The sequence below is a fragment of the Oncorhynchus clarkii genome, unplaced genomic scaffold (assembly GCF_045791955.1).
Source record: "Oncorhynchus clarkii lewisi isolate Uvic-CL-2024 unplaced genomic scaffold, UVic_Ocla_1.0 unplaced_contig_11428_pilon_pilon, whole genome shotgun sequence".
Taxonomy (NCBI): Eukaryota; Metazoa; Chordata; class Actinopteri; order Salmoniformes; family Salmonidae; genus Oncorhynchus; species Oncorhynchus clarkii.
The window spans coordinates 1-53,641 of record NW_027258799.1 but is presented as its reverse complement, the minus strand read 5'-3'; the positions used below and the strand labels follow the sequence as shown (position 1 = coordinate 53,641).

The 53,641-nt window shown below is 45.5% G+C and overlaps 1 protein-coding gene across 1 annotated transcript; it reads left to right on the top strand.

Moving 5' to 3' along the window:
- Positions 1–20,470: 20,470 nt before the first annotated feature.
- On the top strand, positions 20,471–48,496 carry LOC139398588 (N(G),N(G)-dimethylarginine dimethylaminohydrolase 1-like; the record flags this gene model as incomplete). Its single annotated transcript, XM_071144504.1, has 5 exons — positions 20,471–20,570; positions 23,917–24,016; positions 25,359–25,432; positions 28,988–29,107; positions 48,353–48,496. Coding segments are annotated over exons 1-5 (459 nt in total), but the record flags the coding sequence as incomplete, so codon positions are not given.
- Positions 48,497–53,641: the final 5,145 nt, after the last annotated feature.

Here is a 53,641-nt window from a genome sequence, read left to right as displayed (position 1 = left end):
GTGTGTGTCTTCACCCTCCCTGATGGGCTGACTGTTATTTTTGATTGGGCAGAGGCAGGGGGGGGGGGGGCGTGGGGGGGTAGAGAGGTGTTGGAGAGATGCAGGAGGGCTAGAGGGGTGGAGAGATGTAGGAGGGCTAGAGGGGTGTAGGAGAGGTGGAGAGATGTAGGAGGGCTAGAGGGGTGTTGGAGAGGTAAGAGGGGTGGAGGGGGGTGGGAGGGGTAGAGAGGTGTAGGGGGGGTAGAGGGGGGTAGGAGGGGTGTAGGGGTACAGTCCCTGGTGGTCAAGGCAATACAGGAAGGAATCCAACAGACTAAAACCTCTTTGTTCTGTCCATGTGTCTCCTGTAAAGAGGCCTGTTAAAAGTTGGAGTGACTGACCGCTGTGTGTGTGTGTGTGTGTGTGTGTGTGTGTGTGTGTGTGTGTGTGTGTGTGTGTGTGTCACCCTCCCTGATGGGCTGACTGTTATTTTTGATTGGGCAGAGTCGGGGGGGGGGGGGGGGGGGGCGTAGAGAGGTGTGTGTGTGTCTTCACCCTCCCTGATGGGCTGACTGTTATTTTTGATTGGGCAGAGGCAGGGGGGGGGGGGGGGGCGTGGGGGGTAGAGAGGTGTTGGAGAGATGCAGGAGGGCTAGAGGGGTGGAGAGATGTAGGAGGGCTAGAGGGGTGTAGGAGAGGTGGAGAGATGTAGGAGGGCTAGAGGGGTGTTGGAGAGGTAAGAGGGGTGGAGGGGGGTGGGAGGGGTAGAGAGGTGTAGGGGGGGTAGAGGGGGGTAGGAGGGGTGTAGGGGTACAGTCCCTGGTGGTCAAGGCAATACAGGAAGGAATCCAACAGACTAAAACCTCTTTGTTCTGTCTGAGTTGGAGTAGAGTTACAAAGAGGCAACCCATACCCTCTCCCACACACACACACACTCTCTATTCGCTATATTTGTGGAGCCGTCAGAGCACAGTGTGAATGTAAAATGTGTGAAATGGCTAGCTAGTTAGCGGGGTGCACGCTAATACTTTCCAGGTCTATGCCCAAACAGTTTGAGCTTCTAATCTTAAAAATGAATCTCTCCAGAAATAAATCTCTCACTGTTGCCTCCTGTTACAGACCCCCCTCAGCTCCCAGCTGTGCCCTGGACACCATATGTGAATTTATTGCCCCCCATCTATCTTCAGAGTTCGTTCTGTTAGGTGACCTAAACTGGGATATGCTTAACGCCCCGGCAGTCCTACAATCTAAGCTAGATGCCCTCAATCTCACACAAATTATCAACGAACCCACCAGGTACAACCCTAAATCCGTAATCATGGGCACCCTCCTAGATATTATCCTGACCAACTTGCCCTCCAAATACACCTCTGATGTTTTCAATCAGGATCTCAGCGATCACTGCCTCATTGCCTGCATCCGCTATGGGTCTGCGGTCAAACGACAACCCCTCATCACTGTCAAACGCTCCCTAAAACACTTCTGCGGGCAGGCCTTTCTAATCGACCTGGCCCAGGTATCCTGGAAGGATATTGACCTCATCCCATCTGTCAAGGATGCCTGGTCATTCTTGAAAAGTAATTTCCCCACCATCTTAAATAAGCATGCCCCTTTCAAAAAATATAGAACTAAGAACAGATATAGCCCTTGGTTCACTCCAGACCTGACTGCCCTTGACCAGCATAAAAAACATCCTGTGGCGGACTGCACTAGCATCGAATAGTCCCCGCGATTTGCAACTTTTCAGGGAAGTCAGAAACCAATACACACAGTCAGTCAGGAAAGCTAAGGCTAGCTTTTTCAAACAGAAATTTGCATCCTGTAGCTCTAACTCCCCAAAATTTTGAGACACTGTAAAGTCCATGGAGAATAAGAGCACCTCCTCCCAGCTGCCCGCTGCACTGAGGCTAGGTAACACTGTCATCACCGATAAATCCACGATAATCGAGAATTTCAATAAGCATTTCTCTACTGCTGACCATGCTTTCCTCCTGGCTACCCCAACCCCGGCCAACAGCTCCGCACCCCCCGCAGCTACTTGCTCAAGCCTTCCCAGCTTCTCCTTCACCCAAATCCAGATAGCAGATGTTCTGAAAGAGCTGCAAAACCTGCACCCATACAAATCAGCTGGGCTAGACAATCTGAACCCTCTCCTTCGAAAATTATCCGCCGCCATTGTTGCAACCCCTATTACCAGTCTGTTCAACCTCTCTTTCATATCGTCCAAGATCCCTAAAGATTGGAACGCTGCCGCGGTCATCCCCCTCTTCAAAGGGAGTGACACTCTAGACCCAAACTGTTATAGACCTATATCCATCCTGCCCTGCCTTTCTAAAGTCTTCGAAAGCCAAGTTAATGAACAGATGACTGACCATTTCGAATCCCACCGTACCTTCTCTGCTGTGCAATCCGGTTTTCGAGCTGGTCACGGGTGCACCTCAGCCACGCTCAAGGTACTAAACGATATCATAACCGCCATTGATAAAAGACAATACCCAGCAGCCGTCTTCATCGACCTGGCCAAGGTTTTCGACTCTGTCAATCACCACATTCTTATCTGCAGACTCAACAGCCTTGGTTTCTCAAATGACTGCCTCGCCTGGTTCACCAACTACTTCTTAGACAGAGTTCAGTGTGTCAAATCGGAGGGCCTGTTGTCCGGACCTCTGGCAGTCTCTATGTGGGTGACACAGGGTTAAATTCTCGGGCCGACTCTTTTCTCTGTATACGTCAATGATGTTGCTCTTGCTGCTGGTGATTCTCTGATCCACCTCTACGCAGACGACATCACTCTGTATACTTCTGGCCCTTCTTTGGATACTGTGTTAACAAACCTCCAGACGAGCTTCAATGCCATACAACTCTCCTTCCGTTGCCAACAACTGCTCTTAAATGCAAGTAAAACTAAATGCAGGCTCTTCAACCGATTGCTGCCCGCACCTGCCCGCCCGTCCAGCATCACTACTCTGGACGCTTCTGACTTAGAATATGTGGACAACTACAAATACCTAGGTGTCTGGTTAGACTGTAAACTCTCCTTCCAGACTCACATTAAGCATCTCCAATCCAAAATTACATCTAGAATCTGCTATATAGCCTCATTATTGTTATTTTATTGTTGCTTTTTATTTTTTACTTTAGTTAATTTAGTAAATATTTTCCTAACCAACAATGCTGTTTTAAAGAGAATAGAGTTAAGGGCTTGTAAGCAAGCATTTAACGATAAGGTCTATATACCTGTTGTATTCGGCGCATGTGACAACTTACATTTGATTTGATACCGCACTTACGCTCACATCCTATAAGACTTCCCTTGTGAGTTTACTGCATACTGAAGCACGCCTACAATAATAAGATGTTACTGCACAGGTACTGTGCCGAAGTTTCTTTAAACTCGTCTTTAAAATGGATAGTGATAGTGCTTATTATAGTGATTTTTATTTTATTTTATTTATTTCACCTTTATTTAACCAGGTAGGCAAGTTGAGAACAAGTTCTCATTTACAATTGCGACCTGGCCAAGATAAAGCAAAGCAGTTCGACACATATAACGACACAGAGTTACACATGGAGTAAAACAAACATACAGTCAATAATACAGTAGAAACATAAGTCTATATACAATGTGAGCAAATGAGGTGAGATAAGGGAGGTAAAGGGAAAAAAAGGCCCTGGTGGCGAAGTAAATACAATATAGCAAGTAAAACACTGGAATGGTTGATTTGCAGTGGAAGAATGTGCAAAGTAGAGATAGAAATAATGGGGTGCAAAGGAGCAAAATAAATAAATACGGTAGAGAAAGAGGTAGTTGTTTGTGCTAAATTATAGATGGACTATGTACAGGTGCAGTAATATGTGAGCTGCTCTGACAGCTGGTGCTTAAAGCTAGTGAGAGGGATAAGTGTTTCCAGTTTCTGAGATTTTTGTAGTTCGTTCCAGTCACTGGCAGCAGAGAACTGGAAGGAGAGGCGGCCAAGGGAAGAATTGGTTTTGGGGGTGACCAGAGAGATATATCTGCTGTAGCGCGTGCTACAGGTGGGTGCTGCTATGGTGACCAGCGAGCTGAGATAAGGGGGGACTTTACCTAACAGGGTCTTGTAGATGACCTGGAGCCAGTGGGTTTGGCGACGAGTATGAAGCGAGGGCCAGCCAACGAGAGTGTACAGGTCGCAGTGGTGAGTAGTATATGGGTTTTTGGTGACAAAACGGATGGCACTGTGATAGACTGCATCCAATTTATTTAGTAGGGTATTGGAGGCTATTTTGTAAATTACATCGCCGAAGTCGAGGATTGGTAGGATGGTCAGTTTTACTAGGGCATGTTTGGCAGCATGTGTGAAGGATGCTTTGTTGCGAAATAGGAAGCCAATTCTAGATTTACATTTGGATTGGAGATGTTTGATGTGAGTCTGGAAGGAGAGTCTACAGTCTAACCAGACACCTAGGTATTTGTAGTTGTCCACATATTCTAAGTCAGAGCCGTCCAGAGTAGTGATGTTGGACAGGCGGGCAGGTGCAGGCAGCGATCGGTTGAAGAGCATGCATTTAGTTTTACTTGTATTTAAGAGCAATTGGAGGCCCACGGAAGGAGAGTTGTATGGCATTGAAGCTCGTCTGGAGGTTTGTTAACACAGTGTCCAAAGAAGGGCCAGAAGTATACAGAATGGTGTCGTCTGCGTAGAGGTGGATCAGAGACTCACCAGCAGCAAGAGCGACATCATTGATGTATATAGAGAAGAGAGTCAGTCCAATAATTGAACCCTGTGGCACCCCCATAGAGATTGCCAGAGGCCCGGACAACAGACCCTTCGATTTGACACACTGAACTCTATTAGAGAAGTAGTTGGTGAACCAGGCGAGGCAATCATTTGAGAAACCAAGGCTGTCGAGTCTGCCGATGAGGATGTGGTGATTGACAGAGTCAAATGCCTTGGCCAGGTCAATGAATACGCCTGCACAGTATTGTTTCTTATCGATGGCGGTTAAGATATCGTTTAGGACCTTGAGCGTGGCTGAGTTGCACCCATGACCAGCTCTGAAACCAGATTGCATAGCGGAGAAGGTATGGTGGAATTCGAAATGGTAGGTAATCTGTTTGTTGACTTGGCTTTTGAAGACCTTAGAAAGGCAGGGTAGGATAGATATAGGTGTGTAGCAGTTTGGGTCAAGAGTTTCCCCCCCTTTGAAGAGGGGGATGACCGCAGCTGCTTTCCAATCTTTGAGAATCTCAGACGACACGAAAGAGAGGTTGAACAGGCTAGTAATAGGGGTGGCAACAATTTCGGCAGATAATTTTAGAAAGATAGGGTCCAGATTGTCTAGCCCGGCTGATTTGTAGGGGTCCAGATTTTGCAGCTCTTTCAGAACATCAGCTGACTGCATTTGGGAGAAGGAGAAATGGGGAAGGCTTGGGCGAGTTGCTGTGGGGGGTGCAGTGCTGTTGACTGGGGTAGGGGTAGCCAGGTGGAATGCATGGCCAGCCGTAGAAAAATGCTTATTGAAATTCTCAATTATAGTGGATTTATCGGTGGTGACAGTGTTTCCTATCTTCAGTGCAGTGGGCAGCTGGGAGGAGGTGTTCTTATTCTCCATGGACTTTACAGTGTCCCAGAACTTTTTTGAGTTTGTGTTGCTGGAAGCAAATTTCTGCTTGAAAAAGCTAGCCTTGGCTTTTCTAACTGCCTGTGTATATTGGTTTCTAGCTTCCCTGAAAAGTTTCATATCACTGGGGCTGTTCGATGCTAATGCAGAATGCCATAGGATGTTTTTGTGTTGGTTAAGGGCAGTCAAGTCTGGAGAGAACCAAGGGCTATATCTGTTCCTGGTTCTACATTTCTTGAATGGGGCATGCTTATTTAAGATGGTGAGGAAGGCATTTTTTTTAAATAACCAATATCCTCTACTGACGGGATGAGATCAATATCATTCCAGGATACCCCGGCCAGGTCGATTAGAAAGGCCTGCTCGCTGAAGTGTTTCAGGGAGCATTTGACAGTGATGATTGGAGGTTGTTTGACCGCTGACCCATTACGGATGCAGGCAATGAGGCAGTGATCTCTGAGATCTTGGTTGAAAACAGCAGAGGTGTATTTAGAGGGCAAATTGGTTAGGATGATATCTATGAGGGTGCCTGTGTTTACGGCTTTGGGGTGGTACCTGGTAGGTTCATTGATAATTTGTGTGAGATTGAGGGCATCAAGCTTAGATTGTAGGATGGCTGGGGTGTTAAGCATGTTCCAGTTTAGGTTGCCTAGCAGCACGAGCTCTGAAGATAGATGGGGGGCAATCAGTTCACATATGGTGTCCAGAACACAGCTAGGGGCAGAGGGTGGTCTATAGCAGGCGGCAACGGTGAGAGTCTTGTTTTTCAAGAGTTGGATTTTTAAAGTAGAAGTTCAAATTGTTTGGGTACAGACCTGGATAGTAGGACAGAACTCTGCAGGATATCTTTGCAGTTGATTGCAACACCGCCGCCCTTGGCCGTTATCTCTTGTCTGAAAATGTTGTAGTTAGACCACCAAAAATTCAGAAATGTTCATTCTTATCTAAGCCATGATTCAGACACGGCTAGAACATCCGGATTGGCAGAGTGTGCTAAAGCAATGAATAAAACAAACTTAGGGAGGAGGCTTCTAATGTTAACATGCATGAAACCAAGGCTATTACGGTTACAGAATTCATCAAAAGAGAGCGCATGGGGAATAGGAGTGGAGCTAGGCACTGCAGGGCCTGTATTCACCTCTACATCACCAGAGGAACAGAGGAGGAGTAGGATGAGGGTACGGCTAAAATCTATGAGAATTGGTCGTCTAGAATGTCTGGAACAGAGAGTAAAAGGAGGTTTCTGGGGGCGATAAAATAGCTTCAAGGTATATTGTACAGACAAAGGTATGGTAGGATGTAAATACAGTGGAGGTAAACCTAGGTATTGAGTGATGATGAGAGAGATATTGTCTCTCGAAACATCATTGAACGCAGGTTATGTCATCGCATGTGTGGGTGGTGGAACTGAAAGGTTGGATAAGGTATAATGAGCAGGGCTAGAGGCTCTACAGTGAAATAAACCAATAAACACTAACCAGAACAGCAATGGACAAGGCATATTGACATCAAGAGAGGCATGCTTAGTCGAGTGATCATAAGGGTCCAGTGAGTAGTGAGGTTGGTTGGGGTCACGGCGATTCAGACAGCTAGCCGGGCCATCGGTAGCAAGCTAGCATAGGATGGAGGTCTGTTTTTAGCCACCTCCGTCTGTAGATTAGTGGGGTTCTGTGTGGTAGAGGGGATCAATTCAATTGGCAAAATAGATACAGTGACCCAAGAAAAATTGTCCGATAAATCTATTCAGATAGCAGCCGATAAGACAGCTAACGATTAGCGGGCGTTCAGGTAAAGTCGCGATGGAGGGGCCAGTTGGATAACTCTCTCGGGCAGATAACGTCGGTAGTCCAGTCGTGAAGGCCCGGTGGGGCTCCGCGTTGGCAGTAAAACGGGTCCGGATAGGTGATTGTAGCCCAGGAGTGGCTGATGGAACGCTTCAGCTGGCTAGCTCCGGAATAATTTATGTTTGCTCCGGGATTGACGTAAGCAGCAGGATAGCTTAGTGGTTAGAGCGTTGGACTAGTAACCGGAAGGTTGCAAGTTCAAACCCCCGAGCTGGCAAGGTACAAATCTGTCGTTCTGCCCCTGAACAGGCAGTTAACCCACTGTTCCTAGGCCGTCATTAAAAATAAGAATTTGTTCTTAACTGACTTGCCTAGTTAAATAAAGGGAAAAAATTGAAAAAAAGCCAATAGTCACACAGATAGCAGCTAGCTAGCTGTGAGATCCAGGTGTAAATATCCAGAGCTATATAGATAGATTGAGTGCTTATGAAATAAAAAAGTATTATTATTACTAGTTTGTTAGACTCTTTCCCAGTGTGGAAGGGTAGTTGACTCATTCCCAAGAGGGAGGGTCTGAGTGAATCACTTTGACAGAAAACAAAACAAAGTGAACGTCCTTATTGTGGAGCCCTTAACAAAGCCAGTCTTCAACATGGTGTATCTAATGATAGTGACAGAAAAACCGCCTTTCTCTCTCAATGCTCTGAATGCCAGGGCAGATGCCTGAGCTGTTATAGCAGCTGCCTTGATACAGTTGAAAACAAACTCTACGTTTGACTAACAAGAGATATAATGGTCCCCTTCTTGCCTAACACCCCAGGGGGTTGGAGCGTTAATGGTAACACCAAGGGGATGGGACTGAAATGTACCCCCACCAGGGTGAGAGGGGTGGGGGATGGGAGGGGGGCTACCTGGGGGTTCACTCTGGCTCGCTTGGGTAACAGGGTGGAGGGTGGAACATAACAGAATAGAAGAGAACATAGGGTGGCACAGAGAACTCTACCTTGCCAAGTCTCTCAAGTGCCCCCCCCCTTCCCCCTCTCTCTCCCTCTCTCTGGTCTGTGTCTCTCTCTCTCTCTCTCTCTCTCTCTCTCTGGTCTGTCTCTCTCTCTCATCCTCTGTCTCTCTCTCTCTCTCTCTCTCTCATCCTCTGTCTCCACCCCTTCTCTCTCTCTTTTTTTCATATCTCCCTGTAACTCTAACTCTGAGAGTTTTCTATGTGAGGTTCCTCAGACCTAAAGTCAGTGTCCAGCACAACAATCCACACTCAGACCATAATGTACCATAATGTACCCACACCCTCCATAGTACCCTGGCCTGCCATAAGTGTGTCAGCCTCACAGGTTGTTTGAATATCCTGGGAGTCCAAATGAAACCGGTCTGGCAGCAGTTGGCTCTTGTCTGCCTCCTAAATGGCACCCTTTTCAATTCAAATCAAATTCCATTTGTACTGCACTACCTTTGACCAAAGCCATGCCCTCTGCACTATATAGGGAAATGGAATGCAATTTTGGACAAAGCCTCAGTCTGGCAGTGGTTGGATCTGGGTCTCCTGCTCTAGCTAGCTTCCTCGCCTTTTCTCTGCTGTTGAGCCAGGCGGCCAGATCTCCTATGGAGGTTGCTCTGCTCTGCTGTGAAGTTCTAGATGAAAATACTGTTCCTGCTTTACTTTGACCTACTTCTCAAAGATGGATGTAATCCCTAAACTGATGGTTGTGTTAAGAAAGAGAAAGAGAGAGAGGAGAGAATGGAGGGCTTGGTTAACTTAGCCGCAGCTATCTTTTCAATGTATTCCGCTGGGATTTGTATGGATACCGACCTGCCTGGCCTGGACAAGGCTTTGAGAGGTTATTTTCATTAGACTTGTTCCTTTGTTAGCAGGTTGTGTTCTATAACGCAGTTCACTGCAGGAATGGGACATTTGACTATAGTTACAGAAGCTGGTCATATAGTATGCTACTTATGGAACACAAAGCAGGGCATAAAGTATGATATTTATGCAACACAAATATAATTGACACAGTACTATGTGTGCACATGCATTTCGTTTTGTGTGAGAGAAAGTGAGATAGCTCGGCAGCTGTGTTGGTGTAATGGATAATTAGATGTTAGAGGGGACAGTCCAGAGCTGTGTTGGTGTAATGGAGAGTTAGATGTTAGAGGGTATAGTCCAGAGCTGTGTTGGTGTAATGGAGAGTTGGGTGTTAGAGGGGATAGTCCAGAGCTGTGTTGGTGTAATGGAGAGTTAGATGTTAGAGGGGACAGTCCAGAGCTGTGTTGGTGTAATGGAGAGTTAGATGTTAGAGGGGACAGTCCAGAGCTGTGTTGGTGTAATGGAGAGTTAAATGGTCATCAAGGTAACAGTGTCCCTGCCAGGGTCTTATTAGCCCTCACTAGCACACTCACCCTAGCTGCTGCTGCTATGTGAATGTGTTCGTGTTACCCTCAAGGCCAGGTATGCAAATTCTGAGGGAACCACTCAGTGAGAATCATTGACCATAGCAAACCTCTGGACAAACTGTGATTGATTCCTTAAAGAGTGTATGCCTTTAAAAAGCAATGGATCCCTTTGAAAATGGCCTATGTGGTATTGATATAAGTCAGAAACAGTTATTCTAGTGTCAGAATTAACTACAAAATGTAAATGGGATCATTTTGGTCATAAAGACAGTCTCATCTAATATGGGTTGAGTTTTGATTTGATGATGTCCATTTGCCCACTAACATGGGGTGAACAGCTGTGGTGATTGCTCTGTATCCAATAGCATAGACCGTGAGACAGACCTGCCCAGTAGCTCCCACTTTGTTTACATAAGACAAAACGTTGCACATTTTTTACATGAGAAATACTGCACCAAACACATTACTTACATGTAAAATTGTGCGACTAAAACATCCTCTGCAAAAAAAAGTTAAATTACAGAATTCTTTAGTTATCTTACATTTATACTGGGAATTTTGAGGAGGTAAAATAGGCTACAGTGTCTCATGAGTGACAAACATCATTGACCAAACGTGGAATGGTCAGGAAACACACCTCCAAGACTGAAATCTCGTTTTGTTTTATGAGCAACATAAAAACATGTTCAGTGGGCTCTTTAAGGCTCTCTGTTACTCCTATCATCACTGAACAGAGTTCAGTCGTCTCTCTGGTTCTTCCATGACGTCAAATATGTACTAAAAAGATCTGTTAACGTTATCCTGATGGAAAGCGTTTGGTAGCTTTGTCATTAGTGTTTTCCTACTCCGATTAGCATTCCCATTCCATTCTGTGAACTTCCTTCTTTGCATTAGTCCTATATGTTCATACTCATCTGTGTTCTGAGATTAGGAAGGGTGCAATTGCTGCCAGCAATTTGGGGCATTCCTGCATCTGCAGGAACCCTTCTTTATACTTCTATTAGTACATTTTTAAGCTAGTACTGGCGGGAGGCAGGGACGCTCCTGTACAATAGATGCCGGTAATGCACCATAACGCCCACATGCAAGAACACTCAGAATTGTGGGCCACAATCACACACTGTTGCTGGGAAGTCAAGCCAAAGCACTAAATCAAATCAAACTTTATTTGTCACATGCACCAAATACAACAAGTGTAGACCTTACCGTGAAATGCTTACTGTTAAGAGTAAGCATTAGAGTTTAGAAAATATTTACCAAATAAAGTAAAACATAAAGTAACACAATAACATAACAATAACGAGGTTATATTCAGGGGGTACCGGTACCAAGTCAGTGTGCGGGGGTACAGGTTAGTTGAGGTAATTTGTACATGTAGGTAGGGGTAAAGTGACTATGCATAGATAATAAACAATGAGTAGCAGCGTGTGTAAAAACAATGGTTGGGGGGGTAAAAAAAAAAGTATTGTCATGCCCTTGTCTTGACGTTGGCCTGGGGGTAGGTTTATGACAGTCATAAATACCTCTTCCCTCCTTTTTCCGCTTTCTACCCTACTGATGTTACATTTGCAAAACCCTTGGTTAACATAGAGATTCTGGGAACATCAGAAGGTGGGGGGAAATTAACTATATTCTGAACATATGCAGTGGTACTTAATGAATATGATGTCAGTTCGGTTGTCATCTGAGACATTCTCATCAATGATAAGATTACATAAACTCTACAGTGGAAAGTCTACACATTAGAGTTATCGGATTCACATGGAATTGTTGTTCAATTTAAATGTTTGAATATGAAGTTATTCGTGATGGGATGAAATGTGATTTTAGCTTCTAAAATGTGATTTTAGCTTCTAAAATGTGAGATTTGGGGTTCCATAAGGTTAGGGCTCTGCTCAATCAGTAGCCCGCCCCTGTGAAGAGACATGGGCTATAAAACTTTTCAAACACGCCCTCCTCTCCCTTCCTATATAAAGCCTTGACGACAATGTCGACCTCCTGTTCCGAGGACGACGGTCCGATGTCAGAATGGTTCAGAAAGTAACTACAGAACGGAGCCAACATCAGCGTGAGCTTTGGTTGCGAATGGTATGAACTTTGAACTCTTATTCAATACAGAAGTGATACCTCCTAGCCGTTGAGTTAGCAACAGCCGCTGCAAACGCAGGTTAGGAAGGAACAGGCAGAGTATCCGGTCTACCACACAATGACGGTACTGCAACGTATCCAATTTACCAGCAGAGACATTCTTCAAAGGACTCGGTTGGGCAACGCGGCCTTCCATCTACCGCCAACCTACCAAAGCGCAGCTCAGAGTAAATATTTATTGCATTTTCCTTATCCAAATGGGCGGTAATTTAGAATGCATAACATACTGTATTTACGATAGCACAGCTTCGCCCTTTGTCCCTCAGTCTTCCCGCTCTTTCACTCAAACCCAGCCCCTTTTCTTTTGTGTAACCAGCTGTCATATCTGTTCCGCCCGCTAGGGACGTTTTCCTTTATGACGTAATTTGAAATCAAGTTATGATTAATTATGTGTATGTGTAATTCTGTGTGATTAGTTAGGTATTTAGCAAATAAATAATTAAACCCAATTTTGTATTGCTGATTCAACTTGTTAGCCAGGGTTCGTGCAGATAACCAAGAATTTACAACTTTCAGATGAGACTGAATTAAGGTGAGGATTAATATTGACTGCTATTGATGTAAAATATTACTAGGTCTTTAAGAGTTTATTCGGAAGATAACAGCTCTATAAATATTATTTTGTGGTGCCCCGACTCTCTAGTTAATTACATTTACATGATTAGCTCAATCAGGTAATATTAATTACAGAGAAATTATTTTATAGAATAGCATTTCATATCACTTAATCCGGCATAGCCAAAGACACGACACCCTCTTCACGACTGTCTTGGTGTGTTTGGACCATGATAGTTCGTTGGTGATGTGGACACCAAGGAACTTAAAACTCTCTACCATTGATGACACGTGAACTTGACTTTTTTATTCCAATGGCCATGGAATTAAAGGGAGGCTATTTAATTATCTTTTCATGTTTCGACTATTAGTAGCCTGGTCCCACATCTGTTAGTGATATCATGCATGACAGTGACCATAGGAGTTGTCAAGGCAGCACAAACAGATCTGGGACCAGACTAACAAGGGCCCCAGTCCAAAATAACATGCTGTTAATACTAAGTGTCATCTCAAGCCAATCACAGAGTACAATCTCAGTGTACAGTACATATATACAGTTTAAGTCGGAAATGTACATACACCGTAGCCAGGTACAGTGAGGCAAAAAAGTATTTAGTAAGCCACCAATTGTACAAGTTATCCCACTTAAAAAGATGAGAGAGGCCTGTAATTTTCATCATAGGTACACTTCAACTATGACAGACAAAATGAGGGAAAAAATCCAGAAAATCACATTGTAGGATTTTTAATGAATTTATTTGCAAATTATGGTGGAAAATAAGTATTTGGTCACCTACAAACAAGCAAGATTTCTGGCTCTCACAGACCTGTAACTTCTTCTTTAAGAGGCTCCTCCGTCCTCCACTTGTTACCTGTATTAATGGCACCTGTTTGAACTTGTTATCAGTATAAAAGACACCTGTCCACAACCTCAAACAGTCACACTCCAAATCTCCAAAGAGCTGTCAAAGGACACCAGAAACACAATTGTAGACTTGCACCAGGCTGGGAAGACAGAATCTGCAATAGGTAAGCAGCTTGGTTTGAAGAAATCAACTGTGGGAGCAATTATTAGGAAATGGAAGACATACAAGACCACTGATAATCTCCCTCGATCTGGGGCTCCACGCAAAATCTCACCCCGTGGGGTCAAAATGATCACAAGAACGGTGAGCAAAAATCCCAGAACCACACGGGGGGACCTAGTGAATGACCTGCAGAGAGCTGGGACCAAAGTAACAAAGCCTACCATCAGTAACACACACTCAAATCCTGCAGTGCCAGACGTGTCCCCCTGCTTAAGCCAGTACATGCCTAGCCCGTCTGAAGTTTGCTAGAGAGCATTTGGATAATCCAGAAGAAGATTGGGAGAATGTCATATGGTCAGATGAAACCAAAATATAACTTTTTGGTAAAAACTCAACTCGTTGTGTTTGGAGGACAAAGAATGCTGAGTTGCATCCAAAGAACACCATACCTACTGTGAAGCAGGGGGGTGGAAACATCATGCTTTGGGGCTGTTTTTCTGCAAAGGGACCCGGACGACTGATCCGTGTAAAGGAAAGAATGAATGGGGCCATGTATCGTGAGATTTTGAGTGAAAACCTCCTTCCATCAGCAAGGGCATTGAAGATGAAACGTGGCTGGGTCTTTCAGCATGACATTGATCCCAAACACACTGCCCGGGCAACAAAGGAGTGGCTTCGTAAGAAGCATTTCAAGGTCCTGGAGTGGCCTAGCCAGTCTCCAGATCTCAACCCCATAGAAAATCTTTGGAGGGAGTTGAAAGTCCGTGTTGCCCAGCAACAGCCCCAAAACATCACTGCTCTAGAGGAGATCTGCATGGAGGAATGGGCCAAAATACCAGCAACAGTGTGTGAAAACCTTGTGAAGACTTACAGAAAACGTTTGACCTCTGTCATTGCCAACAAAGGGTATATAACAAAGTATTGAGATAAACTTTTGTTATTGACCAAATACTTATTTTCCACCATAATTTGAAAATAAATTAATTAAAAATCCTACAATGTGATTGTCTGGATTTTCTTTTCTCATTTTGTTTGTCATAGTTGAAGTGTACCTATGATGAAAATTACAGGCCTCTCATCTTTTTAAGTATGAGAACTTGCACAATTGGTGGCTGACTAAATACTTTTTTGCCCCACTGTACATTTAAACTCAGTTTTTCACAATTCCTGACATTTAATCCTAGTTAAAATTAGGATCTCCACTTTATTTAAGAATCTAAGATGTCAGAATAATAGTAGAGAGAATGATTTATTTCATATTTTATTTATTTCATGACATTCACAGTGGGTTATACATTTACATACACTCAATTAGTATTTGCTAGCATTGCCTTTCAATTGTTTAACTTGAGTCAAACATTTCGGATAGTCTTCCACAAGCTTCCCACAATAAGTTGGGTGAATTTTGGCCCATTCCTCCTGACAGAGCTGGTGTAACTGAGTCAGGATTGTGGGCCTCCTTTGCTCGCACACGCTTTTTCAGTTCTGCCCACACATTGTCTATGGGATTGAGGTCAGGGCTTTGTTATGGTCACTACCTTGACTTTGTTGTCCTTAAGCCATTTTGCCACAACTTTGGACAACTGGTCAGGCACCGTGTTATGCGGTGGAGTGCACAGTGTCTCCAGTGCGTGTTCACAGCCCGGTGCGCTACATTCCAGCTCCCCGCATTGGACCGGCTAGAGTGGGCATCCAGCCAGGACGGATGGTGCTGGCTCAGCGCGCCTGTCCTCCAGTGCGTCTCTTCGGCCCAGTGCGTCCTGTGCCAGCGCACCGCATTTGCCGGGCGAAAGTAACCATCCAGCCAGGACGGGTTGTGCCGGCTCTACGTTCGAGACTTCCAGTGCGCCTCCACGGCCCAGTGTATCCGGTGCCTGCTCCAAGAACCAAGCCTCCAGTATGTCTCCCCAGCCTGGTGAGTCCTGTGCCTGCTCCCAGAACCAGGCCTCCTGTATGCCTCCCCAGCCTGGTAAGCCCTGTGGCAGCTCCACACACCAGGATGCCTATACGTCTCCTCACTCCAGTGATAATCCATGGCACATGGCCCCAGTCCGGAGCCTCCAGCGACGGTCCCCAGTCCAGGGGCCTGCAGCGAGGGTCCCTGGTCCGGGGCCTGCAGCTAGGTTCCCCAGTCCAGAGGCGCCACCAAAGTGGGGGGAGCCAGAGGTGGAGCGGGGTCTGCGTCCCACACCGGAGCCGCCACCGAAGTAGATGCCCATCTGGACCCTTCCCTATAGAGTCAGGTTTTGCGGCCAGAGTCCGCACATTTGGGGGGGTGGTACTGTCACGCCCTGGCCATAGAGAGGCTTTTATTCTCTATTTTGATTAGGCCAGGGTGTGACTAGGGTGGGCATTCTAGTTTCTTTATTTCTATGTTTTGGCCGAGTATGGTTCTCAATCAGGGACAGCTGTCTATCATTATCTCTGATTGGGAATCATACTTAGGCAGCCTTTTCCCACCTGTTTTTTGGGTAGTTGTTTTCTGTATAGTTTATGCACCTTACAGAACTGTTTCGGTTTTCCCTCTTGTTTATTTTGTTCGAGTGTTTTGTGATCTAATAAAATCATGAACACTTACCACGCTGCGCTTTGGTCCAATCCTCATTACGACAAGAGCTGTGACAGGTTAGACGGCTGAGTGGCCCCATGGTGTTTATACTTGCGTACTATTGTTTGTACAGATGAACGTGGTACCTTCAGGCGTTTGGAAATTGCTCCCAAGGATGAACTAGACTTGTGGAGGTCTACAATTTTTGTTCTGTTTCAAATATGTTTTATTGAACACACACAAGAATGGTGTATACAAGACAGGTATACAATTCTTATCTAACCATAAAAGAGCATACAGGAACAACAAGACCCAGAGTTCTGGGTGCAGAACAAATAATACAAAACACGACATACAAAACAAGGACACGTAGAAGAAAGAGGGAAGATGTCCCCCCTATCCCCCCCCCCACCCTTATTCCCCCAAATGGTAGATTAAAATATTACAATTGAGAGTGCGTTAATAAGTACAAATTCACAGCGCCGACTCGTCCAAGTAGGAGAGGAAAGGCTGCCAGATTTGATCAAATGTTGATAATTTATTGTTCAGAATATATCTAATTCTTTCTAAGTGTACAGTGTTTGCCAATTCACTGAGCCATAATTTGGTAGAGGGCGCTTCCCTCCTTTTCTAAAACAACAAGATTAGTTTTTTTTGCCGAGATGAGACCGTACGAGATTAGTTGTTTTTGGGGGTTGGTTAATCCGTTTAGGGACTCAGATACTCCCAGGATTATCAGAAGCGGGTCTGGATCTATTGAAGTCTCCAAAACTTCAGAGAGTCTGCCCCCTCCCAACCATCACCCCCAGTCCCCTGCAAGCAATAAATTAATGGTATGGTAGTAAGAATAATGTAAGGATTGTAAAATAAATAACGAAACAAAACAAAAGTGGGGGAATATAAGTATATCCGTCCGAAGGTGTCAGTGATCAAACCTGGAAGTAAAAAATATGCATCGCTCTGAGCACAGCCGGGATGAAAGTGAATTTAACGTTAAATGAGAGCTCTGACCGCCATCCATTGGTCTGCTCAACGTCTTACATGTTCGGTAGCCCTTGTTGAGCCCGTTTAATACGTTTTCACCCAATATGGTATAGTATGGATTCGAGTCCATGAGCAGACCCTAACACGCAATAACAAGGCACTCTAACCTGTACAGGGGATTGGTGTATATCCCCGGATAAACTTCTCTGCGTCCAAAACCGAGGAGAGACAAATCTTCTCACCGGAAGGCGGGGTAATTCTTAGTCTTGCAGGGAAGAGTAAGGCTGGGCGAAGATGGAGTTTGTCGAGTTTGGTCATGACATCTCTGTAGTCGGCGCGATGCTTTGCCACATCGGGCACATAATCCTCATAGACACGGAATGGATGCCCTTTATGCGACAGGTTGCCCCTCATTCGAGCTTCACGCAGGATAAGATCCTTGGTCTTGATACTGTGACAACAGATGATTACTGGGCGAGGACGTTTGCCCGGTCCAGGCACTGGGACAAGGGAGCGATGTGCGCGGTCCAGCTGGGGATCCGAATCCAAAACATCCGATCCCATTGCATCCTTCAATAGCTTGGCGAAGAAGTTGGTGGGGCGAGAGCCCGCCTCTACCCCCTCTGCCAGACCAACAACGCAAAGGTTATTACGTCTGGATCGGCCCTCCAGGTCCACCACTTTCACAGAAAGCCTCTGTACACTATCCTGCAATGACTTGCATAGCTTCTCTAACTCGTCGATCCTACCAGCGTTGAATTCAGAAGCTTTCTCAAGGTCCACAATACTCTGGCCATGCGAAGCGACCGTTCGAATGATGCTCTCGATTTTGGTGTCCAGTTCAGCAATAGTGGCCTTAAGATCCTCAGCTATAGCAACACGTAGCTCCCCCAAAGCCCGGGTAAGTTCTGTAAGTGTCACGTTGTTGCATGTGCCTCCCGCCATGTCTGTCTCGTTGTTTAGTGGGGAGTAGGCCTCCGCTGTGGATTTGTTGTCCTTTGGTCGCTTATTACTCGGCATTTTCATATAAAAAGTTACAATCTTGTATTAGAAAGAAACGTTTGTTGTAAAAAGTGCCATAAAGTAGGTTAAATTAGTTTATTTCGCAAAAAAGTTGCAGGAGCCTCTCACGCACAGCCGTTCACTCCAACATGCTAGCTCCGCCCCCTACAATTTTTGTTCTAAGGTCTTGTCTGATTTCTTTTGATTTTCCCATGATGTCACGCAAAGAGGCACTGAGTTTGAAGGTAGGCCTTGAAATACATCCACAGGTACACCTCCAATTGACTCGAATGATGTCAATCAGCCTTTCAGAAGCTTCTAAATCCATGACATAATTTTCTGGAATATTCCAAGCGGTTTAAAGGCACAATCAATTTAGTGTATGTAAACTTCTGACCCACTAGAATTGTGATACAGTGAAATAATCTGTATGTAAACAATTGTTGGAAAATGACTTGTTTAATGCACACAGTAAATGTCCTAACCAACTTGCCAAAACTATAGTTTGTTAACAATACATTTGTGGAGTGGTTGAAAAACAAGTTTTAATGACTCCAACCTAAGTGTATGTAAACCTCCGACTTCAACTGTATCTGAGTCTAGTTAAAGGCAGCCCAAGAATCTTGGTAAGTAGCCGTTGTAACCACCCCCCTTTCATCCCTCTCTGAGATCCTCCTCACGGCAGGCATGGGGAATTCTGTCATTGACCCACCTGCCACCACTAACACTGTTGAGTAAAGTGTAACTTATCTGCAGGAGTTAACTTCATTACATGAGACTGTGTGGTGTGTTATGTTGGCCCCATGGAGCGTGGGACACTGTTACTGGGGGTAGAATGGGGTAGGATGACTGGGGGAAGCGGGGCTCTGGAATACCGGCCAAGGCTCTGGAATGTCATTGTGTTCTTCATTCCTATTCGAAATGTTCCAAGTTCTATCTGGCTGATGGTTCTTTTTAGCAATTAGATGCGATATCACTGCTGGGTCCAGAGTGTTCCAGGCAAGCAGGACAAGAGGGGGGTCTATACAAGCCCAGAGAAAAGGCTCTCCTGTCCTTTCTGCTCTCTCTGCTCCATCTCCCCTGTCTGCTCTGCCCAGGAACGGGAGGAATGTTGGCAGGCGGGGCCAAGAACAGAACATCTAAAACCCCCTCATGAATTTTAAAAGGCCTTTCTCATTCAAAGCAGAGCCTGGCTCTCAGCGTGTGGCCCTGGGCAGGGCGGGCCGGGCGGTGTAGCAGAAGAGTGGGTAGCGGCCGGTTGGAGAGCGGAGCTGGCACCCTCTTTACATAACATATTGGGATATTGGGTGTCCCAGGCCTGGGAGATAATGGCCACTCACTCCGTCTGTGCGGCTAGGCTATCCAGATGGATTCTTGGCCCTGCCGTGCATGTCTGGAGAGAATGGGTGGAACAAGAGAGAGGGAGACAGAGAGAGACTGAACATTATAGAAGAGGGTTCCATTAGTTAGGCCAACAGTTGACCTTGTGCAGTTTAATGGGACTTATGAATGAACAAACAAATAACCTAGTTATATGCAGGTAGACATAGCCTCTTTAATTCAGCCAGAGCGTTAATGTGAGTGCATCAGGGTGTACGAGCTGGGAAGAGAAGAGGCCTATTGGAACAGAGCAGAGGGATTGTCGGCCTCAAAGTTTTTTATTTTATTTATTCTAAGTAGCACCATGTCTGCTGAGCCTTGCAGAGGCCTAGTGGAGGCTTAGCAGCATGCTAATTGTTTTAGGCCCTGTACCAAATAGCACCCTATTCCCTATGAAGTACAATGCTTTCGATCAGGGCCCATAGGGAATAGGGTGCCATTTGGGACATCACCCTAGCCTCGTCTGCATGCTGATAGGCGCGCTACGTCAATCACCGTTAGTTACAGCACCAACAGGTCTGTCTGCTGGAACGCCCATAGGTAATAATGACACACTGCAGTGTGTGCGCGTGTGCGCGTCGAGACAAGCCATTCTACTCCCGGCCTTCTGCTATCTGCCAGAGAAACAGCAACCATTGAGATGCATTCTGAGCTGAGGCCTAGTTAGAGAGGTGGGTGGATGCTCAAGGCTCACACGATGGAGGTGTTTCCAGCTTTTCTGGCAAGAGGAGACCAAGGAAAGACAGAAATAAACATAAAATATTACTAGAGGAGGGACACAGTAAAGACTTAATAGAATCTACTTTTATTAACACTCATTTAACAATTACCTCATAAATGATGTGTGACTATAGCTAGGTCTTTAATCCATTGGCGACTGATTTTCATGTGAATATTCTAAAATCTGCATAAAGAATATACCACTGGTGGGAAAATGTGCATGTTTCTACCAAACGGACTTGTCGCAGATAAAAAATTGTTGAGTGATGACGTAGTGCTCACAAAATGTACTTTTTCACTTAAGTTTTCATGTACCGAATAAAAATATGTTGTGTTAAACAGGAAATGTGCATACTCTGGTGTTGGCAAGTTTGCGCGACTGTAACGGATCTCTTCGTCGTCTGACGACGAGTATGAAATATGGGACCAATGCGCAGCGTGGTAAGTGTCCATGTTAATTTATTAACTGAACACACAAAACAAAATAACGAAGTGAATGGAAGAAACTAAACAGTTCTGCAAGGTGACATACACTCAACAGAAACAACCACCCACAAACAAGAGTGGGAAAACAGGCTACCTAACTATGGTTCTCAATCAGAGACAACGATTGACAGCTGCCTCTGATTGGGAACCATACCAGGCCAAACACATAGAAATACCAAACATAGAACAAAAACATCAAATGCCCACCCCAACTCACGCCTCGACCAACCTAAAATAGAAACATACAAAAGGAACTAAGGTCAGGACATGCCAGAATCTTAAGTACATTTTTGACAGCAGCCATTCTGTGAGCCATTCAAAATGATGAGGAGTTATGTTACGTCAATCACCATTAGTTACAGAACAGGTCTGTCTGCTGGAACGCCGATAGATAACTATGACTGTCTGTCTGTCTGTCTGCCTGCCTGCCTGCCTGCCTGCCTGCCTGCCTGCCTGCCTGCCTGATAACTATGACTGCTGTCTGTCTGTCTGTCTGTCTGCTGTCTGCCTGCCTGCCTGCCTGCCTGCTGGAACGCCCATAGATAACTATGACACTCTGTCTGTTGGAAAGCCCATAGATAACTATGACTGTCTGTCTGTCTGTCGGAACGCCCATAGATAACTATGACACACGCAAAATTGGCAGTATATCAAATACTTGTTCTCCCCACTGTAGCTTTTACACACTGTATGTCTGTCTGCATGCGTAGACCTGATCATTAGTTGGTGGGTTGACGAAGATTTGTGGAGGCTGCAGCTGTGATTGCAGTAGCAGAGGCTCCAGAGTGCCACATGGGGAGGCAGAGGGGAAGGTAAAGGAGAGGGGCAACTGCATTGGTGGAGACTGGTCAGCTGTAGGGGAATGGTGGAGTAGGCTGGTCAGCTGTAGGGGAATGGTGGAGTAGGCTGGTCAGCTGTAGGGGAATGGTGGAGTAGGCTGGTCAGCTGTACGGGAATGGTGGAGTAGGTTGGTCAGCTGTAGGGGAATGGTGGAGTAGGTTGGTCAGCTGTAGTGGAATGGTGGAGTAGGTTGGTCAGCTGTAGGGGAATGGTGGAGTAGGCTGGTCAGCTGTGGGGGAATGGTGGAGTAGGCTGGTCAGCTGTGGGGGAATGGTGGAGTAGGTTGGTCAGCTGTGGGGGAATGGTGGAGTAGGCTGGTCAGCTGTGGGGGAATGTTGGAGTAGGCCAGGGTGGGTAGCTGGCTTAGCAGGGTGACTAAGGGGTGGGGACTCATTATAAAGTTGAATCTTAACCCCTTGTTGCGCTTTCTCCATCCTTAAACCGCAAGGAAGGAAAGAGTAGTGAGATATAGAGAAATGGAGATGAAACTGAATAAAGGGAGATGTTGACTTATGTGATTTCGCTCCCTACACAATATAAGGCCACAGAGAGGGAATGTAGACCTAAAATCTTAGGGCAATTACTATTCATCTCAATTACTATTCATCTCAATTACTATTCATCTCAATTACTATTCATCTCAATTACTATTCATCTCAATTGGAGCTGAAGGTGTTGCCACTGATAACCTTCTAAAGGAAACAATGTCTGGTCCAATTCCAATAGCTATTTTCCTTGCTGACCATTAAGAATTGACTTCATAGTATCTACCTATAGGGAGGTACAAGGGAGGTATTGTGTGTGTGTGTGTGTGTGTGTGTGTGTGTGTGTGTGTGTGTGTGTGTGTGTGTGTGTGTGTGTGTGTGTGTGTGTGTGTGTGGGAGCATAAGAAACTACGTGTTTGTGTTATCTGTGCGTGGCCCGCATGGCAGGCTACCTGGGTGACCTCATGGCTTGGCCCAGGTGTCAGCTAGGCTGAGGTCATGGTGAGATAGAGGCCTGTGGAATCTCGATGGTCCTAGTTCCCTGGGGACCCCAAAAACAGACTGGGTGGTCAGAGCCCTCACGGCCAGACGATACTGACCCAGTTCACCTCCACCAAACAACTGGTATTCTTCTACAGAGAGAGAGAGACACACACACACACACACACACATCACACCACACAGCTGACCCAGAGAATGGCCCAGGAACACTGAAACCTCCAACCCTTTTTAGGTTAGTGTTGGTCTCCTCTCCATGTACCCCTCTTTCCAGAGTCGCGGCCTCATAAAAACTTTAACATACTTCCTGTGTTATGACTTCGTGGATCGCTAAGATGATGTAATGATGATCTCTTGGACAGACTGTTTTGGTTTTACTGTCGTGCTTCATAACAAGAACCTGGCTCTGCTGTCTGATCATCTGCCTTTTAATGCTCGTATTTTACATGATATGTAATGATGATATCATCGTAATACCTTTCTGTGAATGAACGCTATTTGTTGGGCTGTGGGGCTACCCTCAGTATGTATATGACCCATATGATGTCATTGAGAGCTCTACTGTTGGTGTGTGTTGTAATGTAATCTCATTACCGTTTAGCTCTTTGCGGTACAGATTGATGGCATGCAGTGAATGTTTTGTGTGTGGGTCCCTATGTGTGTGTACCTGTGTCTTAACCATATGTGTCTCTCTGTGTGTCTTAACCATGTGTGTCTCTCTGTGTGTCTTAACCATGTGTGTCTCTCTCTGTGTCTTAACCATGTGTGTCTCTCTCTGTGTCTTAACCATGTGTGTCTCTCTCTGTGTCTTAACCATGTCTGTCTCTCTCTGTGTCTTAACCATGTGTGTGTCTCTCTGTGTCTTAACCATGTGTGTGTCTCTCTGTGTCTTAACCATGTGTGTGTCTCTCTGTGTCTTAACCATGTGTGTCTCTCTCTGTGTCTTAACCATGTGTGTCTCTCTCTGTGTCTTAACCGTGTGTCTCTCTGTGTCTTAACCGTGTGTCTCTCTCTGTGTCTTAACCATGTGTCTCTCTCTGTGTCTTAACCATATGTGTCTCTCTCTGTGTCTTAACCATGTGTGTCTCTCTCTGTGTCTTAACCATGTGTGTCTCTCTCTGTGTCTTAACCATGTGTGTCTCTCTCTGTGTCTTAACCATGTGTGTCTCTCTCTGTGTCTTAACCGTGTGTCTCTCTCTGTGTCTTAACCATGTGTGTCTCTCTCTGTGTCTTAACCATGTGTCTCTCTCTGTGTCTTAACCATGTGTCTCTCTCTGTGTCTTAACCATGTGTGTCTCTCTCTGTGTCTTAACCATGTGTGTCTCTCTCTGTGTCTTAACCATGTGTCTCTCTCTCTGTGTCTTAACCATGTGTGTCTCTCTCTGTGTCTTAACCATGTGTCTCTCTCTGTGTCTTAACCATGTGTCTCTCTCTGTGTCTTAACCATGTGTGTCTCTCTGTGTCTTTGTGTTTTCTAGACAGCGGCCATACGGCAGACCCTGAAGGAGCTGGGCCTGAACATCGTTGACATGTCTGATGAGAACGCCACTCTGGACGGAGGGGACGTCCTCTTTACAGGTACACCACCATATCCCATCAATAAAACACCATTATCACCATTACCTGCCAAGGCCACTGCCACTACCATAATTGATCACTATGGAAACTGCTATATTCAGTGAACTAAACATTTATGACCACTTTATCATGCAAATGATATGACCTATCACCACAGGGGTGTGATTAAAATTGTTCAGAATAGTTGTAACTCTGAATAGTCAAGTAGTTGATGTGACCTGAACTAAAATGGCAAATTACAAACTGACTGGCTGTCTGACTGACTGGCTGTCTGACTGGCTGTCTGACTGGCTGTCTGACTGGCTGTCTGACTGGCTGTCTGACTGGCTGTCTGACTGGCTGTCTGACTGGCTGTCTGACTGGCTGTCTGACTGGCTGTCTGGTTTTTATGCATGATTGAAAATGGTTCTCTCAAATGGAAAAGAAGCCTCCCCCCACACACACACGCACAAACACACACCACCTAATTTCATCAGCTGCCTTGTTCCACATCAAGCATCTCACAATAAACCTGATGAGAGCAGAGGTAGAGAAACCGAGGTCTTTATAATGTTCCCTCTCTGTATGTTCTGTATCAGTTGTGCTGCCTTGCCTGTGAATCTAGTGTGGTTCATTCTGTATGCTGTTTAGGGCCTGGAAAAAGCCCTAGAACACTTAATTGAGTTTCTAGACGTTGGCTCTCTCTCCGTGGTGTGTTCCTCCCATCTCATCCAACTGAAATGGGTTTCACATGGCAGGCAGGGCTAAAAACATTTCCTCTTGGCAACGGCGTCGCTAATGGATCATTTGTAAAAGCTCAGCAGCTACGCCCATTCTCTCTGCTCTGGAGTGGTTCAGGCCTGTAAGGGGTGTGTAACTGGTGGCAGGGAAGTCAGACGCAGGAGAGCAGAACTGGGTAATAACCAGAGCAGTTTAATATACAAAACCACCGGCATCCAGAATAACAACGTATGGGTACAAACGCCGTCGTGCACCAGACAACAATGTGCACAAGCACTTAAACAAACAATGGGTTAGGGTTAAATACACAACACGTAATGAGGGAATGAAAGCCAGGTGTGTGGGAAAACAAGACAAAACAAATGGAAAATGAAAAATGGATCTGCGATGGCTAGAAGACCGGTGACGTCAACCGCCGAACACCGTCCGAACAAGGAGAGGAACCGACTTCGGTAGAAGTTGTGACAAGGCCACTCTTGTTTCTATCTTTCTATCTATCTCTCTCTGTCTGTCTATCCGTCTGTCTCTCTCTTCTCTTCCTCCTTTCTCTCTCTATCTGTTTATGCCTCTATTTTCTCTCGCTCTCCATACTGACCACAGGTTGTTGTCTGTTTTTCCTCAGGTAGAGAATTCTTCGTGGGCCTTTCCAAACGGACCAATCAGAGAGGAGCTGAGATCCTGGCGGACGCGTTCAAGGTGAGTGAGAGCAGACTAGAGCAGTACACCCTGAGATTATTCAGATTGACTTCCTGTGCCATCAAACCACCATTAGTGAGGTAATCCGGGTCTCATTCAGGGGTCTCAAGGGCCACATGGCATTCTAATCAGCTATTGATTAGACGACAACCTCTCAATGATCAGCTATGAAAAGCCAACTGACATTTACTCCTGAGGTGCTGACTTGCTGTACCCTTGACAACTACTGTGATTATTATTATTTGACCAGGCTGGTCATTTATGAACATTTGAACATCTTGGCCATGTTCTGTTATAATCTCCACCCGGCACTGCCAGAAGAGGACTGGCCACCCCTCATAGCCTGGTTCCTCTCTAGGTTTCTTCCTAGGTTTTGGCCTTTCTAGGGAGTTTTTCCTAGCCACCGTGCTTCTACACCTGCATTGCTTGCTGTTTGGGGTTTTAGGCTGGGTTTCTGTACAGCACTTTGAGATATCAGCTGATGTACGAAGGGCTTTATAAATACATTTGATTTGACATTGATTAGTTGGCAAACCTGGTGTATCAGGAATATATGGTTAGTTAATGAGATGAATTGATTGAATTAGTACCGAAGAGAAACCAGAGAAGGCCTGCACATACTGTACTGAGATATTAGAGGACTGGAAGATCAGTGCATATACTCTAGGTAGATAGAGCTCTGGAGAAGAGGGTCATTCAACCCCAGTCTCCTTAACACACACACACACAGTCAGAAGGCCTTTGCTGACTTGTAAAGCCATGGGGTCCTGGAGAGTTCAACCCCCAACAATAATCTGAATGTTTCTTACTGCCTGTTTTTCTGATCCCGTCTGTGACTCATTTAAATTCCACCATCATATCTCTCAGCCTCTCACTTTTATTCTTGATAAGGATAAGTCAGGTCTTTTTCCCTACTATCGTTTTTCCTCCTTCCTTTATCACATTTAGGACCATTGAACATTCTGTTCTGGTCAGGCCAGGATTAACCACTGATGTGAGTGAGGGGTTAGATCTCTTCTCCTTTATGATCCTTGTTGATTGGGGGAAACAGAGGGAGTGGAGGAGGTCAAAGTGCAGGGGAGACTAGTGTACCAGGCTATTGTCTCCCATTCAGGGTCACAACACTGTACAGCATCAGTCAGACGCCATAAAGAAAACTTTCTCTAGAAATGAATGAACATACATTACAATTAGCACAGCAGAACTTCTCACTCAAAATGTATCTCAAAGCTGAACACATCGCTGAGATTCCCCACAATATGATAAGTTGTTATCATGTCTCTCACAATAAGCTCAATGGAGGGCATTTTACTTCTGCTATCTCTTTGAATCACTGTTTGGGCTAAACTGTCTTTCCATTGATAAGGAATGACGACAGTTTGATTAAGTGGTCTACTTTGCTTTGATTCATTCAAATGAACTCTGAGGGTTGAGTTAAGAGAGCAGGAAAGACTTTGGTGATGAGGGGAAGAGGACAATTTCACACATGATAAACTGTCAGGAAATGCAGTCCCTTGTTCCAGTCAGAGAGGAGATTTGCTTTCATCTAGGCTGACTCTTAAGCAAAAGGAGGTTAAAGTAAGTAACATTTAGTAAGTAAGTCAAATGAACTTTTCCCTTAATATGGACCAGGCCAGAGAAACAGGGGAAGGTATGATGTTTCAGATATGACATAGCAGTGAATTGACACTCCATATAACATGTCCATTCCTGCCACAGTGGACCTGCTAATCAAACCCATGTCACAAGAAGACAACGTACTTGTCATGCCCTGGCCATAGAGAGGCTTTTTATTCTCTATTTTGGTTAGGCCAGGGTGTGACTAGGGTGGCCATTCTATGTTCTTTTTTCTATGTTTTTGTATTTCTTTGTTTTTGGCTGGGACAGCTGTCCGTCGTTGTCACTGATTGAGAACCATACTTAGGTAGCCTTTTCCCACCTGTGTTTTGTGGGTAATTATTTTTCAGTTTGTGTGCACCTCAGTTGTGTCAGCTTTGAGACCTGAGCCCACTCCCCGTGCTTACGGGGGCGAGCAGGTGACAGGTCAGGCCCCGTGCTATGGAGTGATGTGCACTGTGTCTCGGCCGAGTATTCACAGGCCGGTGTGCTCGGTGCCAGCGTCCCGCATTTGTCGGGTGGAAACTGGCATCCAGTCAGAATGTGGGGGGGGGGCTATGCGGGCGAGACTGCCAGTGCGCCTCCACGGCCCTGTGTATCCTGTGCCTCGGCCAAGGAAGAGGCCGCTTGTATGTCTCCCCAGCCTGGTGAGTCCTGTGCCTGAACCAAGTCTCCCTCCTGGCCAGAACCAAGTCTCCCTTCTGTCCGGAGCTGCCAGAGCCGCCCGTCAGTCCAGAGCCGCCCTTCACCCCGGAGCCGCCAGAGTCGCCCTTCACTCCGGAGCCGCCAGAGTCGCCCTTCACTCCAGAGCTGCCAGAATCGCAGCCCCCCCAGTCCAGAGGCACCCCTCAGTCCATTGGCGCCCTCTACGAGGGTTTTCAGTCCGGGGCCCGCACCCGAGCTTTGTAAGAAGGCCCACCCGGACCCTACCCTTTAGAGTCAGGTTTTGCGGCCGGTGTCCGCACCTTTGGGGGGGGGGGACTGTCACGCCGTTTACTCCACAAACAGAGACGCATACAAAGCTGTCACTCTCCCTCCATTTGGCAAATCTGACCATAATTATATCCTCCTGATTCCTGCTTACAAGTAAAAACTAAAGCAGGAAGTACCAGTGACTCGCTCAATATGGAAGTGTTCAGATGACACGGATGCTACGCTTCAGGACTGTTTTGCTAGCACAGACTGGAAAATGTTCCCGGGATTCATTCAATGGCATTGAGGAGTATACCACCTCAGTCACCAGCTTAATCAATATGTGCATCGACGACGTCGTCCCCACAGTGATTGTACGTCATATCGCAACCAAAAGCCATGGATTACAGGCAACATGTACAGTGAGCTAAAGAACTATCATGGTCCAAACACACCAAGACAGTTGTGAAGAGGTCACGACAACACCTTTTCCCCCTCAGGAGACTGAAAAGATTTTGCATGGGTCCCCAAAAAGCTCTACAGCTGCACCATCGAGAGCATCACCGCCTGGTATGGCAACTGCTCTGCATCAGACTGTAAGGCGCTACAGACGGTAGTGCGGATGACCCAGTACATCACTGGGGCCAAGCTTCCTGACATCCAGGACCTATATACTAGGCGGTGTCAGAGGAAGGCCCAAAAAATTGTCAAAGACTCCAGTCACCCAAGTCATGGACTGTTCTCTCTCTCTCTGTCCTAAAACCACCGCTGTAATTACAGACTGAGGGGAGGGGCCTGTGTCCTGGGGTTCCGGTGACCTCACCTCTCAGACTCTCAGCTAATCAGTGGCCTAGGGATTTGGTGAACTCATCCGTCAAACTCTCAACCAATGCCGGTTTGGTTACCTTTCCCAGTGGGGCCTGTTTAGTCCAATTATCCGTGTGTGTAATGCAGTAGGGTTGTCGTGTATTTGCAGGACTATGTCCACGGCCCCTGTAATGCAGTAGGGTTGTTGTGTATTTGCAGGACTACGCTGTGTCCACCGTCCCTGTCACTGATGGTCTACACCTGAAGAGCTTCTGCAGCATGGGAGGACCAGGCCTCATCGTGATTGGCTCCAGCGAACCAGCCCAGAAAGCCCTGAAGGTATGAGTCACCAATGAGCGTATGGGTCATGCAAGATAGAACTATGTTCTTACTTTCCTTTGCACCATCTCTTATTAATTACATTTAGTTTAATAGTGTTTGCAGAAAACATATTTGAAATATACTCTCCCATCCCATCCTCGTGTATTTTTAATACAAACAATACAAACAAGTGAGGTAATACAAACAAGTGAGGTAAGCACACTGCATTGAGAAGATGGATTCTTCAGCGTAAAGCAACAGTACCGTTGACAGGGAAGACAGGACATCGCACATGTTGACTCAGTACCATCACCACCACCTCACACACACGTCCAGATCACCCTCCCTCTCTCTGTGGTTTGATGCCTGCCTCTGACTGAAACTTCTACAAGCTTGCAGAAACCACATGATATCAATGTGATCTCCCTCTGATAAATGTATGTTCGTAGGTAATCTACTGTGTAATCCCTGCTATACAATATTTAACCTCAATCTACTTTTTTCTTGTGGGGACCCGGCGAAATATCCCCCATTTATCCAATTTTCCTTGTTTTACTATCCTTGTGAGGCTTTCTGGTAGTTAAAACAAAACACAAGCACACACTCCCTATCGGGAATACAGATCTTCTTCGTAATGGACGGGGAACAAACACAAACACACTGACAGTGACATGTTGGTACTTAATGCCATTCATGGAGGCTGTTGAAATAAATCTCTGCCTGTTATTTTCTGATGGACAGACACACGGAATTCCCCATCACCATGGCAGAAGACTGGCACACACCACATCTAACTACAGACAGTAGTGGTGTACCCGCGGCTGGCATGCAACTCAGTGTCAACACACAGTACAGACACGCAACAGAATGTGGCAGGTTTTGAAACCTTTACAGACAAGACCACAAACGCACCCGAGACACACGCATCGGAGAGTTGACAACCAGGAGTTCTCAGTCACAGGGTTCCTCCTCATCTGCCTACTCAGGGAGACGTCGCCCCCTACTGGCCCAGGGCTGCAGAGGATGTAACACTGTCAGTAAACCATCTACACACGTCAACCACAGACAGATACAGACAGATACAGACAGACAGACAGACAGACACATCTCTTTATGTGGATCCCCATTAGCTGCTACAATTGCATCAGCTCCTCTTCCTGTAGTCCACAAGTATTCTTATCAGTGAGATGTGTAAAGACTGCATAGGTTTAGTCCCTTATTTGTCCCCCAATGTTATCCTCATTTAACACACTAAGGCAAGCATATCCACATACTAGTTAAATACACTGCTGATTAATTATTAGGTCATGATGACAGCTAACTAATACATCACACTTTTATTTGATACAGACTGGAGCCCCATTAAGATTCCATACTATTATCAAGCCCTGTTAATTAGCTACTGAAGAGAAAGAGAGAGAGAAGGGTCATTAGCATGAGTTAATGACAGTGTCTCACAGTGTTGTAATTACACATTACATCACCCCCTCTCCAACATGCAATTAGCTCTGGTTATAAAATATTTTAATGAATGTCTGAGATCAGATTTTCAATTAGGTAATGTTCTGCTCAGGGTGAAAGTGACTAGTGAATGTAGGTGTAATGAACATAAAGGGGTGGTTGTGAATGCTATTGTAACGAATGCAAATGGTTTGCTATTGTTGTGAAAGTAGCTCTAATGAACTTAACGGGGTTGTTGTTGTGAATGTAGCTCTAATCTAATTATATTACATGCCTGCTGGCTTCCCTTGGGGTGAGCTTTTGTGAACGCACCCCTAATCTTGATATTGAAGTAGTGGTGATGAGATGAGCAGGGATAAGGTTAGTATATTGTGTTGTCAACAGACCAAACTGGGAATTTGTTATTAGAGCAGGCTGTGACTCTATTGTCATGTCACCATGTCTGGTCTGATACTGAGTCATGGTTTGGATACAGTATGGATGATGGCACCCGAATGTGGCAGCCAGTGTGCGTGTTTGCGTGCGAGTGTCTGTGTGTGCGTGTCCTTGCGTGCATGTGTGTGTGCCTTGCATAGTCTGCAGTCATACTATGTTTAGCCCTCCCAAGCTGAGGACCGAGGACGTGGACCGGATGAATTCCATCAACTGAACGCACTCATAACAATCGTGGCTCTCCACTGCTATCACTGCCAAGCCTCAGCCGTGAAGTCATCTCCCACAAATACTCCCTCTCTTCCTGAAATGCTCCTTCTCCCTCTCCACATTTTGCCTTTCCAGCGGGCATTGTATTTCACGCTTCTAGGACTCCCTGACTGACTGACCCCCCTAGGCTTGGACCAAGCCCTATACCCCAAACCTAGACCTCAGGCCCAATACCCCAGACCTAGACCTCAGGCCCAATACCCCAGACCTCAGGCCCAATACCCTAGACCTCAGGCCCAATACCCTAGACCTCAGGCCCAATACCTCAGACCTAGACCTCAGGCCCAATACCCCAGACCTAGACTTCAGGCCCAATACTCCAGACCTAGACCTCAGGCCCAATACTCCAGACCTAGACCTCAGGCCCAATACCCTAGACCTCAGGCCCAATACCCTAGACCTCAGGCCCAATACCCTAGACCTCAGGCCCAATACCTCAGACCTAGACCTCAGGCCCAATACCCCAGACCTAGACTTCAGGCCCAATACTCCAGACCTAGACCTCAGGCCCAATACTCCAGACCTAGACCTCAGGCCCAATACCCTAGACCTCAGGCCCAATACCCTAGATCTCAGGCCCAATACCCTAGACCTCAGGCCCAATACCTCAGACATAGACCTCAGGCCCAATACCCCAGACCTAGACTTCAGGCCCAATACTCCAGACCTAGACCTCAGGCCCAATACTCCAGACCTAGACCTCAGGCCCAATACCCTAGACCTCAGGCCCAATACCCCAGACCTAGACCTCAGGCCCAATACCCCAGACCTAGACCTCAGGCCCAATACCCCAGACCTAGACCTCAGGCCCAATACCCCAGACCTAGACCTCAGGCCCTATACCCCAGACCTAGACCTCAGGCCCTATACCCCAGACCTATGCCTCAGGTCCTATACCCCAGACCTAGACCTCAGGCCCTATACCCCAGACCTAGACCTCATTCTCCATACCCCAGCCCCATACCCCAGTCTCAGACCTAGACCTCAGGCCCAATACTCCAGCCCTAGGCCCAATATACCCAACCTCTGGTCCAGCCTCTGGCCTAATCAGATCATGAGGAGCAGCAGACCCCCTGAACACACCACCACAAACCACTTGGGCCCCCGCATTCAGCTTCCTGATTAGACACCGCCCTAAGCGGACAGGAATACACATGGAATATTAGCCAATAACAGTCTGTTCTCTGGGAAGAAATGTGTGTCAAGGACCAATCAAAAATAATGACATCAACAGGAAACTATTAGAGTGTAATAACCATTCTCCTGATCCCTGGACTGTTAGGATTTGGAAGACTTTTGGATAGGAACTGTTTTTGTATTTTTTTGAAAACAACCATTGTTTACACGGGTCGGGGAAGATTATTGTGTGTGAACTGTGAACATTCCACATATTCTAAATGTGTTGCTGAAAATACACTGTGCACTAGTGACTAGAAGAAAGACATGCACTAATTCAATAAGTAGTGTCAGTAGTTTTTGTTATGCCCCATTGTCTTACATCAGATAGCACAACTTTCATCTGCAGGGGGTTTGTAAGCTTGACAGTAGCGACAATATCTCTGTGGGCCGAGTTAAGTAAAGGGTTAATTGTGCCCAGGAGGTGTGGGATAAGCAGTACTGGTCTAACATCATTCAGCTGGTCTAACATCATTCAGCTGGTCTAACATCATTCAGGCATTGTTCATCATCAGTTCCATCCTCATTGTCCTGTTAGTCTTGCATTTCCTACAGACTGCTTTTCTTGTATGTCTCCTAGGCTGGACACCATTGTCATATCTGCTGGCTGGATTGTTCTAAGATGGCGTAGCAGTCAGATGTATTTTGTCCTCGTCTTGTCGTGTCGCCTGTGTATATCTTTTTCTTCGCAGATATTTTTTATAATTTTTCGAAAACTCAACTTCAAAACACTCTCCTGCAACCCGCCTCACCCAATGTGGTGCGGATCTGTTTTTTTCTAAAGTATTATTCACCTCAAATCCGGAATCCCCCAACAGATGCTAGCCAGCTCACTAGCTACTAGCTAGTAGTCAGCAAACCACTGCTAGCGGTCATCAGCTAACCTTTACCTCGGAAATCTCTCGCCAGTTTGTACAACGCGACTCATACCAGAGCATACCGGACCTGTTTTCTCACCATATCCCCGGATTCCTACCGCAAGCTCTGGAAATTTTCATCTGGATCATTGCAGCTAGCTAGCTGCTATCCGAGTACTGGCTAACGTCGGTCCCAGAGCAAGCACCAATTAGCCTGGAGCTATCCCATGCTAGGCCCTTTCTCCCGGCTAGCTAGAGAGGCCCACCACTCCTGGGCTACAATACCCGGACCCCTTCTACTGCCGGTACGGGGCACGGAACCCAGCCGATCCTTCATGACTGGACTACGACGTAATCTGCTCGAGGGGGGTATTCAACTGGCCTCGATATCGCGCCGTCCCCTGAATGCCTTGCAAAATGGACTTGGACCCCTCTACTACTCGGGAACCCTACTAATCCATCACGACTGGTCTATCAATGTCAATTGATACAAGCTTTCCTCCAACGATATGTCCCTATAAGACCCTTCTGCTAGCTTGCTAGCCCTAGTCTGCTAGCTTGCTAGCCCCGGTCTGCTAGGTCAAATCAAATGTATTTATATTGCCCTTCGTACATCAGCTGATATCTCAAAGTGCTGTACAGAAACCCAGCCTAAAACCCCAAACAGCAAGCAATGCAGGTGTAGAAGCACGGTGGCTAGGAAAAACTCCCTAGAAAGGCCAAAACCTAGGAAGAAACCTAGAGAGGAACCAGGCTATGTGGGTTGGACAGTCCTCTTCTGGCTGTGCCGGGTGGAGATTATAACAGAACATGGCCAAGATGTTCAAATGTTCATAAAAGACCAGCATGGTCAAATAATAATAATCACAGGCAGAACAGTTGAAACTGGAGCAGCAGCACGGCCAGGTGGACTGGGGACAGCAAGGAGTCATCATGTCAGGTAGTCCTGAGGCATGGTCCTAGGGCTCAGGTCCTCCGAGAGAGAGAAAGAAAGAGATAATTAGAGAGAGCATACTTAAATTCACACAGGACACCGGATAGGACAGGAGAAGTACTCCAGATATAACAAACTGACCCGAGCCACCCGACACAAACTACTGCAGCATAAATACTGGAGGCTGAGACAGGAGGGGTCAGGAGACACTGTTGCCCCATCTGAGGACACCCCTGGACAGGGCCAAACAGGAAGGATATAACCCCACCCACTTTGCCAAAGCACAGCCCCCACACCACTAGAGGGATACCTTCAACCACCAACTTACCATCCTGAGACAAGGCCGAGTATAGCCCACAAAGATCTCCGCCACGGCACAACCCAAGGGGGGGGCGCGAACTCAGACAGGAAGATCACATCAGTGACTCAACCCACTCAAGTGACGCACCCCTCCTAGGGACGGTATGAAAGAGCCCTAGTAAGCTAGTGACTCTAGCTAGCCCCTGTAATAGGGTTAGAGGCAGAGAATCCCATTGGAAAGAGGGGAACCGGCCAGGCAGAGACAGCAAGGGCTGTTCGTTGCTCCAGAGCCTTTCCGTTCACCTTCACACTCCTGGGCCAGACTACACTCAATCATAGGACCCACTGAAGAGATGAGTCTTCAGTAAAGACTTAAAGGTTGAGACCAAGTTTGCATCTCTCACATGGGTAGGCAGACCATTCCATACAAATGGAGCTCTATAGAAGAAAGCCCTGCCTCCAGCTGTTTGCTTAGAAATTCTAGGGACAATTAGGAGGTCTGTGTCTTGTGACCGTAGCGTACGTGTAGGTATGTACGGCAGGACCAAATCAGGTAAGAGCAAGCCCATGTAATGCTTTGTAGGTTAGCAGTAAAACCTTGAAATCAGCCCTTGCCTTGACAGGAAGCCAGTGTAGGGAGGCTAGCACTGGAGTAATATGATCACATTTTGGGGTTCTAGTCAGGATTCTAGCAGCTGTATTTAGCACTAACTGAAGTTTATTTAGTGCTTTATCCGGGTAGCCGGAAAGTAGAGCATTGCAGTAGTCTAACCTAGAAGTGACAAAAGCATGGATACATTTACGTAGATGGAAAAAAGCTGTCCTTGAAACAGTCTTGATATGTTCGTCAAAAGGGACATCAGGGTCCAGAGTAACGCCGAGGTCCTTCACAGTTTTATTTGAGACGACTGTACAACCATTAAGATTAATTGTCAGATTCAACAGAAGATCTCTTTGTTTCTTGGGACCTAGAACAAGCATCTCTGTTTTGTCCAAGTTTAAAAGTAGAAAGTTTGCAGCCATCCACCTCCTTATGTCTGAAACACATGCTTCTAGCGAGGGCAATTTTGGGGCTTCACCATGTTTCATTGAAATGTACAGCTGTGTGTCATCCGCATAGCAGTGAAAGTTAACATTATGTTTTCGAATGACATCCCCAAGAGGTAAAATATATAGTGGTCCTAAAACGGAACCTTGAGGAACACCAAAATTTACAGTTGATTTGTCAGAGGACAAACCATTCACAGAGACAAACTGATATCTTTCCGACAGATAAGATCTAAACCAGAACTTGTTCGTGTAGACCAATTTGGGTTTCCAATCTCTCCAAAATAACGTGGTGATCGATGGTATCAAAAGCAGCACTAAGGTCTAGGAGCACGAGGATAGATGCAGAGCCTCGGTCTGATGTCATTTACCACCTTCACAAGTGCAGTCTCAGTGCTATGATGGGGTCTAAAACCAGACTGAAGCATTTTGAATACATTGTGTGTCTACAGGAAGGCAGTGAGTTGCTGTGCAACAGCCTTTTCTAATAATTTTGAGAGGAATGGAAGATTTGATATAGGCCGATTAGTTTTTTATATTTTCTGGATCAAGGTTTGGCTTTTTCCAGAGAGGCTTTATTACTGCCACTTTTAGTGAGTTTGGTACCCATCCGGTGGATAGAGAGCCATCTATTATGTTCAACATAGGAAGGCCAAGCACAGGAAGCAGCTCTTTCAGTAGTTTAGTTGGAATAGGGTCCAGTATGCAGCTTGAAGGTTTAGAGGCCATGATTATTTTCATCATTGTGTCAAGAGATATAGTACTAAAACACTTGAGTGTATCTCTTGATCCTAGGTCCTAGCAGAGTTGTGCAGACTCAGGACAACTGAGCTTTGAAGAAATACGCAGATTTAAAGAGGAGTCCGTAATTTGCTTTCTAATAATCATGATCTTTTCCTCAAAGAAGTTCATGAATTTATTACTGCCGAAGTGAAAGCCATCCTCTCTTGGGGAATGCTGCTTTTTAGTTGGCGTTGCGACAGTATCAAAAAGGAATTTCGGATTGTTCTTATTTTCCTCAATTAAGTTGGAAAAATAGGATGTTCGAGCAGCAGTAAGGCTCTTTGATACTGCACTGTACTGTCTTTCCAAGCTAGTCGGAAGACTTCCAGTTTGGTGTGGCGCCATTTCCGTTCCAATTTTCTGGAAGCTTGCTTCAGGGCTCGGGTATTTTCTGTATACCAGGGAGCTAGTTTCTTATGACAAATGTTTTTAGGGGTGCAACGGCATCTAGGGTATTGCGCAAGGTTAAATTGAGTTCCTCAGTTAGGTGGTTAACTGATTTTTGTCCTCTGGCGTCCTTGGGTAGACAGAGGGAGTCTGGAAGGACATCAAGGAATCTTTGTGTTGTCTGTGAATTTATAGCACGACTTTTGATGTTCCTTGGTTGGGGTCTGAGCAGATTATTTGTTGCAATTGCAAACTTAATAAAATGGTGGTCTGATAGTCCAGGATTATGAGGAAAAACATTAAGATCCACAACATTTATTCCATGGTACAAAACTAGGTCCAGAGTATGACTGTGACAGTGAGTAGGTCCAGAGACATGTTGGACAAAACCCACTGAGTCGATGATGGCTCCGAAATATTTTTGGAGTGGGTCTGTGGACTTTTCCATGTGAATATTAAAGTCACCAAAGATTAGAATATTATCTGCTATGAATACAAGGTCCGATAGGAATTCAGGGAACTCAATGAGGAACACTGTATATGGCCCAGGAGGCCTGTAAACAGTAGCTATAAAAAGTGATTGAGTAGGCTGCATAGATTTCATGACTAGAAGCTCAAAAGACTAATACGTATTTTTTTGTTTTGTAAACTGAAATTTGCTATCGTAAATGTTAGCAACACCTCCGCCTTTGCGGGATGCACGGGGGATATGGTCACTAGTGTAGCCAGGAGGTGAGGCCTCATTTAACCTCTAGCGTCGAGCAATCCCGTATCCGGGAGCGTAATCATAGCCTTAAGCTCATTACCATAACGCAACGTTTCCTATTCATGAAAATCGCAAATGAAATGAAATAAATATATTGAAACACAAGCTTAGCCTTTTGTTAACAACACTGTCATCTCAGATTTTCAAAATATGCGTTACAGCCAACGCTAGACAAGCATTTGTGTAAGTTTAGCATGGCATAATGCTATGCTAGGCTGTGCTGGCAGCAGGCAACATTTTCACAAAAATAAGAAAAGCAACCAAATTAAATCATTTACCTTTGAAGAACTTCAGATGCTTTCACTCAGGAGACTCCCAGTTAGATAGCAAATGTTCCTTTTAATAATATTTTTGGAGGCAAAAAACGACACGTTTGTTCATCCTGCTTGGCTGAGAAAACGACCGAAAATACTTAAACTATAACGCCAAACTTTTTTCAAAATTTGCTCCATAATATCGACAGAAACACGGCAAACGTTGTTTAGGATCCATCCTCAACGTGTTTTTAACATATGTATTCAATAATATATCCGTGGAGGCAGTTGGTTTCTCATAAGAAACTATTGGAAAAATGTTTTCTCCGGGAGACACCATGTGACCACATGCTATATATGGTCCCTTACAGCCATTCTCCAATGGAAATGCCTAAAAAGACATCACAATGCTGCAGACACCCTGGGGAAAACGTGGAAAACGTAACCTGACTCCTAGCTTCTTCACAGCCATATAAGGAGTCATTGGCATGAGGCTGTTTAAAAAAATGTGCCACTTCCTGATTGGATCTTTATCTGGGTTTCGCCTGTAACATCAGTTCTGTGGCACTCACAGACAATATCTTTGCAGTTTTGGAAACGTCAGAGTGTTTTCTTTCCAAAGCTGTCAATTATATGCATAGTCGAGCATCTTTTCGTGACAAAACATCTTGTTTAAAACGGGAACGTTTTTCATCCAATAATTAAAATAGCGCCCCCTATATCCAAGAAGTTAACACAGTAAATTCATCAGGCTTAAGCCATGTTTCAGTCAGGCCAATCACATCAATATGATGATGAGTGATTAGTTCATTGACTATAATTGCCTTTGAAGTAAGGGATGGACAAGGCATATATACAAGGCTAGCTGTCTGAATCGCCGTGTCTCCAGCCAGCCCAACCACTCGCTGGACCCCTATTGATCACCCGGCTATGCATGCCTCTCCCTAATATCAATATGCCTTGTCCATTACTGTCCTGGTTAGTGAATACTGTCTTATTTCACTGTAGAGCCTCTAGCCCTACTCAATATGCCTTAACCTACCATTTAGTTCCACCTCCCACATATGCGGTGACATCACCTGGTTTAAATGTCTCTGGAGACAATATCTCTCTCATCATTACTCAATGCCTAGGTTTACCTCCAATGTACTCACATCCTACCATACTTTTGTCTGTACATTATGCCTTGAATCTATTCTCTCACGCCCAGAAACCTGCTCCTTTTCCTCTCTGCTCTGAACGCACTAAACGACCAGTCCTGATAGCCTTTAGCCGTACCCTCATCCTACTCCTCCTCTGTTCCTCTGGTGATGTAGAGGTTAATCCTGGCCCTGCAGCCCCCAGCTCCACTCCTACAGTGCCTTGCGAAAGTATTCGGCCCCCTTGAACTTTGCGACCTTTTGCCACATTTCAGGCTTCAAACATAAAGATATAAAACTGTATTTTTTTGTGAAGAATCAACAACAAGTGGGACACAATCATGAAGTGGAACGACATTTATTGGATATTTCAAACTTTTTTAACAAATCAAAAACGGAAAAATTGGGCGTGCAAAATTATTCAGCCCCCTTAAGTTAATACTTTGTAGCGCCACCTTTTGCTGCGATTACAGCTGTAAGTCGCTTGGGGTATGTCTCTATCAGTTTTGCACATCGAGAGACTGGCATTTTTTCCCATTCCTCCTTGCAAAACAGCTCGAGCTCAATGAGGTTGGATGGAGAGCATTTGTGAACAGCAGTTTTCAGTTCTTTCCACAGATTCTCGATTGGATTCAGGTCTGGACTTTGACTTGGCCATTCTAACACCTGGATATGTTTATTTTTGAACCATTCCATTGTAGATTTTGCTTTATGTTTTGGATCATTGTCTTGTTGGAAGACAAATCTCCGTCCCAGTCTCAGGTCTTTTGCAGACTCCATCAGGTTTTCTTCCAGAATGGTCCTGTATTTGGCTCCATCCATCTTCCCATCAATTTTAACCATCTTCCCTGTCCCTGCTGAAGAAAAGCAGGCCCAAACCATGATGCTGCCACCACCATGTTTGACAGTGGGGATGGTGTGTTCAGCTGTGTTGCTTTTACGCCAAACATAACGTTTTGCATTGTTGCCAAAAAGTTCAATTTTGGTTTCATCTGACCAGAGCACCTTCTTCCACATGTTTGGTGTGTCTCCCAGGTGGCTTGTGGCAAACTTTAAACGACACTTTTTATGGATATCTTTAAGAAATGACTTTCTTCTTGCCACTCTTCCATAAAGGCCAGATTTGTGCAATATACGACTGATTGTTGTCCTATGGACAGAGTCTCCCACCTCAGCTGTAGATCTCTGCAGTTCATCCAGAGTGATCATGGGCCTCTTGGCTGCATCTCTGATCAGTCTTCTCCTTGTATGAGCTGAAAGTTTAGAGGGACGGCCAGGTCTTGGTAGATTTGCAGTGGTCTGATACTCCTTCCATTTCAATATTATCGCTTGCACAGTGCTCCTTGGGATGTTTAAAGCTTGGGAAATCTTTTTGTATCCAAATCCGGCTTTAAACTTCTTCACAACAGTATCTCGGACCTGCCTGGTGTGTTCCTTGTTCTTCATGATGCTCTCTGCGCTTTTAACAGACCTCTGAGACTATCACAGTGCAGATGCATTTATACGGAGACTTGATTACACACAGGTGGATTGTATTTATCATCATTAGTCATTTAGGTCAACATTGGATCATTCAGAGATCCTCACTGAACTTCTGGAGAGAGTTTGCTGCACTGAAAGTAAAGGGGCTGAATAATTTTGCACGCCCAATTTTTCAGTTTTTGATTTGTTAAAAAAGTTTGAAATATCCAATAAATGTCGTTCCACTTCATGATTGTGTCCCACTTGTTGTTGATTCTTCACAAACAAATACAGTTTTATATCTTTATGTTTGAAGCCTGAAATGTGGCAAAAGGTCGCAAAGTTCAAGGGGGCCGAATACTTTCGCAAGGCACTGTATTCCCCAGGCGCTCTCTTTTGATGACTTCTGTAACCGTAATAGCCTTGTTTTCATGCATGTTAACATTAGAAGCCTCCTTCCTAAGTTTGTTTTATCCACTGCTTTAGCACACTCTGCCAACCTGGATATCCTAGCCGTGTCTGAATCCTGGCTTAGGAAGTCCACCAAAACCCTGAAATTTCCATCCCTAACTATAACATTTTCCGACAAGATAGAACTGCCAAAGGCGGCGGTGTTGCAATCTACTGCTGAGTTCTGTCTTACTATCCAGGTCTGTACCCAAACAATTCGAACTTCTACTTTTAAGAATGCATCTTTCCAGAAACAAGTCTCTTACTGTTGCCGCTTGTTATAGACCACCCTCTGTCCCCAGCTGTGCCCTGGACACCATATGTGAATTGATTGCCCCCCAAGTCCTTCTGTTCACCTGACTTAGAATTCCTCACAATCAAATGTTGACCGCATTATCTACCAAGAGAATTCTCTATGATTATAATCGCAGCCGCATATATTCTCCCCAAGCAGACACATTGATGGCTCTGAACAAACTTTATTTGACTCTTTGCAAACTGGAATCCATATGTCCTGTGGCTGCATTCATTGTAGCTGGGGATTTTAACGAGCTAATCTGAAAACAAGACTCCCTAAATTGTATCAGCATATCGAATGAGCAACCAGGGCTGGAAAAACCTTGGATCATTGCTATTCTAACTTCCGCGACGCATATAAGGCCCTGCCCCGCCCCCCTTTCGGAAAAGCTGACCACGACTCCATTTTGTTGATCCCTGCCTACAGACAGAAACTAAAACAAGAAGCTCCCGCGCTAAGGTCTGTTCAACGCTGGTCCGACTAATCTGATCCCACACTCCAAGACTGCTTCCTTCACGTGGACTGGGATATGTTTCGTATTGCATCAAACAACAACATTGACGAATACGCTGATTCGGTGAGCGAGTTCATTAGAACGTGCGTTGAAGATGTCGTTCCCATAGCAACGATTAAAACATTCCCAAACCAGAAACCGTGGATTGATGGCAGCATTCGCGTGAAACTGAAAGCGCGAACCACTGCTTTTAATCAGGGCAAGGTGACCGGAAACATGACCGAATACAAACAGTGTAGCTATTCCCTCCGCAAGGCAATCAAACAAGCTAAGCATCAGTATAAAGACAAAGTAGAGTTGTAATTCAACGGCTCAGACAGAAGAGGTATGTGGCAGGGTCTACAGTCAATCACGGATTACAAAAAGAAAACCAGTCCTGTCGCGGACCAGGATGTCTTTCTCCCAGGCAGACTAAACAACTTCTTTGCTCGCTTTGAGGACATTACAGTGCCACTGACACGGCCCGCTACCAAAACCTGCGGACTCTCCTTCACTACAGCCGACGCGAGTAAAACATTTAAACGTGTGAACCCTCGCAAGACTGCAGGCCCAGACGGCATCCCCAGCCGCGCCCTCAGAGCATGCGCAGACCGGCTGGTGTGTTTACGGACATACTCAATCAATCCTTATCCCAGTCTGCTGTTCCCACATGCTTCAAGAGGGTCACCATTGTTCCTGTTCCCAAGAAAGCTAAGGTAACTGAGCTAAACGTAGCACTCACTTCCGTCATCATGAAGTGCTTTGAGAGGCTAGTCAAGGACCATATAACCTCCACCCTACCTGACACCCTAGACCCACTCCAATTTGCTTACCGCCCCAATAGGTCCACAGACGATGCAATCTCAACCACACTGCACACTGCCCTAACCCATCTGGACAAGAGGAATACCTATGTGAGAATGCTGTTCATCGACTACAGCTCGACATTTAACACCATAGTGCCCTCCAAGCTCGTCATCAAGCTCGAGACCCTGGGTCTCGACCCCGGCCTGTGCAACTGGGTACTGGACTTCCTGACGGGCCACCCCCAGGTGGTGAGGCTAGGTAACAACATCTCCACCCCGCTGATCCTCAACACTGGGGCCCTACAAGTGTGCGTTCTGACCCCTCTCCTGTAGTAGTCCCTGTTCACCCACGACTGGCTGGCCATGCACACCTCCAACTCAATCATCAAGTTTGCAGACGACACTACAGTGGTAGGCTTGATTACCAACAACGACGAGGCGGCCTACAGGGAGGAGGTGGGGGCCCTCGGGAGTGTGGTGTCAGGAAAAAACCTCACACTCAATGTCAACAAAACTAAGGAGATGATCCTGGAATACAGGAAACAGCAGAGGGAGCACCCCCCTATCCACATCGACGGGACAGTAGTGGAGAGGGTAGTACGTTTTAAGTTCCTTGGCATACACATCACGGACAAACTGAATTGGTCCACCCACACAGACAGCGTTGTGAAGAAGGTGCAACAGTGCCTCTTCAACCTCATGAGGCTGAAGAAATTTGTCTTGTCACCAAAAGCGCTCACAAACTTCTACAGATGCACAATCGAGAGCATCCTGTCGGGCTGTATCACCACCTGGTACAGAAACTGCTCCGCCCACAACCGTAAGGCTCTCCAGTTCTGCACAACGCATCACCGGGGGAAAACTACCTGCCCTCCAGGACACCTACACCACCCGATGTCACGGGAAGGCCATAAAGAGCATCAAGGACAACAATCACCCGAGCCACTGCCTGTTCACCCAGCTATCATCCAGAAGGCGAGGTCAGTACAGGTGCATCAAAGCAGGTACTGAGAGACCTGAAAATCAGCTTCTATCAGACTGTTAAACAGCCACCACTAACATTGAGTGGCTGCTGCCAACATACTGACTCAACTCCAGCCACTTTAATAATGTAAAAATGGATGAAAAATGGATCACTAGCCACTTTAAACAATGCCACTTCATATAATGTTTACACACCCTACATTACTCATCTCATACTGTATGTATATACTGTATGAGATGCCATCTACTGCGTCTTGCCTATGCCGTTCTGTACCCTCACTCATTCATATATTTTTATGTACATATTCTTCATTCCTTTACACTTGTGTGTATAAGGTAGTTGTTGTGAAATTGTTTGGTTAGATTACTCGTTGGTTATTACTGCATTGTCGGAACAAGAAGCACAAGCATTTCGCTACACTCGCATTACCATCTGCTAACCATGTGTATGTGACAAATAACATTTGATTTGATCTATCTTCAGTGCTCGTGCTGCTAGGTTATCTAAACTGTGACATGTTTAACACCCCGGCCATCCTACAATCTAAGCTTGATGCCCTCAATCTCACACAAATTATCAATGAACCCACCAGGTACAACCCCAAATCCATAAACACGGGCACCCTCATAGAAATCATCCTAACCAACTTGCCCTCCAAATACACCTTTGCTGTTTTCAACCAAGATCTCATCGATCACTGCCTCATTGTCTGTATCCGTAATTGGTCTGCGGTCAAACGACCACCTCTCATCACTGTGAAACACACCCTAAAACACTTCAGCAAGCAGGCCTTTGTAATCGACCTGGCCCGGGTATCCTGGAAGGATCATCACGTCAGTAGAGGATGCCTGGTTATTCTTTAAAAGATCCTCCCTCACCATCTTAAATAAGCATGCCCCATTCAAGAAATGTAGAACCAGGAACAGATATAGCCCTTGGTTCTCTCCAGACCTGACTGCCCTTGACCAACACAAAATCATCCTGTGGCGTTCTGCATTAACATCGAATAGCCCGCGTGATATGCAACTTTTCAGGGAAGTTAGGAACAAATATACACAGGCAGTTGGGAAAGCAAAGGCTAGCTTTTTCAAGCAGAAATGTGCATCCTGTAGCACAAACTCCAAAAAGTTCTGGGGCACTGTAAAGTCCATGGAGAATAAGAGCACCTCCTCCCAGCTGCCCACTGCACTGAGGCTAGGAAACACTGTCACCACCGATCAATCCACTATAATTGATCATTTCAATAAGCATTTTTCTACGTTTGGCCATGCTTTCCACCTGGCTACCCCTACCCCGGTCAACAGCCCTGCGCTCCCCACAGCAACTTGCCACAACCTCCCCCACTTCTCCTTCACCCAAATCCAGATAGCTGATGAAAGAACTACAAAATCTGGACCCCTACAAATCAGCTGGGATATACAATCTGGACCCACTCTTTCTAGAATTAACTGCTGAAATTGTTGCATCCCCTATTACTAGCCTGTTCAACCTCTTTCGTATCATCTGAGATTCCCATAGATTGGAAAGCTGCCGTGGTCATCCCCCTCTTCAAAGGGAGAGACATTCTAGACCCAAACTGCTATTCTACCCTGCCTTTCTATGGTCTTCGAAAGCCAAGTTAACAAACAGATTACTGACCATTTCAAATCCCACCATACCTTCTCCACTATGCAATCTTGTTTCAGAGCTGGTCATGGGTGCACCTCAGCCTCGCTCAAGGTCCTAAACAATATCATAACTGCCATCGATAAGAGACATTACTGTGCAGCCGTATTCATCGACCTGGCTAAGGCTTTCGACTCTGTCAATCAGCACATTCTTATCGGCAGACTCAGCAGTCTTGGTTTCTCAAATGATTGCCTCGCCTGGTTCACCAACTACTTCTTTGATAGAGTTCCGTGTGTCAAATCGGAGGGCCTGTTGTCCGGACCTCTTGCAGTTTCTATTGGGATGCCACAGGGCTCAATTCTCGTATTGAAATAAACTTTTGTTCTTGACCAAATACTTATTTTCCACCATAATTTGCAAATAAATCCATTAAAAATCCTACAATGTGATTTTCTGGATTTTTTTTCTCATTTTGTCTGTCATAGTTGAAGTGTACCTATGATGAAAATTACAGGCCTCTCTCATCTTTTTAAGTGGGAGAACTTGCACAGTTGGTGGCTGACTAAATACGTTTTTGCCCCACTGTATATCTCGCTGGTCACCCCCAAAGCCAATTCTTCCTTTGGCTGCCTCTCCTTCCAGTTCTCTGCTGCCAATGACTGGAACGAACTGCAAAAATCATTAAAGCTGGAGACTCATGTCTTCCTCACTAGCTTTAAGCACCAGCTGTCAGAGAAGCTCACAGATCACTGCACCTGTACATAGCTCATCTGTAAATAGCCCATCCAATCTACCTCATCCCCATACTGTATTTATTTATTTATCTTTCTCCTTTGCACCCCAGTATCTCTACTTTCACATTCATCTTCTGCACATTCTACCATTCCAGTGTTTAATTACTAAATTGTAATTACTTCGCCACTATGGTCTATTTATTGCCTTACCTCTTATCCTACCTCATTTGCACATAGATTTTGTTCTACTGTATTATTGACTGTATGTTTGTTTATTCCATGTGTAACTCTGTGTTGTTGTATGTGTCAAACTGCTTTGCTTTATCTTGGCCAGGTTGCAGTTGCAAATGAGAACTTATTCTCAACTAGCCTACCTGGTTAAATAAAGGTGAAATAAATAAAAAATATCGGCACCCAGAATGGGTCGGTGTCCAGTATGGATTTGAGAGGAGAGAAAATGACTATTTTAAAACAGACTTAGTGAAGGCTGATCAGTATGGTGTGATAGTCTCTCACTACAGGCAGACAGCTAAGAGAGCGTTCGCGTTCGCGCACATTTACATGTTTTCATTTAGGACCACTGCGATGACGCAACACACCAGACATGACCCGAGGTGTTAATTGTTACTCTGTCCCCCAGTCGGGCCCAGCCGGGCAGAGCCGGCCACGCTCTAGACTAGCAGATCTGGGTGATACACACACACACACACACTCTCTGTCTCTAACACACATACATATACTCACACACACACACACATGCACCAGTCAAACCAAGGCTAGAGTGGAATGTGTGAACAGGTCGAGCCACAAAGCCCATTGTTCACATTATAAACCACAGAGACACATGGAGCACTGTGAGGGGTTGATAGATGTATCATGGATTAACACCACAAACACTCATCTAACCCTAACTCTCCTCACTCACACACACAGAGACACACACACACACACACACACACACAGACACAATTCTAACCCTAACTCTCCTCACTCACACACACAAACACACACACACAGACACACAATTATAACCCTAACTCTCCTCACTCACACACACAGACAAACACACAGACACACAATTCTAACCCTAACTCTCCTCACTCACACACACAGACACACACACAGACACACAATTATAACCCTAACTCTCCTCACTCACACACACACAGAGACACACACACACAGACACACAATTCTAACCATAACTCTCCTCAAACACACACACACAGAGACACACAATTATAACCCTAACTCTCCTCACTCACACACACACAGACACACAGACACACAACTATAACCATAACTCTCCTCAAACACACACACAGAGACACACGCACACACACAAACACACACACAGACACACAATTCTAACCCTAACTCTCCTCAAACACACACACAGAGACACACACACAGACACACACACACGCCAGCTCAACCTTTCTCTCTCTGCATGATATAAAAAAGGAGAGCAGAGCAGAAGGGATGAGAGGAGGGATGAGAGGAGGGATGAGAGGAGGGAGAAGAGGAGGGGTGAGAGGAGGGATGAGAGGAGGGAGAAGAGGAGGGATGAGAGGAGGGGTGAGAGGGAGAAGAGGAGGGGTGAGAGGGAGAAGAGGGAGGATGAGAGGAGGGAGAAGAGGAGGGATGAGAGGAGGGAAAAGAGATGACAGGATGGACAAAACAGTTGAGTGGAAAGGAGAGTATGACAGGAGGAGGATCTGACCCTGGTTAAATCAACTTTTCTTATCCTGGGGGAGATCTCATGCTCCACTTGTGAAAATACCTTTTTAATGTTGTTTGGTTTACTTTCATTCTCCTTCCTCCTACTTCTCTAAGGCATCCACAGATGTTCAGGGCGTAAACATTTTGGAGACACACACACACACCTGCTCTGCATGCAGGTCATAACATCCTCATTGCTCCTTCTCCCCCCCAACCCCGACTCGGCTGATTACATCAATTACATGACATCTGCTGTGAAAGAATGTCAGTCAGTCTGTCTGCGCCTGTCTGTGTTCTCTGTTAAGGCTCAGTCGCCCAGATAGACGTTTGGAGTCTGTCTGCCCCTGTCTGTGTTCTCCGTTAAGGCTCAGTCGCCCAGATAGACTTTTGGAGTCTGTCTGCCCCTGTCTGTGTTCTCCGTTAAGGCTCAGTCGCCCAGATAGACGTTTGGAGTCTGTCTGCCCCTGTCTGTGTTCTCCGTTAAGGCTCAGTCGCCCAGATAGACGTTTGGAGTCTGTCTGCCCCTGTCTGTGTTTTCCGTTAAGGCTCAGTCGCCCAGATAGACGTTTGGAGTCTGTCTGCCCCTGTCTGTGTTCTCCGTTAAGGCTCAGTCGCCCAGATAGACGTTTGGAGTTTAGAACTTGAGCGGACAGGAACAGCTGGGTCTGGTTCTATTTTGCCCGGCACCAATATACTCCCTACCCCTCCTCCTTGGACCTAACCCTTCATTGTTTGCCTGGAAAGGTATAGCAGTGTAGTGGTGGAGCTCCCATCATATTCCTTACACCTTACAGATCTACAAACCCCAGAGAGTTTTAGGGGGAGTATAGGAGGGAATTTTGACCGTGGTGCTGTGTCCCTCATAGCTTACCATCCATCTGTCTTCCTTTGTGTCTATAGATCATGCAGCAGATGAGTGACCATCGTTATGACAAGCTGACAGTGCCTGATGACATTGCAGCCAACACCATCTACATGAACCTCCCTGGCAAAGGTCATGTGCTGTTACACTGCACCCCAGAGGAGTTCCCAGAGAGTGCCAAGGTGAGCAAACACACACACACACACACATGCATAAAGTATACACACATATTCACATGCACGCATACACTAACACACACACACTGTGACTCTTGGATATCAGCTCGTATGGGAGCAGTGAATGTTATTGTCTCTGTAGCGGTAAGGCATGGTTGGGGATGAGCCATGTCATTTACATTCCTCAGTGTCACTACACAGTAACTCACTCTGGGCTCCTGGTTACCACATCACCAACACCCTGCAATCTGCACAGACAGCTCCAACACCTCAAATGTACTCTGTGGTTAAAACCCAAACTTTAACATTTATTTTTAGTACAAAGCGTTTATTGAAATATGTCTCTTTGGATTTGGAACCGTTGTCCAAAGGCTGACTATTATATTTTCCTTGAGGATTGGCTGAAGGGAAATTCAAGCCAAACATTATAAAATCAGAGTGACTGCCTCTCTTTCCTGTATCAGACCACTGTGGGGACGTGTGTATTCATATGTGTCCTGGATGGAAACTTGGGACACTTTCTGCTTCTGAGCACCAGCTGTGTGATGAAGAATCATTCATGTAGAGGTGTTGGAATCCCAATATTCAGTGGTGTCAGACCATAGGGATACATCTCTGTGTGTCAGACACAGTTCCATGTAAACACACACACACAAATACACACACTCACTCTCTCTCTTTTTCTCTATATATTTCAAAAGCAGCATGATTGAACATCACATCTACAGTTGAAGTCAGAAGTTTACATACAGTGGGGCAAAAAAGTATTTAGTCAGCCACCAATTGTGCAAGTTCTCCCACTTAAAAAGATGAGAGAGGCCTGTAATTTTCATCATAGGTACACTTCAACTATGACAGAGAAAATGAGAAAAAAAAATCTGAAAATCACATTGTAGGATTTTTATTGAATTTATTTGCAAATTATGGTGGAAAATAAGTATTTGGTCACCTACAAACAAGCAAGATTTCTGTCTCTCACAGACCTGTAACTTCTTCTTTAAGAGGCTCCTCTGTCTTCCACTCGTTACCTGTATTAATGGCACCTGTTTGAACTTGTTATCAGTATAAAAGACACCTGTCCACAACCTCAAACAGTCACACTCCAAACTCCACTATGGCCAAGACCAAAGAGCTGTCAAAGGACACCAGAAACAAAATTGTAGACCTGCACCAGGCTGGGAAGACTGAATCTGCAATAGGTAAGCAGCTTGGTTTGAAGAAATCAATTGTGGGAGCAATTATTAGGAAATGGAAGACATACAAGACCACTGATAATCTCCCTCGATCTGGGGCTCCACGCAAGATCTCACCCCGTGGGGTCAAAATGATCACAAGAACGGTGAGCAAAAATCCCAGAACCACACGGGGGGACCTAGTGAATGACCTGCAGAGAGCTGGGACCAAAGTAACAGAGCCTACCATCAGTAACACACTACGCCGCCAGGGGCTCAAATCCTGCAGTGCCAGACGTGTCCCCCTGCTTAAGCCAGTACATGTCCAGGCCCGTCTGAAGTTTGCTAGAGAGCATTTGGATGATTTAGAAGAAGATTGGGAGAATGTCATATGGTCAGATGAAACCAAAATTTTACTTTTTGGTAAAAACTCAACTCGTCGTGTTTGGAGGACAAAGAATGCTGAGTTGCATCCAAAGAACACCATATCTACTTTAAAGCATGGGGGTGGAAACATCATGCTTTGGGGCTGTTTTTCTGCAAAGGGACCAGGACGACTGATCCGTGTAAAGGAAAGAATGAATGGGGACATGTATCGTGAGATTTTGAGTGAAAACCTCCTTCCATCAGCAAGGGCATTGAAGATGAAACGTGGCTGGGTCTTTCAGCATGACAATGATCCCAAACACACCATCCGGGCAAGGAAGGAGTGGCTTCGTAAGAAGCATTTCAAGGTCCTGGAGTGGCCTAGCCAGTCTCCAGATCTCAACCCCATAGAAAATCTTTGGAGGGAGTTGAAAGTCCGTGTTGCCCAGCAACAGCCCCAAAACATCACTGCTCTAGAGGAGATTTGCATGGAGGAATGGGCCAAAATACCAGCAACAGTGTGTGAAAACCAATGATGAAAGAAATAGAAGCTGAAATAAATCGTTATCTCTACTATTATTCTGACATTTCACATTCTTAAAATAAAGTGGTGATCCTAACTGACCTAAGACAGGGAATTTTTACTAGGATAATATTTCAGGAATTGTGAAAAACTGAGTTTAAATGTATTTGGCTAAGGTGTATGTAAACTTCCGACTTCAACTGTATATAACAATATAGAATTAGAAAACAAATCCAATTTTGATAAACTCCCTTATCTATTGGGTGAAATACCAGTGTGCAATCACAGCAGCAAGATTTGTGACCTGTTGCCACAAGAAAAGGGAAACCAGTGAAGAACAAACACCATTGTAAATACAACCTATATTTATGTTTATTTATTTTCCCTTTTGTACTTTAAATATTTGCACATCCTTACAACTCTGTATATAGACATAATATGACATTTGAAATGTCTTTATTCTTTTGGAACTTTTGTAAGTGTAGTGTTTACTGTACATTTTTTGTTTATTTCACTTTAGTTTATTATCTACTTCACTTGCTTTGGCAATGTATGTTTCCCATGCCAATAAAGACCCTTGAATAGAGAGAGAGAGAGAGAGAGAGAGAGAGAGAGAGAGAGAGAGAGAGAGAGAGAGAGAGAGAGAGAGAGAGAGAGAGAGAGAGAGAGAGAGAGAGAGAGAGAGAGAGAGAGAGAGAGAGAGAGACACAGACAGACAGACAGACAGACAGACAGACAGACAGACAGACAGACAGACAGACAGAGACAGACAGACAGACAGACAGACAGACAGACAGACAGACAGACAGACAGACAGACAGACAGACAGACAGACAGACAGACAGACAGACAGTCTCTCTAAGTCTATGTCTCTGTCTCTCTAAGTCTATGTCTCTGTCTCTCTAAGTCTATGTCTATGTCTCTCTAAGTCTATGTCTCTGTCAGACAGACAGACAGACAGACAGACAGACAGACAGACAGACAGACAGACAGACAGACAGACAGACAGTCTCTCTAAGTCTATGTCTCTGTCTCTCTAAGTCTATGTCTCTGTCTCTCTAAGTCTATGTCTATGTCTCTCTAAGTCTATGTCTCTGTCAGACAGACAGACAGACAGACAGACAGACAGACAGACAGACAGACAGACAGACAGACAGACAGACAGACAGACAGACAGACAGACAGACAGACAGACACATACAGACAGAGAGCGAGACAGACAGACAGACAGAGGTTGGCAGTCCCCTGATCCTCTTTTCAGATAGAGAGAGGACGAAGAGAGAGATTTCTCAACATACTCACTCTGCCTGAAAAGCTGCTCTGCTTTCTAACTCTATAAACACTAAACATTCTTGCCCCAAAAACTGCCTCCAGCTATTTTTAGCAATGTTACATAACAAAGGCAGAAGGTCATGGGAGAGGGTGGGGGGGGTGACTTTAGGGTCTGGGGTGGTGACTGTCACATAAGCTGAGCAGAGATAAAGAAGTCAACCACAGTTATAAGAACGCAGCTGGAAAGCACAGACTCGCTGCCATAAAAACAGAAACACTTGAGAAAGAGACAGACAGACAGACAGACAGACAGACAGACAGACAGACGTAGAAATGGGAACAGATTTAGTGATGTTGTGGAGGAGTTTGGCTATAGTGCTTGTCCCCCCTGACCTCATGACTCCCCTCCCATGTGTAACAGTATAACTTTAGTCCGTCCCCTCGCCCCTACCCGGGCTCGAACCCACGAAGCATCGTCACCCATCGCTCCACAAAGGCCACGGCCCTTGCAGAGCAAGGGGAACCACTACTTCAAGGTCTCAGAGCGAGTGACGTCACCCGATTGAAACGCTATTAGTGCGCACCACCGCTAACTGGCTAGCCGTTTCACATTGGTTACACATGGTTGATGGGCTTTATTCCGATTCTACATATTGATTATAGTAGGGCCAGAGTAAGACCTCTAGCATCATGGCTGGATAATCTGATAGCCAGAGTTGGATGGGTTGCTTGTTGCCCCTATGGTAGTGCAAGCCCAGGCTTTTAGTATGGCAGAGAGAGGGGGGAGATATTTTCAAACTTTCATTTGTAATGTTAACTGTTTATGTCTGATTGTTCTCGTGTTTTGCTTTCATTTGCTTTGGCAATGTTAACATATGTTTTTCATGCCAATAAATCCCCTTTGAATTGAACTGAGAGAGAGAGAGAAGTATTCTGACTTTGGAAGGCTCTTAGGAAAACAGTGGTTTTCTTCTGGAGCGGCTCTACAGGGTGACACATTGCTTTATGAGGGTTTTTGGAGATTACGTAATATTTCTCACTCCGTTTTTGAGAACTCTTCTCTACCTAAATGTTCATTCTTAATGTCTTAGATTTGTATCCCTTGTAAGTGCTCCCAAATAAAATTAGCAAAGCCTGTAACCTAAAGTCAAGACTCCCTACCCTAGTCAAGACACTACCTTCTCTAGTGGGTAGTGTTGTTCAAACTATTGTCTGTAGTGTTGTTCAAACTATTGTCTGTAGTGTTGTTCAAACTATTGTCTGTAATGTTCTTCAAACTATTGTCTGTAGTGTTGTTCAAACTATTGTCTGTAGTTTTGTTCAAACTATTGTCTGTAGTGTTGTTCAAACTATTGTCTGTAGTGTTGTTCAAACTATTGTCTGTAGTGTTGTTCAAACTATTGTCTGAGGAGCGACCATTATTTGTACTTGTCCTGGAGAGGCTGAGCTGAGGTGTATATCAATATTATTTCATAATAATTTCCTTTCTTCCTCTCTCTCCCCATCCCTCTCTCTCTCTCTCTCTCTCTCTCTCTCTCTCCCCCATCCCTCTCTCTCTCTCCATCCCTCTCCCTCTCTCTCCATCCCTCTCCCTCTCTCTCCATCCCTCTCTCTCTCTCCCATCCCTCTCTCTCTCCCCATCCCCCCCCCCCTCTCTCTCCATCCCTCTCTCTCTCTCTCATCCCTCTCTCTCTCTCCCATCCCTCTCTCTCTCTCTCTCCCATCCCTCTCTCCCCACCCCTCTCGCTCTCTCCCATCCCTCTCGTTCTCTCCCCATCCCTCTCTCTCTCTCTCCCCATCCCCCTCTCTCTCTCCCCA